Source organism: Xiphias gladius, chromosome 16, assembly GCF_016859285.1.
Source record: "Xiphias gladius isolate SHS-SW01 ecotype Sanya breed wild chromosome 16, ASM1685928v1, whole genome shotgun sequence".
NCBI classification, from domain to species: Eukaryota; Metazoa; Chordata; class Actinopteri; order Istiophoriformes; family Xiphiidae; genus Xiphias; species Xiphias gladius.
In genome coordinates this window covers 11,773-72,720 of record NC_053415.1, presented here as the reverse complement: position 1 = coordinate 72,720, position 60,948 = coordinate 11,773, and the positions used below count along the sequence as shown (strand labels likewise).

The window sequence follows — 60,948 nt, the reverse complement described above, 5'->3', positions numbered from 1 at the left end:
CTAACATATCATATACTCACTTTTCTCAAAATAACAACTGATATAAAAATAAATAATGTATGTAGATGCATTCAATGACATACAATATGGACTACGTACTCATACATGCAACATCACATCCTAAATATTTTAACAAGACACAGTCTCTTTACTTGCAAGGACAATGACCAGTCTGTTATCAGTCTTATAGCAGTATTGATGTTTTTGGCCTGTAGGAAATAGAAGAAATCCAAAACAACCTGAAAGACACACTTCATATATTATTGCCTTGCAGAGTTGTCTTACATTTACACATCCAGCAAACATGGAGAAACATGATCATCCTGCTGAAGTTGTGCCAAAACAGTTCAGTGAGTTTATCAGAGCTTTTTGCTAAAATAGCTGCCTGCTGTTGCTGGAAAATTATGCTGATGAGATAAGCAGAATGCTGTGAATGAATCACACACAATGTACAATAAAACCAAAACTATGAGATAAGAGAGGCAAAAAAGCATTGTAGAATTGAGGGGAACTCCAGAGATGGAGGATGAATCTCATCACAATGAGCCTTTTATTAGAGCAACTTTAATATTGCATTAGCTGTTGCCTGATCAGCCACACAATACGTTTACCTGTATACTTCCAGCACTTTAAATCCAGCCTATTAATACGTTGGTTCTGGTTATATGGGAAGTGAATGTATTGAGGAAGATGCCAGACAAAACAAGATGCTCTCAAGTTCTTACAAGATTGATTAGTTATCTTAAAACTATTGTTTCCTCCTAGATTAATATTAATGAATATTTTCTTCAGCAAGCTTTGTACTTTTGTGTGACAACGGGCACATCAGTGTTTACAACTGTTGCCCTGCTGGCTGGCCTACTGTATAGCAACATAATGTATAATGGGAAAATTAAACAAAAATTATTCTAAATCAGACCAGACCAAAACAATTATTCTTTATGTGATAACTATGGCAGCTTCCAAATTCTCGATGCATGTAAAACCCTTTTTTTTTGGTGAAATTTATTCATTTATTCATTCATTTATTTTCTGTAAAATTTAGACTTGGATTCAAGCTGTAAATGGACTGAACAGAGTGATAAGACATTATAAAGTTAGGAATAATGCCATGTTTTAAGCGTGAATGCATTATGCTGTAGTAATTACTCATTCTTTTAAGAATTTATTTTGTATACTGTACGTGATAATGTACTAAGTTTAAGTGTGGTTCCATGTCAAGTATGTTTTGAAGCTCAAAGGAAGAGAAACTGCCCCAGCAGCCTATGTCAGAGCACAGTTCAAACAGAAGTCATGTGGTCCACTGACAGGTTCGTTTCACCTTTCAGTACTCCTTGATGGACTTGATTGTGTCTTCACTTTTCAAACACCACCCGAGATAATAAAGGAAGTGATGATGACTGATAAAGTCAGTTTGTGGCTTTGTGACAGTCCAACATCGCTGCTGAGAGGTGAGGTGGTGGTAAAGATGGCATCTGTTTCATTCCATGGTACCGGCAAGTTACAGATGTTCCCCTCACAGCACGATGTGCACACCTGGACAGAAGACATAAACAATTTTAAATTCCAAAACACATTACTAATATTATAAAATAGCATTTAAGTTATGCTGCTTGCGTCCGAACTACAGTTTGTAGCATCTGACTAAGGTATGCCCTTTTATTAGGGACTCTATCAAAATAACTGGGATTGTGCTTGTATAAAATTCCCTGCTGGAGAATAAGTGACGTCACAGCATGCAACTCCCATTCTGCCTCAGAGACTTTGTGTGCGTGCATGCAACTCCTTCGGTTATAGACTTTACTGTGTGAATAGTTACCTCCCCTCACTCTCAATAAATAACACCTAATGTTTTGTCTTCATTGCACTATAATACTGATTGTCAGTCCTGCAGTGCTCAGAAGTTTATGTGGTAAATAGCATTCATATAACTGATTATTATTTCGAGTTGCAGATATCACAAACCACATATTCAATATACCTGTCATTACATTGTACCAGCTGAGATTGCCAACCCCTTTACGCTTGGAAATAAATACTTCATCGGAAGGAGAGAAGTTGCTGCATTTTCTCTAACTGGAAAATTAGGCCAGTCGTTCACTACCAGACTCTAGTCACCCAAGCTGTTGTGTACAAGTTGTCTTTCCAGCCGGATGGTTGTCACCTAAACTATGGCTACTTCCGAAGACTTTAATGATGGACATCCTACAGCAGGTCCCGGGCCAAGCCGAATGCATCGAGTCCCACAGCATATGGAGGACCATCCATTTAAACACCATGCTACAATCAGAGCAACAGAAGATTGGGCTTCAGAAAGGACAGAGATGTTATTGCAGAGGGAGAGCATCCATGCTATTCTACAATCCTCAGGCATGGAGGAGGAGATATGGGAACGTATTGAAGCCTGTCTTAATGATTTAACTAGACAAATGAAAGAACTGCAAACAGCTACTGACGTGCTAAAAGTATGTCTTACCGTCAGCATCATTTATATGACCTATAATATCCTCCTTGATGTTTATGCCTCCATTATATTCCTGACCGAGGATTGATGAAGCTTTGAAGGTCTTCTCTTATAGACAATCTGATTACCGATGGAGAATATTGTCAGCAACGGCATATGGACAGTCCCTGTGAGTAGCAACCAGGTCAGCCCATCAGGTCAGCCTCCCTGCATGGAGCAGGGATATCAGCTACCTTCAGCAAAGCCTATCATGCTACCCAGAATAACCACTTGCCTTGCACCTCAGCAAGCCCATCTTATGCTCCATCCAGTCCAGCCTGCATCTCAGCCAGCCCAGCCTGTGCCTCAGCCTGTCCATCCTGCGCCTCAGCCGGCCCAGGCCACACTGCAGCCTGTTTAGTAAGCATCACAACAGCTGAGCTTCGCTCAGTATGCTCATCAGGCGTCTGTTCAAACTGGGCCACCACCAGAATTTGCAGCTGCCCCATTCAGCCATCCTGGGTTGAGACTAGATTTGCCCTCTGTTTCTACTCAACAGCCGCATACATGGCTTGGAGCAGTTTATTCAGCACCACACACTGGATAGTTCTCTATGGCTCAACAACCACTATACCACCCTGGGCCTGCACAATATGCACCTATGTACCCTCAATCTTTGGTCTAAGGATTCAGCATCCCCTCAAAAAGTCCTGCAACGTTCAACATGATGGAAATGGCCATCACTGCTTCATATGGCAATCCAAAGCCCAAACTGCCTGTATAGGCAGCTTTGGAATGGAGAGTGACTTTAAAATGTTGAAAGGGGGCCTAGGTAGCTTACTTGGTCCACTTAAGTACTTAACTCAGGACTGTAAATATCAAATACTGATTGAACGCCTTAAGTTGCCTAGTGCCTATCACTTGGCGAAGAGATATGTTAACAACCCCATACCATATACCAGTGCAATGGATGGTTTACAGCAACAGTTTAGTCAGCCGAGGCAGCTAGTCCAAGTAGAGTTGGAGGCCATATTATACTGAAAATAGGGGAAGAACAATTTCTTCCAAGAATTCTCATACGAGGGGTCATTAAGGTTACAGCCCATGTTACTGATTAAATCCAATCAACCTCACCTAATAACCCCTTTCCAGAAAGTACGATTAGGACCCACAGGGGGGCCATTTCTAGTATGTACATGACTAAGCTGGGCAGTGAAAGGACCTACCAACTTCCTTCAGCATCCTTCCAATCAGAGCTCCTGCCTTCACTTGTCATTTAGGACACCTCACTCTATGAGTTTCACCACCATGTTGAAAGAATGTGGCAGCTTGATGTATTGCCCTATTGAAATGAAAAGGAGGTAACATGATCTAAACAAGACCATGTAGTGCGCTAGTCCGCACCCCCGGAGGTAACCTACCACTCCCCTTTGGGCATAACCTGCTGCTGTGATGCCCCTACTCTGAGCTACAGAGTGCGATTAGCTAGTAACCCTGAGCTTATCAGTGATTATAATCAGGAAATACGCAAGCTGGAGGAATCAGGATATGCACATTAAATCACCAAAAGAAGAGGGGAGCAGTTCTGTGGAATCCTGGTCACCAATTCAGTTCAGAGAGTGAGAGACGTGCTGCAGTAAACGTATCGTTGCTGGCATGTGTGTATTACTGATAGAGAGTTTTGCTGCCTTGTCTCTACCCAGTTAATTTAGCTATTTTCTTTACCCAGTGGATAATTACCCACTGTACATTTAAACCTACGCTAGTTCTGCGAAAGCACTCATAGCTCTTTATATAGTTGTTTACACACTATACAGACCACTATACAGCTATTTACTTTGGCTTAGCAGTTACAGATGGCTTCTCTCTATCTATCTCTATCTCAATCTCATTCTCTCTCTTGCTCAATGTGTGTTAGGTTTAGTTATAATTCTGCCACCTTTAGCAATAATGGTACATGAAATAATTGTAGTTATATGCAGTGATGCAGGCGAGGCTCAGTGAATTGGAAACACGGCTCTGCACCATGGAAACCAAATCGTTAGCTGCTGTAGTTAGCCAGCTCCCAGTAGCCTGTGTGAGCTGACCCAGCATAGCCCCTACTCTCCTCCTGACAGATACGAGAAGTCAAGAAACCAAGGTGGCTGGGTGACTATGTGTAACAAGAAGCGTAGCCCTAAGCAAAAGCCCATGGTTCGCCACCAACCAGTTCATGTTTCAAACAGACACTCCCCACTAAGCAACACACCCGCTGAGAAACCAGCTCTAGTTCTTGGCAGCTCTCTTTTTGAGAAATGAGAATTTAAATTCCTTTGGCCAGAGCACGCGACGTTGAATCCTATTTAAAACTGCTAGCTACGGATAAATGTAATTATAGTCAGATAGTTATGCACATTGGTAGTAACAACACTTGATTATGCCAGTCAGAGGTCACTAAAATTCAATGTTCAGTCAGTGTGTACATATGCAAAGACAATGTCAGACTCCGTAATTTTCTATTGGCCCCTGCCTATTCTGTCCAGTGATAACATGTATAGTCGCACGTCAACATTCAACCGCTGGTTGTCGAGGTGGTGTCCAGCAAATGACATGGGCTTTGTAGATAACCTGGCTGTATCATGATGAATATGTTAGCCTAAATCAATCCACTCCCCCCAGTCATATTACTACTCACATTCCTTGAGGTACTGGCAAAGGAGTTGGAATTACAGCCATTGTTAACTCGAGCCTATTAATCAACCCTAAACCTAAAATTAATTACACCTCATTCGAAAACCTGGTTCTTAGTCTTTAACACCCAACCTGGAAAACACTAAAGCCTATTCTATTTGTTATAGTGTACTGTGCGCCTGGCCCCTAATCTGAATTTTTGTCTGAATTCTCAGCATTTTTATTATGTTTAGTCCTTAGTACAGATAAAGTAATTATAGCAGGTGATTTTAATATTTGTGGATGTTGACAATGGTGGCCTTAACACTGCATTTATTTCATTATTAGACTCAATTGGCTTTGCTCAAAGTTTAAATAAACCCACTAAGTGTTTTAACCAAACCCTCTACCTTGTTTTGGCTAATGGCATCGAAATTGAACATCTAATAGTCTTTCCACAGAATCCTTTTGTTGGACCATTATTTAATAACTTTTAAATTCCTTTTAATGGACTACACACCATTAGGCAAAAATTTCTTTACTAGATTTCTCTCTGATAGTGCTGTGGCTTAATTTAAGGGCGTAATTCTATCAGCACTTAATTCACTACTGTGTTACAATATAACAGAGGACTCCTATACTAACTTTAGGACCTCCAAAATTGATTATCTTGTTGATAGTGCTACAGGTTCAATGTGAATGACACTCCACTCTATTGCCCCTCTAAAAAATAAGATAATAAAAGATAAGAGGTTATCTTCATGGTATAACTCACAAAGCCCGCATTTTAAGGCAAACAATGCAAAAACTTGAAAGGATATGGCTTTCCAGTACACTGGCAAAGCCCGCTTAGCCTGGCAACATAGTCTTAAAACATATAGAAAAGGCCCTTTGTAATGCCAGAGTAGCATAATGCTCATCTTTAATAGAGGAAAATAAAAACCACCCTAGGTTTCTTTTCAGCGCTGTAGACTGAATTATAGCTCTACTGATCCATATATTCCTATAGCTCTCAGTAGTAATGACTTCACGAGCATCTTTAATGATAAAATTCTAACTATTCATCAACTCCTGCCCTCAACTGGCACCCATTTATCCTTAAACACAGGATCCTTAGAGCCAGCTGTAAAACCTGATCTAGATTTAGACAGTTTTTCTCCCATTAACCTTCATCAACTAACTTCAACGATTTCTTCATCTAAACCACCAACCTGTTTCTTAGACCCCACCCCAACTAGGCTACTTAAGGAAGGTTTACCCTTACTTAGCACTTCTTTACTATATATAATCAATCTGTCCTTATTAACAAGCTACGTACCCAAGTCCTTTAAAATAGCTATACTCAAACCTCTACTTAAAAAGCCTACTCGTGTTTTAGCCAACTATAGACCTACATCTAACCTTCCCCTTCTCTCTAAGATCCTCGAGAAAGCAGTTGCTAATCAATAGTGTGACTTTCTACATAACAACAGTTTATTTGAGGATTTTCAGTCAGGATTTAGACAGTAACTGGTGAAAGTTACAAATGATCTTTTAATTGCATCGGATGAAACACTTGTCTCTGTACTTGTCTTGTTAGATCTTAGTGCTGAATTTGACACTACTGACCATCACATCCTATTACAGAGGCTGGAACATTTAATTAGCATTAAAGGAACCACTCATGGCTGGTTAAAGTCTTATTTATCAGATTGATTTCAGTTTGTACATGTTAACAATAACTCCTCCATATACTCAAAACTCAGTCACAGAGTTCCACAATGTTCTGTGCTTGGACCAAGTCCAATATTAGGAAACACTCCACTCCATCGCATTGTTATGCAGATGATACCCAATTTTACTTGTCAATGAAGCCAGATTAAACCAATCAGCTGTCTTAAATTTAAGCACGCTTTAGCGACACAAAGACCTGGATGACCAGCAATTTTCTGCTATTAAACTCAGACAAAACTGAAGTTATTGTACTTGGCCCCCAACACCTCAGACACAAATTGTCTAATGATACCGTTACTATAAATGGCATTGCCCTGGCGTCCAGCACCACCATCAGGAATCTCAGAGTTATTTGATCAAGATATGTCCTTTAACTCTAACATAATACAAATTTACCGGACGCCTTTTTTTCCACCTATGTAACATTGCAAAAATAAGGCACATCCTGACTTCTCATGATGCAGTCAGCTCCTCTCTCCTCCTCTCCTTCTCCATCCATACGCATTCATATCCCATCAGTGTTTGTTACTAACCTGGCTTGTTTTCTCTCCCATAGTTTTGTGCTTTCTCATCTCTCTCCTCTCCTCCTGTCCCTTTCTGCAGGTGATTCTGCCTCTTGAGCTGCATAGTTTGGATTTGTAACTGCAAACCACCCACTGCCCCAATTATCCTGCTGAACATGCACTGCTTCAGTTATTATTTTTATCATACATCTTTATGTGGAATCTATATTGTGCTAGAATTTGTTACAACATTGTATGTCCGTCACAATATAAGTTCTTATAATAATACCTGAGGTTATGTCTTCATGCTGCTATAAAACTGATCAACAATACTGCAGTGTTTAGAAGTTTATGTGCTAATATCTGAAGTAATAAAACAGTACTGGTACAACTGGTTCAATCATTAATCTTAACTAAAAGAACCAAAACATAAATAATTAGTAAAGTAGACCCTACGTGTGTATGGAGGACCACAGGTGTCATGGTTAGAAAGCATTCCATTAATTGATATCTAACTGGACAATAAAAGCACTTATTAATTTAAGAAATAAATGAATCTTTAAATAAATATACTATTTAACAAAATCAATTCCATTCAAAAATGGGCAATAAAAAGAATAGATATCAAAAGAATTTACAAATGAAATTGTAATCCATCAGTAAATAGGTCAAATTAAAAAAAAATTCCATCTCACTTTGGGCCTTATGCTGGTAAAAAGAAGTTAAGCAATGTAAATCAGTCTTCACCAGAAGACCTCCCTCATATCTATGGCTTGTTGTTTTCACTATAAAAGGAACACTTAAATGTTACAGTTGTAGTTTTATAGTTTGTAGTGCTACACAAGCATAATTTTAAAATTGTAGGCTGATTACGTTCACAAAAGGCTCATCTCAGTGATTATCAGCACTGATCACCACCCAATCATTTCCTTTTCTGCCTACTTCCTAAACACACTAATAATCAGATAACCCACATATTTCAAAAGACCTCAAGAACATCTACAAGAGTAGATTTAACAGACTGGGCGATGTGTTACGTGTTTTGTTTTGTAATTATATTTTTGGCGTGTCAGCATTTAGCGACATTATAGAGATCATCCAGTCTACATGTGTTTTGTGGACTTGGAGAATGCATGTGATCATGACCACCGGGGAACCCTGTGGGGGGTAATGTGGGGCCGTTGCTATGAGCCATCTGGTCATTGAATAACCAAAATGAGAGCTGTGACTGTATTCTCGACACAAAGTCAAACACACTTTCAGTGGGTGCTGGACTCTGCTGAGGCTGTCCCTCGTCTCTGATCCTGTTTGTGATATTCATGGACAGGTTTTCAAGGCACAGCCGTGGTGAGAAGAGTGTCCAGTTTGGGAACCTCAGAAGTGAGTCTCTGACCTTCATCAGACCATGACCTTCAGCATGCACTGGGGTGGTTTGCAGCCGAGTGTGAAGCAACCGGGATGAGAGTCACTACCTCCAAGTCTGAGGCCATGGTTCTCTGCTGGAAAATGATGGATTGCTCCCTCTAGGTGGGGGGTGAGTTGCTGCCCCAAGCGAAGGAATTTAAGTATCTCAGGGTCTTGTTCATTGTCTCTGATCCTGTTTGTGATATTTATGGGCAGGATCTCAGGGATCAGCCAGGTTGTCTTTCCTCCATCCTGCCCCCCGGTCTGTCTCTCTCTCTTTCTCTCTCTTTTTCAACCCAGCCGGGCAGACGGCCACCCACCAAGGGCTAGGTTGTGTTCATTCGTTGTGTTCATCTACCTGTTAAAAGGAAGTTTTTCCTAGCCGCTGTTGCCAAGTGCTTGCTCATGGGGGAATGTTCGGTCTCTGTAAATATAACTATAAAGAGTAATGTCTACACTTCCTCTATATGAAAAGTGCCCAGAGATAACCTCTGTTATGATTTGGCGCTATATAAATAAAATTGAATTGAATTGAAAGGCTCTGTTAGTGTATGTACTGTACTGAGACAATGTGTGGCTGTTTCAGGACAGTTACTGTTATCTAGCTAACTTCAACATTCCTTCTGAGCATAACCTCAAATATCACTACAACCATGACTAACTGTACTTACGAGACAAAAGGGATAGCCAAAGGAAAATGGCAACACAATGCCCTTCTGACTGCATGATTGCCTGAAAACCTGAACTCTTCAGTTTTTGAATTCAGTTTTTGGTTTCTCCTCAAAAACTGCATTTTCAAATTGATTTTGAAATGTCTTTGTTTATTTTGGTATGCGGTCATCTATTTTTAAATGATGTATGTATTAATTACTTTTTTTGTGTTTATAAATCCTTTTTAAATTTGACCTACAGTATTTATTGATGGATTAATATATTATTTTAAAATATCGTCTTTTTTACTGGACATTTAAATATCACTTTATGAACTACTTAGTAATTTAGTCTATTTAGTTATGGATTCATTCATTCTTTAGTAAACTCTGTATTAATTGCTGGTTTTACTGTCCCGTTACATATCTGTATCTGTAACGGATGGTTGTTTAACAATTTACATGAGACCTGTGGTCCTCCATATATCAAATCTTAAAGTCCCCGTCCACTCAGAAAGGTCTTTTGTTTATTGTTTCTTCATGCCCACATTAGAAGTGAAGTTGGTAAATTTGTGGCAAACATAACAAAAAAGTGAATATTCCAGTATGTTCACATAATTGTGGACTGGAGAAAATGTGATTTGATTAACTTTCATAACTTTAAAAGTGGTAAGAGCAAGCTAGCAACATGTGATGTTTCACTTATATTAAATCATAAGCTATATTATAACGTGACATGATGAAGCTGAATAAAGTGAAGGTTTGAGTAAGTGTTGGAAGAGTAATGTTTCAGTTATATCTATAAAGATTCATGTAAATTCTGTTTCTCCAAAATGAAAAATTGGTCCTTCTGGTTATTACTAGTTGATTGTGATCCTGGTAATAAGTAATATTCTTTGGCAGGGCTGATTTTCCACACTCCCCACCTTTTTTCCTTCATGATCTATTTCAGCGCATCCTGTGGAAAGACATGCCTCCAGAGCAACACAGCGTTTGGACACTGACACACTGTCTCCCTCCTCATCTATGGTGTGGTGGGTGTAGCAGTATTTGGCTTCTGAAAAACATGGAAATCAAGCACAAAGGTTGGCAAAATATTCACAGCGGTTGTAATTTTACCTACTGTATATACTGAAAGGGTGGGAGTTCAACTTTTCATGAAAACTATCACAGTCAAGTTGGACTGTGTTGCCTCAGCCATATATTTATATTGCAAAATCTAAAAAGCTCCATGTCCATGTCTTCAGCGTCACTGTTGTCATGCAGAAAATCACCTGGGAGAAATAGCTGTTATACAGCATCACACAACACATACCGAAGGGTTTTAACTGAGTTCTCTATCTCAAACTAAGAGGGAGTTTTTCAAAAAAATCATGTTAGTTTTATGAGCAAAAATAGGAGATACTCAGTTTTGATTGAGTTTGTGGCCACAATCTGTGTGACAGACAGTAGGTCATTACACAGAAAGATCCTGGGCTGATCCTGGTACTGCCCTCCAGACCCATGCTCCTTGTGAAGAAAAAAGTTTAGTGGCTGCAGTTCAGGGATGAGATTTCTCAATCATCAAGCTTGAAGCAGCCGATCCAGCAGCTCAGAGCGGAGCAGGTGGAGTTGAAGGTTGTTGATATGGATGTTAATACTGAGGTAAATACAGCCAAACAAACAATTAAATGCCTTAACTAAATTAAGAAAAGTTTAGTAGCAGCCTATAGTGATTTTACATCATTGAAGACCAAGTTCAAATTCATACTTCAATTCAACAAACATAAACAACAAACTCCCGATTTACTATACAGTGACTTCAGAAAGTATTCAGAACCCTTCCCCTTTTAATCTACACTTCATTTCAAAACACTTCCTGTCCTCTGTCAGATTGGATGGGGAAGCTTCTATGAACTGCCATCTTCAGGTCTCTCCACTGATTTTATGGAGTTTAAGTCTAGACTTTGGCTGGGCCACTCACCCCAGTCTTAGGTCATGTGCACCCGGGAGCAGGTTTTCTTCAAGGAACCCCCTGTACTGGAGGAGTCCGGGAGCACCAGTTCAGGGTGCACAGCTCCGAGAATTCTATGTTCTGTCTTTACCACCCAGACCAAGTCCCTCCTGTTCCCTGCTATGCAGCTGGCATATCACACTGTGACACATTGACAGATGATGCTTTCTATGATGCTTCTATAGAAGTTGACCAATAGCTGAAAGGGAAGTCTGGCTTGTTTGAGTAGTAGTCTCAGGACAAAAACCTCTGTTGGGATTTCCTCATCAGGTGGGCAGTGTTAAGGGACCATGTGAGGTCTTTCGTTGTGTGGATTCCCCGGAATTTGATGTTGTCAACAATGTACACCTCTTCCCTGTTTATGTGAAGTGGGGGTGTGTGGTCTCCTAAAGTCCACAATGGTCACCTTGGTTTTACTGGTGTTCAGGATTAGATTATTGTCCACACACCACTCAGCCAGATGTCGGATCTCCTCTCTGTAGCATGGCTCCTCGTTGTTGTTAATGAATTCCACTATAGTGGTGGAGTTGCAAACCTCACTATAGTGCTGGAGTTGTGAATGTGGGTGCAATCATGTGGGAAGAGGGTGAAGAGGGTTGGATTGTGCACACAGCTTTGCAGAGCACTTGTGGTCTGGATAAGGGTTGAGGATGTGTGGTTACCTATCCTGACATTTTGTGGTCTGTAAGTGAGAAAGTCTATAATCCATGACCAGAGTTATGTGGTTAATCCCAGTTTGTTGTTTTTGTGTACCAGTTTATGGGGGATTAGAGGGTTGAAAGTGAATCTGAAATTGACAAAAAGCATCCCTACATATGTCTTTGGGTACTCCAGGTAGGGTAGGGCTGTATGAACTGTGATTGAGACTGCGTCCTCCGTAGATCTGTTCCCTCAATAGGCAAACTAGCAGCTGTTTAGATCTGTGAGGATGATGTCCTTGATTTGGGATAATATAATCTTCTCAAACCACCTCATAATAACTGAAGTCAGGGCAAGTGGGCGATAGTCATTAACACTGGTAATTGCCTTCTTCTTGGGCATAGTTACAATGGTGGTGGATTTAGGACAGGTGGGGACTACAGACTGTTGAAGGGAGAGTTTGAAGATGTCGGTGCATGACTTCAATGTGCAGCCCGACATCCTGTCTGGTCTTGTCACTTAGTTGATATTGATTTTCCTCGGAGTGGAATTCACCTGGTGGTGTAGGACGAGTGCATGCTCATCCTTGGGCAGGGACATTTGATCCCTCACTCCACTGTTCTTTGTGTCGAAGCATGCAAAGAACTAGTTTAAGCTGTCGGGGAGTGCACTCATGGCTGGTCTGTGAAGAGCTGCTCTCGTACTCCGTTATGGTTTTAATTCCAATCCACATTCTCCGGGGGTTGTTGTTTTCAAAGTGCCCCTCAATGCGCTGGTTGTAACAGCTTTTAGCCTCTCTAACGCCCTTCTTCAAGTCCCTCCAGGTAATTTTGTAGGCCAGCATGTCACCTGTCCTGAAGGCAGCATCTCGAGCCGTACATTGCTGTACACCAGTCATTGTTTACATAAATACACACTCCACCTTTATTCTTATTGAAAGGCTGCAGTCCTCAGTATTATTTTGTCCATCTTGTTGACGAGTGACTTGGAGTTGGCAAGGTAGAGACTTGGCAGGGCGGGTCTGTGCAGGTTAGCCCTTAGCCTAGCCTGTAGGCTGCTTCTCTTGCCCCGTGTAGTAGTTAAATCCAACGAAATATACTCTGTGTGCCAAGTTTTTTAAGAATATACTCTGTGTGTAACAAGTATAGACCAGAATGTATTGGACATTGATTTTAACTTTTAACATTGATTTTAATGATAATCAGACAATGAGTAGTAAAAGTATTGTGATTAATCTGACTTAAGAAAATGATTGCTATTATACACTGTTTGGAAATATTAAAGTTTTTAAAGAAATATATGGCTAAAGACACCTTGGAAATAATTGTCTCAGGAGATGCCCAGACTTACTGAGGCAGGCCAGGAGAGTTGGAGATTTTCCACAGAGACTGACACCATTATTTCCTGGTAGATATGGAGGATGTTACCAAATATGGAAAGTATGACACCATTATTTCTTGACGAGATTAAGTTCATTTTTTAGAAAAGTAGGTGTAGAGACCACCAGCAAGGAGGAGCGAACTTGAGGTATAAAAGATGATATCTAGCAATGCTTTCTTCAGTCGGTTTCAGGAGCTAACTCGGGTTTATCTCTTGTGAAAGAATAAACTCTATTGCATTGAACTCTGATCATCTGCAGTGAATTTTTGTGAACTTTTTGAGACTCCACTAACTCATCACCTTCACTGAAGTTAAGTGTTGGAAGAGAGGTCCAGACATACTCTCTGGCCCTGATCTGGGAATCTTTTTCTCCAACACCCGCTTCTTGCCTCATTTCTCTGCACCCCCTCTGAAGCCTTTTGGGTGGGATGACAATAACTCCCCTGGCTTTCCCGGACACAGGATCTCCAGTGAAATAGAAGCCGGGCCTTTGGAAGTGTAAGTCTGATATTGTCCCTCGATGTTAAGGATTTCAGTTCATTTATACTGTATACCAGCCTTGGGTGCTTGAACAAGCAAAAATGAAACACACAAAAACACAAAAAGGCTGCTGTCTAGCTGAGAGCCCGAGCTGCTATTTGCGCCACCAGCTTTACCAACATCCATAAACTGTAAGCATCCTCCATGTTGCTGCTCTTCCAAAAAGGCCTGATTGATGGAGTGCTGCTGAGATGGTTGTACTTCAGGCAGGTTCTCCCCTTGCTGCAGAGTACTTGTGAAGCTTTGTTAGAGTGACTCTTGGGTTCCCTCCTTGCCCGGTTACTCAGCTTGGCCGGATGGCCATCTCTAGGAAGAGTCTTGGTGGTTCCCAACTTCTTCCATTTCACAGTTATTAAGGCCATTGTGCTCTTGGGAACACTCAAAGCTTAGAAATGGTTTTATACCCTTGCCCTGATCTTCTGCACAATTTTTTGTCAAAATTATATTGCAGAGATCTACAGAGAGTTTCTCGGACTTCATGGCTTGGTTTTTGTGGATTATTGAGTGTAGATTGATGAAAATGGTAATTTTACCCATTTACAATTAAATCAACAACACAATAAAGTGTTTAATAAGTGAAGGAGTCTGCATAGTTTCTGAAGCTGTATGTTTGTCTTAGAGTAATCAGATATTGTGTTCATAATAATAGCCAAAATGCTTTATTTTTGTTCTTGAAGTAGGTTTCTACTTTTATGCAAGCCTACATTTGATGCATTCATTTCCCACTTCCACTTCCCCCAACCTTCCTTGTGGCTATAACAGCCACTGTTGAAAAGGGCTGTATAATGTGTGTGTGAATGGGTGAATGTGGCATGTAGTGTAAACCGCTTTGAGTGGTTGATAAGACTAGAAAAGTGCTATATAAATGCAGTCCATTTACCATTCCCGTCTTGAACAGGCTGTATAAAACGGGCTAAAGACTGACCACAGCCTGTTGCATCTGTTTAGATGGGCTATGTGTAAATTGGCCAGTTGGCCCTACATTAGAGGTGAATAGGGTACAAATTTTAACTAATAGATATCACCCTGAAACTTCCCCAGTTGATTACTTACATTAAGAAAATTATTTTTTGTATTCCAGTTTTCTAAAATTTTATGTTTGAATAAGCAAATGAGGCATTATCTAATTAAATATGTGCCAATTTCCATAAATTTCCAGAACAGAAATCTGAACACTTGATAAAGTTAGGTTCAAAATTCACTGTTTCATTTTGTTGACAAATTAGCATCAAAGATTTTTATATCTTTTTTTCACTCCATTAATCAGCACAGCAATAAAAAAAAATCAATTTTTGCCATGTTTTTAGTAATAAAATGTTATATAAATTGGGCTATGAATGATATATGAACAAACCCCTCTATAAAAACCTTCAGAATATAGATAGGAATAAAACTGGAAAGATTGATGTATGCAAGTGCTACTGAAATGGTGATTTCTGACTAAGTGTTTGAGAAAAAACTCTGTTTGAGAAAATGGCCTTTAAAGATATGTATTGTAATTGAAATTTACACTTTTTAAATAGACAAAGTATAGTAAAATAAACACCTAAATGTGTATTTTGGATTTTTTCTTTACAAAATTCTGAAAGAATACATGTTATAGAGGCAAAATTTCCCAAAATCTCAATATTGACCAGTGCATGAAAAAACAATGTTTTTTGCCTGTAGTGTCTACATCACTGGCATACAAGCTGCAATAAATCTGATTGATGTAGAATTTTGTTGGTAGCACGAATTTCACATTTATATGAAGACAAACTTTTGGGTCTGAGGACATCTATTTCTCATGACGGGCATTAAAGATACCCTGTGGAGTTTGTGACCACTAGTTGGAGCCATGCTTAAATGAGAGGATTGGTGTCTATCTCATGCAAGAACACAAATATATATACACTAACACAGGTGAAATGGGTGACAGGATTGACATTTCTGTCAACAGTTTCACACTATTCAGCTGATAAAACTCACTAAGGGTTGTAGAAAGGTGTCAGCAAAAATTAGGTAGAAAGGAAGATACCAGCTAGCAAGCCCACCATTGCAGGTTTAAAACATTTATATTTAAAAAAAAAAAAAAGTTTTGCAAATGTTTTATGGGGACAGAAATGCATTTAAGGAGAATCCAATCAACTCCACACTGCACCTTTACAACCATCTAAACTGCAACAGCAAATATGTTTTGCAGAAAATTGAATCTCTGGCTGGATTATGTTCATAGGCAACATATGTTTAAAAGAATGAAGCAACACATTTACTAAGAGCAGTAGAGTCACCAGGAGGTGGATGGAGGGGCATACAACGCAAAAATTTTACACCAGAGACTGGGGTTTGCATCCACACTCCTATCTTTGGTTAAAGATATATTATGCAGGATTTTCCTGAAAACAATGTATAGACTCATACAAAAGTAATCCCACTTGATCATCACTTATGACCCACTAGAAGTGTGTCACTGTGTATATATCTGCAGAGACCCTGCCCTCTGCCCGTATTTTCTTATCTTCCCCTTATGCATTTGGGGTGTTTCTGGGCTGTAACCTTTTGGCAGTGGGTGTGTAACTCGCAGCCAATAATAAGCACGCAGGTTGCGCAGGCGGGACTCAATAAAAAAAGCTCGTAAAAGTGAGCTGGGGAGGAGGGGCCAACTTTGAATGGTGTGTTTACAAACAGCAACTGACAAATCCTGCATAGTATACCGTTAAGGTCAGGGAAATATGGTGGTTTGGTTAAATGCTAATAAACTAGTTTTGTCTGAAGTCACTGTACTTCTTCTGTGTTAAACCAGACCAGAAACTTTCACCAACCTTAACCAAGTGCTGTGAGAGTCTGAACGGAACTGGCATCACTACAAGTGGATATTGTGAGGCAAGATCAGACATATTGGTAGAAAAAAAATACGTTGTCTGTGAACATTTTATTGATGCATTCAGTACTAACATATTTGCAACTTGCCAAATACATTCATTAACAATACGTTTACATTTCCTTCTAGAAGTATTTGGGAAAATTCTAAAACAAAGTGTACCATTAGTGCAAGTACAGAGGATAAGTCAATGAACTAACTCAGTAAAGTTATTTACAGCAATATCTACAGTTTGCTAATATTAAACACAATAAGCTACTGGTTACACCAGAGACAAAACTTGTGTGTATTGAACTGAGCAAAGGTGTGTTTTACTGCTTATGAATACAGCTTTTCATTTCAAAGAAGAAGAATGTGTCATTTCTTTCCTCAAAAGTTACACAGTCTAATTTAAGATAAAAATTGCAATGCAGACATTACTGAGTAAATGTTGCCAGGTATGTCTTACCAAGTGGGCAGTACATGTCTGGTGCCCAATGATTACACTCAAAGTTGTCTTGTGCGGCTTCACAGGTGAAGCACTTGAATCCACCAGGAAATGGAGTACCTATGAAAAGAAAAAACCAAACCATCAAAACCATCCAATAAACAAAACTTAACAAACATTCAGCATTAAACATACTTTCTGTCTGGTTATGAAATGGAAGCTGTTTTTCAAAAAACTTTTGCACATTATTGGGCTTATTAAGTATACACTGCCTCATATCACTGGCAGACCATAATACAGTATATCACATCTACCTGCTTCTGTGCATCACCTCTAAATTCATTTCATATTCAGTTTGAGCACAAGTTAATATACAGCTCACAGCATACTGGCACATTTGGCAAAGCATAATTCACAAGAAGTCTCATTTAAAATTTTAAACCATAGTTCAGTAGCAACTAATAAGCTCAGAAACCCATATGTCTAATGAAGAGATTAGAGTCTTTTTCACTACAGAAATAGTAGTAATAGTGATAACAAATAATAACACTGGTTTTAACATCTGTTTTGAATGCCAGGGATCTCAGCAATTGAGTGGATAATGACTAAAATACTCATACTGAGGAGTCTGTTTGCTTTGGATTGTGTGACTTAAGGTGAAGATACATCAGAAAAAGTTGAAAATGTCTTACCTTGAGCCAAAAAAAAAGGCTTTTCCTGAGATTTTACAACTCAATTTTATGAATGTACAGAAACAAAAAGAAAAGGAGAGATTCCATATGAAAAAAAAACACAAAGATCTTTTGAAATATTTTGAGATCAGTGAATCTGAGCTACCACATAAACATGGCACAGGACCTGACTTTCATGGTGGCACCACGACCAACACAACCAGCAGTCCGACCGTTTGGTATTTTCCTAACATGGTGTATACACGGAAGAGAAGAACAAACAGGTGGGACGTTCATTCAAATGAGTAATTGCAGAGAGAATTGTTGGTATTTTGGCGGAAAATGCACTTTGCACAGAGATAGATGTCTCAGAACCAATCTGTTTCTGGAGCAATGTCAATGTGCTGCAACTTTAGTAATTTTATCTACAAGAGCAAACTAATTACTTGCAGTATATGTGAAGAAATATCAGAATAATGTTTAGAATGTGAATAAACAATTTTAATTAAATACTCTCCAACCAGTGATGAGTTTAAATCTGCATAAAAAAATAATGTTTACTGTAGTTAAAGCAGGAACGACATCAAATCAGTCATCTATAAATTAACCTGATTGATTCTTCCAGTTTCTGCTTTCCACAGCTGCTATATATTGTTTAAAAAGTTTCTCCTTCAGTTCATTAATGGTCCCATATGTTACACTTTTCTGGTGTTTTATTTTAAGTTTTTGTATCCATAAGGTGGTTATATTTTTTATTCTAAGTACCAAAACCCATTTCAGTCTAGTTTTACATCTCCTCTCTCACGCATCTCCCTGGAGCTCTATCAAGAACAGGGTATTGTGTGGCGGTCAGTTTTCTGAGTGACATCTTGGTCAGGCCAACTACAGGTAACGGATTGTAGCCTACTACTGCAGCCGGAAAAACTTGGTAAAACTCAGCAGTAAATACAAATGGCAATGGTCAGTCAGCGCTGAGCCAAACAGACCATCAAATTTGGACTAAAATCCTCCAGCTGTATTTGGTGTTGAGCTATACACCATAGCCTTGGACCTGATTCTGGTACATATCCCTGGATCATCTGTTGGTATCGGGGTGAACATCTACGGTGTTGTAGCATCCAGGTCCAATGCGTAAGTGATGGAGCCCACTGCCTCTGCCTCTAGCTCACTTTCCTCAGCTGCTAGATCCTCCAGACGGACCTTTACAGTGCCAGTGTGCGTTGAGGGAGCGTGCATGGCCTCAGAATCTGAGACCATCAGGGACATGAGGGTGGCAGCTGGGACAGCAAGAGTAGAAGACTGCATATACGAAATATGCTTTGCCTGGGCAGCAGCTACGTAGACAAAACCATCAAGGAGCTTATCCTCTTTTTGGAGCTCTGACTTCAGGTGGTGGATATCAGCCCTTAACGGTGAGTAGGCAAGTTTGCAGTCCACACACACACACATAATAATAGCTGGTTTTCAGTCCAAGTGTAACTTATAAAGCAACAAGACTGATAAAATGGGAAACAGTACTTTAAACAGATAAAAGTAATCCAATGATCAGTAGAAGAATAGCATTAAAAAGACTAAAAGCTGTAAAGATCATTTGAGGGGACAAACAAAATAAAAATAGGAGTCCATAATAGCGACAGTAAAAAAAAAAATTAATGAATAAAAATATGAAAGATTTCAGGTAATTACTTGGAGAAACCAAATCCTGCAGGGTTGGACGGTGGGTCCAGTTTAGCCGTACTTTAGCATCGCTAAGGGCGATGACCGTTTCCTTGTGACATGACAAAGTTACAGAGTTCTGACGGCTTGTTTGAAGGCACAGTTTCTCAATACGGGCTGTGTGCATTTCTCCATGGAGTGAGCATTTTGATACTTTCACAGAACTTATATTGCACCTAGACCTGCTTTGTAATTTAAAAAAAAGATGTGGAAACCTCCTTTCTACAATATAGGACCTTTAAATATCTGCAGCTATTTGAAGAAGGACACATATGCTGATAAATCAGCAACCTCTTATTGGAGAAGTGCCACATCAGAGCGTAGTGACAGTACACCTGACCATCCACTGTGTTTTTTATTATTTATTTCTATCATCGTTCTAATCAACTGTTAAAAACCACATCTCCTGCCTCTTGGTGCAGATTTGTGGTGCTGTGTATTCACGTCATGCTGCTCATCCAGACAATGATCCTATTTCCTGGAGAAGCATCTTTTCATTTGTTGACCTATTGTCATGCTTCTCTGTGATTAGCTCACCTTTTCCCAAACGATGACACCAGTGATGTGATTGGCTGAAGGTGTACTCATAATCACCACACCCCTATCTATATTCACTTTCACCCAGCCCTTTTGCGCTTAGTATGGCTGCACATACATAAAACAAAATAGCAAGTGGAGACGCCCACACAGTCCATGAGCCAAAGACCTACTGATCTGTGCTCGTTGTTATGCTTGCACCATTAAAATAGTTCTCATAGACAACCACACACACAGTCTATGCGTAGGTTGCTAGTTAGATACAGCTAACATCCAACAGTGAGTACACTGGCAGTTTGGGGTGGATAAAAATGAACTGCAAAAACAATCAGCTGTCAAACAATGTACAGAGGGGCTGCAAAGGGGCTTTAAATGTTTTGCTAGGATTACCCCCTACTGTATTATATACAAGAGCAAAAGATTAGTTCATGGGATAGTGATCTTCATGGTCCATGTCAAGCATATACTGTTTATTTATATATTGCACCATTCTGCTATTTGTGGTGCAGCCTGCAGTTATACACTGCTTATCTCAGTGCAGTGTCTGAACAGAGGAAGGAGAATCTCCTTGCAGACCATCTGCTGGGATCAAAAGGAAGCATGATTGCTTTCCAATTTGGTACCATACCATCACTCTGATTTAGCCCTACCTCCTCCTATGTGACTGCGGAAGGTCTACAGGTCAGACAAGACCTCTAGCAGCTAAACAAAACCTGCTAGTCAGCTCTGATCTCTCTGATATCTGGCTTAAGCCTCACCACAGCTCCTTACCAGAGACTAACAAGTGTGAGCAAATAGCTGCCTATGTAGCCATTTGAGCAAGGGCAACAATGTTACTAGGCACATACATGCTATCTGACAAGCATAGAATACAATACAGAATACAAGAGAATACAATAAGTGGCACACATCTACAGTAGGAGTAAGGGTATTCTGGCCTTTAGTCAGGTATCAAGGTGGTGCACTTTCATTATGATACTGTAGATGTCCCTCCCTGAACTCATTTTTATACTACTTCCATTTATCTGCTACTGAACGCTTCATATTAGCTTCAGATATGGATGTATTATAGCTTTTCAAGGTTAACTATGACTGTTTGAAAATGAAGTTGCAGTTGCATTCAAGTTTGATGATGGCTTATAAAAATAAAATTCAGGTTGAACTGGAAAAATCCAGACACATTCGGAATTACAATTTGTTATATTTGCAAATATAACAGATCATTACAGAACACTCATTCAACCAATGTGTGATACCTGTCAGGTTTTTGGTGTCACAGACACCAACTGTGGGCTTAATAGCATCCTAAACAATAAATGAAGAGCAACAAAAATAACAACTACTAGCAAGTAAGTGGACCTTGAGATTTTGCCACAATACTGTTTCCAAGGTCAAGAATTATAATCCATGCTTACTCAATCAGTGGGTGGGTCAGTTTCATGATTCATCAAGACTATTTGTAATCTTCATTACTTTAATAATCTACAGGACTTCCAGTTCTAGAGCTTCCAAATCTGTTATTTAGCTTTAAAACCTGAATACATTAATAATCTTGTTAGTAGCAGCGTTTTCTGTCTTATGTCTATTGTTAAATCCTAATACTTTCTACTTTTTAGAGACATGGAGACTGGTTTACAGTATTTTATATCTCTGCTATCAGGATTTTTGAAGATCTTTTTCTATATTAGTCAGTGCTGTCTTGTCTACAGCTTACCCAAAACACAGCTGCCAGGAACAGAGACACTGCTTTGCCTCGTTCTCACTCATTCCTCTTCACCGTGTAACCTGGAAAACTATAGTCCACCATCATCAAGGATGTCCCAGTCCCTAAAATGGGTGAAGAGGCTTCAGAACTATAATATTAATATGATACCATCACTGCAAGCAGTACTGACCACAGCACTATCATTGTTAATGTTACGTACTGTATGTGCTCATGATTTTGTAAATAAATAATAATAAATCAGAAATAATTCCACGCATGTAATCTGAATCATACATGTGGATGCACTTTTGTATCTTTGTTCTATGTTTGTTCTTTAGCCAAAAGCTTTTTCTTTTTTCTATGTTTCTCTTTTTTACTGCCCAATTTCATCTAATTTAAGAAATGGTCTTCATATTTGCACAACTTAAAGCATTTATAGTTCCTTTTACTGCTGCATTATGTTGTGTTCAATCAGAATAAATAGATTTTATTTTTTTATTAGATTGATCTGTCCCTCTTGTTCTCCTTGGCCCCTGTCTCCAGCCTCAACTCACCGTTCCCCTCTTCTCACCAGACCTGCCTTCCTCCTGCTACCTACCAGATGTCCTCAGACTTTTATCACCCTGCAACACTGTGCAGCTGGTTTGTTGTTTGATCATCTCTGCTTTTATGAAAGAAAAGTTGGTTTTGGGATTTACTGACATTTGCAACTGCCCGGCGAAGCACATTTCAACTTTGGGTGCACCTTGCACAAACAACTTCACTCACCACTCTCCACACACTTATTTTTTTACATATGCAATTTTAATCTCTTTTGGGAACATTCCTCGTATTTTAGAAAAGACGGACTACATCCAAGGCTCCTGCGTTCAAGGATGTTAACTGCAAATATTCTCCACAGTGTCTCAGCTTCTCCACACAAATGACTGAACATTTAAAACACCTTGTGCAACTGTGGACCACAGACTTGGTCACTTTCCCTCTGCCCACAGCTTCCTCAAGCTCTGATACCCCCTACAGGTATGGATTGTGTTTCTCAACAGAGAGACAAAGTGGTACCTCAATAGATTTTATTTGTTCATCTCCCAAGAGCCTGTATTCAATCTTATCATTTTGACCCCGGTGATGTATACTCTAGTATAAATGTAATTACCTGACCAAATGCCCGCCTACTTCATCTGAAAAATAGACCTTGATTTTAGTTTGGTACTGTCATGAAAAATCTTGTATACGTCAAAACAGAACCTCTTTAAAAATATAGTCCTCATGCCATCAAAATGAAATATGGCTGTTTTTAATGTAAGGGCACCCCAGCTGCCATTTGCCATTCTTTTTGTAGGTCACTTGATGTCATCCTACGGTTGCTGAGTGACATTCGAATGAGTTGACAGTCATCCTGGTCAGTGGAGAGTCGTTTTGGCCCTCTGCCAGTCTGTAGCTTTGTTGTCCCCAATGTCTGCTGCTTGACTTTGTTTTTATGAGCCACCATCTGAGAAATTTTAAGGATGAAAGCAACCTGGCGCTCACTGTAGCCCTCTGCCAGTAAAGCCAGAAGTGAAACCTTCTTTTCCGCACTCAAAACATTTCTTTTGGCATGGTCAATAGTTATTTTGTGATTCCAATTACTTTAGCAGTACTACTAGCACTGTTTTTGCCATCCAGCTGGTCCTATTGCAAGAGGATAGTGATGACTACAGCAGTGGTTTTTATACTTTTCCTCATTAAATAAGATTTGGTTCAGGTGATCACCTAATCAGTACCTCATTAAATAGAATGAGGTGTGCTTGTGTTGGAATTCAACAGACACTGGAATGGAATGGCTGTCATACATGTAGAGGAGCTGATTTCAGACAAATTTGCAGTGGTCTCTTCATTTTTTCCAGAGCTGTATGTGTGTGTATATATGTATATATATGTCTGTATATCTGTGTATATCTGTGTATATATATGTGTGTATATAGGTATATATATGTGTATATATGTGTGTATATATGTATATTTATTTATATATATATATATATATATATATATATATATATATATATGACAATGCAACTTGTGGACATTGTCTATAAGGGTTTTTTGATTTGTGACCGTAGGTGGATGTTTTTTTGCTTGGCCTCAGGTAGTAAAGAGGAAAAAAGCTGCACCCCTTTTGAAGTAAAACAAACAAAAACTTTTCCATAGACAGTAACTTTGTGCGCTGTTTAAAGCTGGACACTCACTTGACGGGTGGAGGAATATGATATCTTGTTCAGTAAAGTCTCTGGTGTGGGTGCTTATCAGAAGATCCACGATGATGGTCAGCACTAGGACCCAGGCCACTGTAGGCCAGGGCTCCATTGCTGGTTACTAGGGTTTGAGACACATGCACCTTTCTGATTGGTTAATGTCATCCAGATACCTGTGAAGTAAAACAAAGAAACGGAGGTCTTTATGTCATGGCTGCATTGTGCATGAATATAGGCTGAATAGTCTTTAAATAAAACAATAATTGTGTAATTCACTGTCAATCTTGAAAGTGACATGCCTGTGCTTATTTACAGTTTGGAGTTTGATCTCTGGTGTATCTGGTCTTTGCTGTGGTGTTTTTGCCCAGCACCTCCTTTTTTTCAAACAGCATAGCCAGTAGTGTGACTCTTTTCTTTCTCTGTTCAGCCATCGTGACTATTGTTGCTCATGCATACCACTTTATTTTACTTTTTTTCCAGTACATTACATTACTACAACTTAGAGTCCTTCCTGGCACTGAGAGCTTACAACAGCAAATGTGAGCTGCACCAGGCACTGCCCATAGGATAAATAACTTTTATGTTTATCAGAGATAAACAGTAGTAAAAATGAAAATTAAATATAGGACATTTCTTTGGAATCCTACTTTAACCACAGCAAATAACTAGTAATTGTAATCTCCAAATGTCTCAAAATGTCTGTAGAGTAACTAGTGAGTGTTTCCACTCATTTAATTAATTAAATTTAATTTACATTTATCATTTAAAGGTACAGGAAACTCAAAATCATGAAGCTGAGCAGGTTTTAGTTATGTCTGTTGTCTTACCATCTGCTCCTAATGTTCCCAATGGCTGTAAAGTGCTTCTGCAGAACCTGCTTTATCATTTTTAAGGTTTGTTGAGTGGATCTGTTATTGATACTTGGTTTCTTTCATACTGATCAAACAAACTTTTAATTTTTGTAAAGGTAACCTACAACACATGGATTGTTTTCTGCAGTTGTCATTGATTGATCTAATTGAAATGCCTGTACCGTTCTTGAGTCTGGACTTCTGTGAGAAAATCATAAAAATCATGTTGTTGGATGTTTTCTGAAATTTGAAATTCTTTGCACTGAAAATCATATTTATTTTTACATACAGATATGAAAGAAACAGGTATTACATCAAGTTTCATGTAACTTTGAAGCAATGTTTCCTAGCTTTCAATCATATCAGTGAGAGTTAGAATGTTGTGTGTTTGACCTTTTTCAGATTGTGATAGTTCTGTGATGTAGGGCTCAATTTTTGTGTTGGCACTAGTGGCGAACGAACCTTTTGGATTGCATTTGTGTCCCTCAACAGCTCACTCACAGATCAAGTGAATTTAGTTGCATCCTGACATTTATGAACATACCTTATTTTATCACTTCTGCAGTGTGACTCAACGACCGCTTTGAATCAGGTTTTAGTTTGAAAATGGGACAGAGCTAATGACATCGGCCAGCACACAGTAGTGTTACTGCATTGCGTTTCATCAGTTTACACTGATGCCTTTATTAGCTGTTGACATCATAATGTGACAATTGATTAAAAGAATGAGGACATTCCCCTGGTAGGAGATTGCTTCATCCTTGTTTACTCCAGAGAAAAGAAGGATGGTCTCCCCAGGTAAAGTCCAGAATAAAAACAGGAGCCAATGGAGCAGTGACTGAGAGCAGTTTCATCTATCACCCTGCAGGTAAAGTAAGGCCAGACCGGGCCCACTGTGAACACTGTCTCATTCAACAGCCAGGATACATGGGAGAGCTTCTCCGATAGACAACACACTGCACTGACATGGAAGAAAAAAATGGAGCCATCTGAACATTTGTCACATGCACTTGACTCAGGTCCTTTGTGCACTTTTCTCCAGCACAGCCAGATGCATTGAAGGCCCTGCTGAAATCTGGATGGGCTCATAATCAATGAGCTAATTCAAAGAGCAGCTCACAACGAGCTATCTAAACAGTACACACATATTCATATTCTGTGCACATAAACTATGTCCCACACACAGTCAGTCACACCTTTTTCTCTTAAGCTCCCTGATATGCTCTATATCACTAGATGTTTTAAAACCAAATCAACAGAGCATGAGGCATCCAGAAGAACTTGAAAGATCTGTCAGTGTAATGATGTAATGCACGTCAGGAACACTTCAGGCTGCCCATTAGGAAACAGGAGCTCAAGTGAAACAATTCTGAAATTGATCTTTGACACTGGTCCATGCCTGTTTTCCTACATTACCCTGGAAATCCAAGTAACACACAAAATAATCCATGCATGAATGTACCCATACACTACATATATACTGACCAAATACATGAGAAAGTATGAGAAAAGTATTTATACACCTATCCACATAAAATCATCTCACATCACAAACATTGTTTAACATTTTGGAAAAACATTACCTGTTAGTCAGTGACTGAAATTCCTACAAGAGACAAAAAAATATTGAACACATTAAATTATAAAATTATAAATTATAAAAACACATTATTTTTCAGTCAGGATGGGAAACACCAGCTTTTTGTTTTTGGCATTAGGAGAACAGAACAGAGGTCAGTACCCATCTATAGTCAACTATACATGTTTTTTTCCTAACCTATTCTATACTTGGTACTACAGAGGGTGCAGTCACCTTTTATTATTCAAAACAGTTTCCTGTGACCGACACTCCTTAAAGATGGCAGCAGCAAGAGGAAACATTAGTAATACAAAAACAAAAAATGCACCACGTCCATTGATGTCATGAGTGTGGCAGTATTTCAGCTTTCCTGTAAAATGTGGAGAAAGAGTTGCTGGCAAGACAAAGACTATCTGTAAGGAGTAAAGTCCTACATAACAGCTAACACAACAAAAACATGAGCACTCATCTCCACCGTTAACATGACGACATTACAAAGGAAATAAAGAAAAAACTGCCATGGGACCAAACAAACTGCTGAAATCATTTTCTACCCATCTTACACAAACCAGTGTGTTAGCTAAAAAAACAGCTGGCAACTTTACTGCATCTGACCTACAGCCATTTTCTGTGGTCAAAAGAAGGGCTTTAGAATGTTGCTTGCAGTGCTGGAGCCAGAGTACTAAGTTCCATCAAGCAAAAAGTTTTGTGGTGTCTTCATCATGCATAATCTCAACAGAGAAATCAGACAATATGTAATGCAAAGCTTGAAAGCAACTGCATTTTATTAACAACAGACAGGTGAACCTCATGTGCTACTTAGAGTTGTACCACGGTAACAGCGAACATTATGAGTGGGACCTTGGAGATGGCTAGCTACATCTTGCACCCTTGCCCTCCGTTTTTAATGGCACATGGGAGCTAATGTCGCAGCAGTCATTTAACTGGCTGTTGTGGAATGAGAGCTAGAAAGGGCGATATCACAAAATTTCTGTGGTTACAGACAACGCAAGAAATATGGACATTGCCAGTTGGACACTGACAGTTTTTTTGAAGTAAGCTGATTGTTCATGTATTCAGCCCAGCTACTTTGCTGACCCTGCACTGGGTCTGTTTACATATACAGTAATAACTGGCAACTATATTTGAAAGTTGAGTTTAGGCTTTTTGTTTCTTATTTAAAGTTGTATTTTTATTACAGATTATATTTCTTTAATATATTTATTTTGAGAATATATTTTATTTCACCCTTATTTAATATTTATTGCATATTTGTTACATTTATGTTTAATTTTTATACATGAAATCAAATCAATGCCAGAAAATGGAAAAAGAAAAACAAAGCACAAGTGTTTCAGCAGTCATACATTGTTGTCATTGAACTTTTAATTGTATAGTGATTGAATCGAGTCATAAACCCCACATAGTGTATCAAATTGCATCGAAAAACCCCACATTGACCCATACCTGCTTGCCAGGCATTAAAATACCTGGAGAAAACAGCAATCCCAGCAAAATGTACATGGAAAAATGTCCTGCTAACACTAAATATAAACAATATAAACAGCCAGTGGGGCATCGGGAGCTGATTTGTAAGCATAATGGGCTCCACTTGCCCACTGACCCAAGGCAACTGAGAGGCCAGGGGCATTGATGATAATGTTCAGACAAACTCAGACAGTGCAAATTACCATGATGGACACAAGGACTGCTTAGTATGTCTGCACCTATATGTCTGTTGATGAATAATTTTTCATCTCATTAATGAGTGAGAAAGTGTCAGGGCTGTATTTGATGAACACAGCAGCACGTCACTGCTGTTAAGAGCGTGCTGCCATGGGATCAAAATCAATAAATCATATATACATACATATATAACCATTACAGGTTAGAGGCTGTGACAGTCTTGGTCAAACACATTCATTACTGTCATGATACACTGACAGTTTGAATCCTGTGTAGTTTTCCTCAGAGGGCTCTATTTGGGTTTTAGAACGTGTTGGAGCCCTCAATATCAAATTTCCGATTTTGAAATCAAATTCATAATCAGATACATGAAATATATAAAGTTGTATGAACAATATAGATCAAAATAAGAAGATTAGTATAGATACATAAAGGATGCAAATGATACACACTGTGGGTCAGAGCTAACATAATATTATGAAAATCGATGCCAAAATCTGGTTGTTGGTTGGAAAGCGATCAGTCACAAAAACAGCAACAAACCAACAGCCTGCAGAGTCACGGCCTCTTGTAATGCACTACCTTTTAACCTCTGTACAAAGCAGCAGGCGCTTTGCATCCATGCTGAACTGCATCAAGTTTCCTCCCTGAGATCTTTATCATAGCTGAGGTATCCACTGAAAGATCAGGGGCACCGGGATACATATCAAGTGCTGGGTGACAGACTCAAAGAGACATAGAGCGTGGTGAAATTCACTCTCTGCAACATTGTTATTTACTAACAGAAATGTTGTTATTCCAAGAAATATAACAAATGAGCTTTAATACAGTATTTTCAATCACTAGCGTAATCAGTCAGAAAGCTTTGTAGTGAAGGTATTTTTCTCTAAATCATATGAAGAAAAATCTTCCCGAGTAGGGAATAATTGTGGTATTTTTCTCTTTCACCTTCTTCAAAGTTTTATACACTTGGTCACATCTACAGGTATATATTGGCTTCAGAGAACCCTTCATTTTTTGTACACTTTGTTGAGTTGTAGATTTCATTCTAAATTGATAAAAATGCCATTTTTGCCCATCATTCTACACCCAATAAATAGCCGATAATGACAAAGTGAAAACATGTTCTTAGAAATTGTTGAAAAATTATTAAGTGTAAAAACTGAAATCTCTCATTTACCAAATTATTCATACTTTTTGTTGTGGCTCCAAACTGTGGTCAGGTTCATCCTGTTTGCTTTAATTATCCTTGAGATGTGTGTGAACGTGATTGGAGTCTATCTGTGACAAACTGAATTGACTGGACATACAGTAGTTTAGAAAGGCACATACCTGTGTATCTATGGTCCCACAATTCATAATGCTGTCAGGACAAAAACCAAGCCATAAATTCCAAGGAAGTCTCTAGACTTCCATGATAAAATTATGACAAGGCATAAATCAGGGCAAAGGTATAAAACCATTTCAAAAGCTTTTGTATTCCTAGGAGCACAGTGGCCTCAATAATTGTGAAATGGAAGAAGTTTGGAACTACCAGGACTCCCTGACCTGGCAAGAAGGGCCTCGGTCAGGGAGGTGACCAAGAGCCAAACAGTCAGAGGTTCAGAAGTCCTCTGCAGAAATTGAACAACCTGGTGGAAGGACGACCATCTCAGCAGCACTCAGCAACATGCATGTTTTAAAAGGGCACTGAAGATTGTTTTGATGAAATATTCAATTCACCATATTTATTTATAGCAGACTAACATTGTTCCTGTAATACTTACATCTGTTAGTCCTTAGGAGAAAAGCCGACGTCCTCTGAATGAATGTAGGAGGGTGACTAATTCAAAACACACGCTGGTGTCAAACAAACAGCCAGCTATCTGACAGATGGCCACGAAGCACCAGTAAACTTCTGCTTAATTAAGTAGCAGTAAATGTGCATTGATCTGGAACGCAGATCTGTCTACGCAGCGAATGATATCAATGTAGTGTCTTGCGCCAGGTCTATTTGTTGAGCATTGTGTATTTAACATAAAATTCCACTGGTTTAGTCACTTCTGAACAGTACCTAACTACAATCAGTTTTAAAGTGGGAACCTTTAAATCCTTTTTTTAATGTCTAGTGGAAGAAACGGGGTTTACTGGTGATCATGGAAGCTGCTGTGTTGCTGTCGTCCCTCATAAAACCTTATGTTTTGTGTTGACCTTCCCATAGTGCTGCAGAGTTCTCAGGAAGCGGGTGGGACAGTCTTTCATAGTTTGATGCACACTCACTCACGGTCATTCATTCATTGGTTATTTATGTGCACCACCAGTCTCTGTCTGAGCAGGTTGAGCCGGAAACAAGCAAAAGAAGATTTTTTTTTTCTATTCTCCACAGTGACTGTATTTTGTGATATTTGATGGTAAAGCACACATGAGAACATATATGTGAGAAATATACTTTTTATTGATTCTAACATCTACATTAAAAGCAGTGGAGAATTCCCTTAAAATCTCATTTACCACTTTTCGATACACAGAAAACTATTTCTCACCCAACAGATACAATGTTTCAGATGACCCTAGAATCAGACGTTAGACTTACAAAGACCAAGACATGACGATTGACGGGGAGAGTGCTGGGGAAAGGACTGGGACTTACAACTTGATATACTGGGCTTACCAACAACCTGTTAATAGTGTTTCCTCTCTTACAACTCATACAACTGTAGGATTCACTTTTTAAATTAGAATTGATGGCTCGTGGTTGTATGCCTCCGCCAACCAGTGAAGTTGCAGGTTATATCCGTATCTGTCCAGACGTATATAATACACAGTGGGTCCAAAAGTCTGAGACCACTTTCCTATTCACTTGATTGGGACCCCACTACATGTAGTGAAAACTTTGAAAGAATTTAATAAAAGTTATTAAATGTAAGTCTAAAGATAGAGGATGTAATTTGTTTTACAGATTGTGAAGCCTCTCAAGGCAAATTTTGATATATGATATAAGGATATGGAAATAAAATTAATTTGACTTGACTTTGTGAAGCTTCGTTGTTCTTATTCTGATGTATATCTACTGTATTGGTGTGTAAATTTATGGAGAGAAACAAAAAATTGTCAGATTCCTTGTATGTGTTCAAATGCTTGGCCAATAATTCTTCTGATAAAATAATAATTATTATAATAATAATTCTGATAGAACACAATGTTGTAGCCATGATAGCAGAAAATGCTTTAAATATGGATGTTGCTGCAAAGAAGCTACAAATTCTAAAACATGGATGCTTCACACACATCTTCAACCTGGCAGCACAGAAGATCTATACAATCACCACAGTAAATTACTTGCAGAATTTAAATTATGAATTGTCGAAGGAGACAACTTTCTTCCAGTAACTGAAGGAGAAAAAAAATTATCGCGTGCTGATATTATGACGGTGCGCACACAGGCCTCATAGGTAGTTGCCTTTAACTCAGGGCTGGCTCTAGACATGGTACCCTAGACAAGATTTTCATTGGTGCCCCTCCTTAGCTAAGCTCAGCTGTTACTAAAACTTCAGTTCTTCCTTAAAAAGGACCTGATGTCTTAATTTGCTTTGGGATGCATTTTCTCCTCACAAATTAGCAAACACTTAACCACTGAAATTTAAAGTTCCTCTCCTGCTATGAATTAAACCCCTAAAACACCTTTGCCTTATTTAGTATTCACGGATCTAAGAGTATACAAATTAGCTTCTGTGTCTGCATTTGGGTCCTCCTTCCTGTTGCTTCATACATACTGTGACAGTTTATTCTGCATTCCGCATTAGGCTGCGCAGTAGTAGATGTAAAACTTTATTGATCCCTCATGGGTGAATCCATGTTTGTCGACAACGAAGGCAAATCCCCTTAGGAAGCCTAGAAAGAGGGCAATGCAGGGTCCCCTAGGGAGACCGAGCAGTAAGCTGACGGCAAGTCCCCTCTGGAGGTGTTCCTGGAATGGTGTCAGTGGAGGCTGGTACCCTCAAGAACAAAAGGTGGAGGATGACCAGGCAAATGGAGTCGTTCTGGATGACAACTTGAAAGCCTGCGCTGTAAGCAGGACTGTTCTGAAGACCACTGAATAGACTGGAGCTCAGGTGAGACAGCCAGTACTAGAAGATTCAGTTGCAGGTCAAGCCAGGGTGCAGGGCAGGATGCGGCAGCTGCAGGACGCAGGCAGCTGGAGATCAGGAGCTGGTGTTGATCGGATTGCCGACTGGGAACCAGGAGTAGGCTTGATGTCAGCCAACACAAGAACAGGATCCAACAGGAGGCTGGTTGACTTGAGAGAAGGAACATGCAGGTGGCTGCAGGTTCACATACCCGAGCTAAATCAGCTGGAGAGAAGGCTGAAAGCTCGCATGAAGTGCTGAATCCAGTCAGGCAATTAACTTTTTAATGATGGTTTAAACAACACTTCCCTTTTGTGCCATCCTTAAAGCGGCCTCTTTGTACCCCCAACTAGTGTCCTTCCTTTTCCATTCTCAATAAAGGCGCACATATTTCGGTCAGTTTGTACTGTCACATTGTAGCCAGGAACTCAAAGGAAAGGACCCAAACGACGTACAATACAACACAGGCTGAGATGTTGAAGGTCTTTTAATATACAAAACAAGGCTTAAAGGTAGAGGGATGGATGAACAGGTAGGCGAGTCACAGGCAAACAGGAAGGAACAAACGACAGGATTCTTTACACAAGGAACTCAATGGATCATACACAGATGACACAGAGACTTAAATACACAAGGGAGGCAGGGGTAATTGGGAACAGGTGAAACACATCAAGGCAGGGCAGACAATCACAGAACCAATAAAAATTAGAGACGGGAAGTAGAACAACTATAGACACAAAAGAAAGGTAATTTCAAAATAAAACAGGAAATAACAACAGAGTCCAGGTGTAAAGACACTCAGAGAGGCAGATCTTGAATTAGGTCCGGTCTTTGACCAACTCTTTGCTCATTTATGATGTTTGTTTCAACTCAGTATAGAAAAAGAGAAAGAGCATGCAACATCTGTCTAATGTGCTGCACACATCTACACTTCCTCACTGGGATGTCAGTGTGAGGAGCCAATTAGTATAAAAACATTAGTTTTCCTCCTCTGACTCATAATCCTTTTTCTGCTCACTCACACACACGTTCTCATTCCCTCCCACTGATTCACACCTGTTGCTTTTTGCTTCCTCTTATTCTCTCTTACACCCCACACCCATACCCCCCCCCACACACACACACACACACACACACACACACACACACACACACACACACACACACACACACACACACACACACGTCTGTATGTCTCAACAATCTAAGGATTTATCATGTGTGATTGTTGTTGTTGCTGTGATATTATCCAAAGCCATCCTCTGCCAACAAAGTACTCCAACTACCTTTATGACATTGTTACTAACTAAATTTAGACTCTTATAATTTTACTGATAATTTTAATTATTAATTAAAATTCCAAAATTTGTGGTTAACCATTTATGTGATTTGAATACTTCAATTGCGCTTACACACACGAAGAAAAAACAGCAGAGTGGAAATGATTAGAATGAATCAGTAAATAAAAACAGTATTTGTGTTTAAAAATAATGTGAAATTTAAGCTACTTCCTGAGTGAAAAAAGGAATCTACATCTTAGTCTAAAGAGACTGAAATGATTGATGCTTAAGACAGGTTTTGGGTGGTGTATCACTAACATTTTCAGTAGGGCAGACAGTCTGCCAAAAAGTAAGAGCAGAAGTAGAACATGCACAGTCACAGTAAGTGTTGGGTACATGTCTGATTAAACACACATCCTTTTATTTAGCCCTTAAACACTTTACATTCAAACTGATATGGAATCACTGAAAACTACCAGGCTTTTTATCTGTGACACTGCTAATTAAGCAGCAGCTCTAGTCTCCTGTAGGAAACCATGGGAGCAGCCAGTTCCATTACCACACCCCTATGTGTGTGTGAAGAGATGTGGATCACTTTGCTGACAGATGTGTGTTACTGAGGATACACTGCTACACAGACCTCACACACTGCACAGACATGGACACAGCATTCAGCTGGATCCTTTAAACTATTAAGACTCTAACAGGATCCATCTGTTAGATAATAGCTTGTTATGTTAGCTACAGAGTGAGAAAAGAGTTGTGCACCACGCAGGATATCCATCAAGGTTATCAAGGTTGGTAGCACAAAATTTCCACCTTAAAGGAATATATCATATTTATGAGAGATTGTTCTATTAATGTCTCTGTTGAGTGATGAGATCATAACGTAGGCATTTAAATCCTTCTCATTGTTGGTTGTGGAGCAAAAACATAAGTGAGGACAAGATCCTGGTCATTGACAAACGTGCACCTGAAACACAGTACAACTCACATTTAAATTGCTACAGTGTTTATGCAATTATAAAAAAAAATTAAACTAATGTTGAACAACACATGTACAGCACATACACCATCATAATGCACACCCAAAACATAACTATATACACCTGAGGCAGTATTATTCCACAGCTACAGGATTATGTACAGCTCATCAGGTGCCACTATTTAAAGGCAAATGAAATAATCTAAAAATCTCGCAGTCAAAAATGTGGGTCTCCCCCATCGCACAACTCCATAATGGGAAGTGTCTGCACTAATGAGGGTATATAGAGTTTCCTTCACAGGCCACAGACCATTTTTCAGACCCGCCACTGTCACTGCTGCAGACATCATCCATCACACAGCAGGGCCAGTGGCACACAACCCTATCCATCACTGCTGCAATGTTAATACAATTTACAGTGGCATGAAAAAGTTTGGACATCCCTGGACAAAATTTCTGTTGCTTAGAATAGTTAAGTGAGTAGAAGCTGAACTGATCTCCAAAAGGCATAAAGTTAAAGATGAACCATTCTTTTCAGCATTCAAGCATTTTACTTACACTTCAGTTCTTCTTTAAAAATGACTTTAAAAAATTCCTCTCCTAGTAGGAATTAAACCCCTAAAAACTCTTTTCTGTCCCTCAAAATGGCATATTTAGAAGTTTTTTTTGTCATTTTTTTCCATGAACTATACTGTCCATACCAAAATCTATGCCCATGGAAATTTTCATTAATGAACATTAATGAATTTTCTGCAATTTAAGAATCAATTTGCCAATTATTTCAGCACCAAAGGGTTAGGACTGTTGCACCAAAACCAGGCCAGTATTATCTGAAATTTGACATGTGAAATTAAGTCTGGTGATAGTGTATTTTTTCCTTTTCTTAACACAAAAAATAAAATACAAGAGAAAATTACAGTTAAAACAGGACATATCTGACTTAAGAGGAAGGGGAAGAATCTGACCAATTATACACTTCACTAATGAAGTTCCTTGCTCAGGACAGACAGTAAACCCCACAGGTGAAACAGCATACTGTCTTGCAGCCCCACTACATCAACACATTTCCTGATCCTGTACATAGGAAACACGCAGCTTTATCTGAATTAATCGTTAAAGACAACCCATCGGTAATACCAAGATTTGGCTGGATGGGGCTCTGCAGTGGGGGCCTGCTGGACACGGACATCCACCAACAGCAGAGCTGCCAACAGAACCTGCACGATTTCCTGCAGAAACTCTTTCTTCTTTCCTGTCCATTTACCTAATTTCTGCAGATATTGTGATGCTGATACAAAGGAAAAATACAAAGGCCGACACATCGTGATGACAAGCAGCGGCCAGATGACACATGCGCTTCACAGCAAATTATAGCTACTGGGATTCTCATCTTCAAACCAGGCACAAGGTTCAGAAGTGAGGTCTGTTGCTGGCACAGCACAGCATGCAGCTCACACACGCACGCACGCACACATACACATACACATACTCTAAAAATCATGTGTATTTGAAATTTTATTGATACATTTTTGATTTAGTAAATTCAGTAATAATTCGATTAAAACAGTCTGACACCACTTTTATAGTTCAGCATTCATGATGAAAAAAATGTTCTTTGTTATTATGTACCATTCAATCTGAGCCTCAGCTAAAGCCTGATGATAATAAACCTTATCCAATATTAGCTGAGGTTTTGAAAAAAAATGTTAATTGTAAATTCATAAATTGATAAAATTACATTTAATTCAATTTAAAGGTCAAAAGTTTAAAGATACTTCAGAGTGTACTGTTTAACTTATGTACATTTTTGTCACTTTTGGTTGGATTTTATTGAGAGTGTATATTATATCATATAAAATATTAAAGTGTAAATGATGATCTACAAAGCTGTTCTGTATTATTAATCTACTGCATCATCTCATAGTTTTTAGGAAGTGATCTGAAAAAACTTCACATGCAATTTCAGAATTTTATTTCAGCTTAATGTTTTTTGATTAGTGTATTGATGTTTTTATTTAAAGAATTATACATTACTATATACAACTCAAAAGTTTACATTTTTCAATTTATTAATCCAGGATAACAGAGTAAATGAAAATGATTATGATGACGAGGATCATTATTATCATTATTATTATTATTAATGTTGTTATTCATAGATAGCAGACACATGGATATGGCCTCCTGGTATATGTCATCATATTGCTAAGTCAATTTACTATTTATTATTTAAACTTGTGGTATTTTAATCCCGCTCTTTTTTTTTAACCTGTTGATTATATGATTACTTCTTGGATTACATTTATTCTACCACATCAAAAGAAATGTTAAATTATTTCCTAAAGTCCAAAGTGGCATCTTTACATGTACTGTTTTGTCTTATCAACAGTCTAAAACCCAAAAAGATTCCATTTATAATGACATAAGACCAAGAAAACAGAACTGTTGTTAAGTTTCTGTCAATTGACCAATCAATTAATTGTTTCAGAAAGTACACAAATATTTTATTTTTTACTTTGAGCTGTACAGAGCCTAAGGTGACTGAAATGAATTTCAACATTTCTAACAGAGCCAGCTGACAGGAGCAGATCTACATCAACATCCGTCTCTTACATTACACATCATTAACTAAGTACAACTAAACACAGGCAGATTATGAGTGATATTTTATAAAGTTAGTGAGAGATTCATGATCAATATGTATAATGCGAACCCCTATTTCTCCATGAGGCCTTGTCAAAATGAAAATCTATTTTACTATCTTATGATGGGGTTAAAAAAAGGAAGCTTTTAAATCCTTTGAGTTTTTTCTGACAAGAAAGAAAGAAAGAAAGAAAGAAAGAAAGAAAGAAAGAAAAAGAATGAAAAAGTTTTATGTTAGATTTTTTTATCATAGCTGCCACTAAATCATTTTTTCACTGTTGTGAGCTCGATCATGATTTGATGGAGCTGCAGAGGGGGTCAAAGTGCGACAAAGAGCGGCTTCCCTCGCTGCTCTGGGTGTTTGAACACAAACGATTTTAGAAGTGGTATCTATTTGACCATTGTCCACAGAGGTTGTCCTTCATAATCCGTGTTGATCCCTGATCGTGCTGTGACTGGAGCTGAAATGAAAGCACTTACATTAACAGAGAGGTTACAGCTGTCAGACTCGCTCAGGATCCCGAGGCGGTGTAGAAAAGTCTCCTCCGGCGTCCACTCCTCTTGTTTGTTACCTCTCAGGATTATTGTCCCATTGGCGGATCGGCTCGGTCACACTCACACACAGAAGAAAACGCTTTTTCCATTGACGGCAGGAGACAGGGTGAAGTGTCCACGCGCCTATCAGAGGTCGTCGCTCAGCCCGATTCTCATTGGCCGGGACGTTCCGGTGGGCGGTGGGTCTGCCGGCCGTATCTCCCGGTCTGATGAAGGAGCTGCTGAAATAAGGAAGGAGAAGACATCAAGAGTTAATAATAATCATTTGTAAGGTATAGCACGTTTATCAAACGACACTAATACATTATGCTAGAAATGAATTGCATCCACCCATTAATCATGTACCTTAAACAATACTTTGTACTAGCAACATTTGAAAGTGTTACTGAAACACATCTGAAACCCATTTAACTCACTCAGCTGCGAAATAACAATACAATGACAAATATCAACACTCAACATTGTCAACAATACACTGTTTGAAAGAGTTAACAATTATAAACATTTAGGGATAGAAATTGATGACCAGCTGAAGTTCAGTGAATATGCTACTATGAAGGTCAAAAAACTGCTACAGCGAATGTTCTTCTTACAAAAATTAAACAGTTTTAATGTTGAAGTTTATGTCTTTCAGCTTTTATACAAGGCTGTCCCTCGGAGCAGCCTGTCCTTTGGCCTGATTTGTGTATTTGGTAACATGCAGAACGAAGACCAAGATAAGTTGCAGCACATGATCAAGATGGCAAGCAGAGGCTTGGGCTTGACCTTATGGTGGCACAAGACCAAACCTCAGCTATTCACCAGAATCATTAGGCAGTGGATATCCACAGCAAATATCTCCTGTGTAAGAGCTAGCTAGCTGCTAGCTAACATTAATTCCATCCAATGCCAGACTGATAAACTTTCAACAAAAGATGAAATGCTTTTCTTTCAAAACAGTTTATGTAAAGGGTGGAAATGCATTTTTAACTGAGGTACCCCTGTATATTTATATATTCATTATAATATTATCCTAGCAGAGGCCAGTAACATTTGCTAGTGTAAATATCAGTTGACCCTGTGTTTACTTTCTTAACTGGCACAGATGAAAATGAAAAGACTGCATCAATCAACGATCAGCTCTGGGAAGGGAAGAGATACAGGAGAAGATAAGGAGACTGAGGGGAAAAGAAAGCGAGAAGGTGATGGAGATGAGAGAGGGAGAGCAGGTGCTGCCCACTGTGTCCAGGATAGGATTAGCATAATGTCCCTGTGCTATTCAATACAAACAAAAACTGACTGACCTGTTCACAGTCAAACAATGTCGGCCTAATTACCACAGAGATATATGTTCTTTAGTAATTACAGTGGAACTTAAAGGCTCAATTTAACAGAAACACAAACTTAGCATAATTATAGTGTCGTAATATATTATTATTGTATAAATATATAATTTCATAAAACACATTTTGCTTACGTTTATGTACTCAAACATTTCTATAATTCAAATCCAAAGCAACCCTCCTGACCACCAGGGGGAACGGAAAGAAAGCGGTCATATACTGTAAATCACTTTATGTAGTTGATGTGGTTAACTTGTTTTATTTAGCTGCTTTCTTTAGCAGCTGGGTCTTTGTTGTTTCATGCTAACCACACATCACACACTCATCTTATCAACATTTTTGGTTTATAGCACTGTACACTCATGCTGACAGTGTGGATAAAGACATCTTATTCACAAATAGAGACATAGGTGGGAATTCTGACAATCCCCTCCCCTTAATCAATCCATAAACCCCTGAATATTTTCTCGGCTCTGTCAAGTTGTGAGCCACTACAATGATCTCAAAAATTAGTTTGTTTCAAACATCTTGACTAAGCTTTATGGGTGTCAAAGAAGTGTCTAATTTCATTAACACTAAATCACTGCATAGACGGAAATCAATTGTAAGTCAGTTGTACAAGACATACAGAACATTTCTCTACCAACAGTAGTCTTAATCAAGAATGCAATGCAAAGCCAATGTGTTCACAAAGTAGTGACACTGCTGCTTCCTGATGAGTTGATGGTAAACAGACTTTACTTACACACTACTTTTCTCTCTTAGAGAATCCCTTTCCAGTTTTCGGTGCTTCTCATACCCATTCAGACACATGCTGATGGTGATGAAGCTGATGTGAAAGGCCCTGGCCTATCTATTCAGAGTAATGTGAGGTTCAGTATCTTGCTCATAGACACTTTGAATTGAATTGTGGGATTTGAATTGTGGGAACCATGACATTAAAATTTTGCCAACATCAGGCTAGCTAAATTTGTAAATGCATCTTTATCTATCCATTTCAGCCCTCCGCCCAGACCAAAATGGCATTTTTCTCCCCACAGAATGGAGCTTTACCAAAACAGCCTCCAGCGTGTGTAAATCTTAAAATTCCATCTTGTTGTTTAAGTGTATCCAGGGCAAACAGACTTTTTATTTTTTTTAAAAGCAACAAAAAAAAAAACAAAAAAAAAAATGGACCAAGCCTGCCCATTGAGGGTCAAGAGGTTTGTGACAGGGTTAAATTTTGACAGCTAGGCTACTGATAAAGCCTTGGTCCTCGAGGCTTTATCAGTAGCCTAGCTGTCAATCAAAGGAGACAATGGGTATAGTTAGAAGGACTGGACCTCACACAGAGGCCCATTCACATGGCTGTGGACATTAACACTGCAATTGTACAGTCAAGACAGATTGAGGCCCCCGAGCTTCACTTAATGGTGGGATCTGAGTGCATTTTCCGACTTTCTGACTATTTGAAGGGGGACTCCTAGAACATGTTCATAAGGTAATTCCTTACTGTATATTTAATTAAACAGGAACAACAAAAATGGAAGAAAAACTAATACTGCTGTAGAATAGCAGATATGTAGAACGTTGGTTTTGAGTTTAGAGAAAAAAGTGATTTTACAATAAGATCAACTGAGTATAAAGGCACTCTGTATGTGTGGTTATGCTGACATGGTCCTGCAGCCTTCACAATGTTGTGCTCGCATGTGAGTGTTACAGTATTTACAAGGATCTGGGCAGAGGAGGCTGACACCTCACCACCACCACCATCATTTATCATTGCTTTAACAGGTAGAGCACATTAGGGTTAAATGAAGCACTCTGTATCCTAAACACTGAACGATACACTTTTGCTTCATCTTTCACTCTTTTTGATCTGTGCAGCATGTCCGAATGAAAGGAAAAGGAAAGGATGGAACTCGCTGTCAATTAATTTTATTGCCAGTTTTTTCTTCTTCACGCGCATTGAAGGACAGGCAGAGGCTGATCTCACATACATGTCAATTACTCTGACATAGCCACAGCTCTCTTGTGTTGGAAGCCATTGTTTCGGTGCTCCTAATTGTTGTGGTTGTGGTAGCCAACAGTAGCCTTATCTGTAATCTTTCTTTACTTGTATATTTCGCTGATGTGATATGAATAAGTTCAGCCTGTGGGCAACTTGGATAACGCTTTCTATTAAGCCCATATGTATAATGTATTATAGATATTTTCCCTTACACATTATAATGCATACACAATGTTTGATAACAGGTGCTATACAGTATGCCATCTTAATTGATTTTAATATATGTATCAATATGATGTAATATAATTCACAATAGCTGATGGAGTATCACAATTTCTTTTTAACACTTCAATAATGTCACTTGAAGGATTAAAAAGTTGTGAAAATCATGTTGCTTTCTGTAACCATAATCATAGCTATATTAACCATCAACATTGCATTTTCTTCTGTCTATCACTTAAGTCTCTGGGCCATTGGATAAGTATCTGGGCCATATAAAAGTATTGACACTGATCAGTTTGCACAAAAGGTATTACCTTGTTGGAACAAGGCAATTTCTACTGTTAACTATTGTTGTGATGAAAGATGAAATGATTGTCATTGTAATAACATTCCATAGTTGTAATACCCTGTCTTATGTTATAAACCACAGTGCAGTATATAACATTACCTGTCAACTGTCATAAACTGCTTGGATCATATTTCATCGTATCACCGTCACCTAAAGCGAAATGACCACACCCATGCAGACCCATACATTTTTGAAACACAGCTTTTGGGTCTTAATATCTGGTTAGACTGCTGTCTCAAATTTGCACACACTTTTAAATTACTTGTTCCCATTAGACAAATGACTTGAAAGGATATGGGTCTTGTGTACTCAAGATAACCGCATATTACCTTTGGGTTATTTGAATGCAAATATTCTTCATCTTTGATTTACATTATAGGGAATTAATAATTCATATGATAATCATATTGTCTTCAGGTCAAAGTTGTACTGAATGATTTAACTATGGACTTATTTTACCTGAAGCAGATGATGAGCTGCCATTAATCTATTGAAACAGCTAGAAGCACACTCTGTATCAGTTATGATCACAGAAAGTGCCATGATGGTCAGAACACATTCTCATGTAAAATTGATATAGTAATTATGAGGAACTGTGACTTCTCTTCATATCATGACAGAATAAGGTAACTGAAATGGCCTGAAAACAGGAGAGAGTAAACTGCTGAGTATAAGACTTTCATGTTTTAATGAGCTTCCCAGACAGACTCATCTTGGGTAAAACAAACAAGAACAAAAGCCAAAAGAGGCCAAAACATACCACCTCCTACAGACTACCAGAGACAGAGGCCATCTGTCTTGTGACTAGGATCAGTTTTAGAGTCATGCCAGCCTTTGGTTTCCACAGGGAGGGGGAGAGGTAGCACTGAGCACCTGACACATTGGCAGGGAACACATGACAGGCTTTGAAAAAAAAAAGGATATAGATGGAAAAACAGAAGAAACTACACAAACAAAATACACAAACTTTGACTTATGCTGGACGTTAATTGGACAACACTTGAATTTATGGAAACATCAAATCCTGGTTTGAGTTTAATGTACAGACAAAATTTAAGGAGCATTTAAGCTCTAGAACAGTTCTCTGCATACATAAACAGTCTGCAGATTAGTTTAAGGGTGGCATGTAGTGAGAGAGGCTGAAAGTCATTGTGCTGGAGGGGGCAGTTTACCTATCAGCAACTGTGCTTAAAAAAATGTTCCTCCTGCTCCAAAAGAGGTTTTTTTGCATGCAGGATGGTCTGAGTTGCTTTAGACCATCTGTGATCAGCAGTCAGGATCCAGGTGAATCCCTTTCCTTGTTAAAGGACTTACTGGGTTTTTGCCTCTCTTTGAAGCTCAGGCTTAACCAGTTTTAAACGGATAAAATCGCAAAAAAAGAAAAAGCAAAGTCTCTCTTAAACATTGCAGCCAATTAGCACGGTGACTCTATCCTTGGAGTGGAATGTTAATCCTTGATTGGCTGTTGCTCAGTCAACACAGTCAGATGCGAAAACACACACAGACACAGGAGACATGTAGTCAAATAAATGTTTCTTATATCTTCAAACAATTGTATAGTCATTAAAATAAACTAAAACACAGAAACTGCAGAGTATACTACTTACAGAGAAATTATATATGAAGTATATCCTCCCAAAAGCAAAAAAGATTCTTCTGTGCAATGTGCTGAACCAAACACCATTTTCACAGCTCTCATGTTACTGAAAGGTTACTAGCCTGTGTTGTCTACAGTGGACTGCATACTGGTTGGAAACAGAACTTAGTAGTTACTGATTTGGCTGACAGCACCTTTTGACAGCAGTACCTTCAACACTCTGTTGTGGCTTCATTGTACAAGAAAGCTGATGGTTCCACTCACTGAATCACACATGGGTGTTATGGTTCTCAACAAACCATTCTGATCTGTGCTGTGAGTGTGAGATAGAATATACATCAAAAATATGGACACACTTTCTCAACATGCCATATGTCAGCTCATACAATGTCCTATATACAAAGATAGTGTTTCCAACCTGTTCCATTGTCTGACTGCTCATGTTTTTTCCTCATCAGACATCGCTGAGTTTGTGGCTGAAGAAGGGGAAGAAGGACAAGGTAACACCTTATTCTGAAATACAATGCAGTATGTACATATGATGTTAATGCTGTACAATTCCTCCCAGAAAGAGAAAATTTCTCTTAGCAAACTCCATCTACTACTTGAAAGGTTATTGTTGGCTATCCACAGCCAAATACGTAATATGCTCTATTGGAGTCAGATCTGGTGACCAGGGAGGCTACTGAAGTTCACTGTACTCATTGCCATGTCCATGAAACCAGTTTGAGACTGGAGGACTTTTGCTTCGTGATATGCTGCATTATCATGCTGGAAGTAGCCATTGGAAGATGGTAAATTGTGGCCATAATGGGATGCACATCGTCAGCAACAATAATCCACCAGCCTGGATTGTTGACACAAGGCAGGCTGTGGCGCCATGGAGACATGCCGTTGACACCAGATTCTGACCGTACCATCTGCTTGCCTTAGCAAAAATCCAGATTAATCGGACAAGGTTTGAGCTGTCCAGTTTTGGTGAGCCTGTGCCCGCTGCAGCCTGGACATGTTATGCATTCTGAAATGCTTTTCTGCTCATCACAGTTGTAAAGAGTGGTCCTCTGAGTTACCATATCCCTTCTGTCAGCTCCAAACAGTCTGGCCATCATCAGCATGAAATAAAGGTAAAGCAGATATAGCAACTCTTATGGAGCATGTTGCTGCATTTTAAAAAAATAATAATAATGGAGACCCAAGAGGTGAAGAGTGGGGAAGGAAAGAAATAATTGGCCCCTTGAAACTGAGTTCGCAGTAACTAATGCAAAGCTTCATGAGTTGGATATAAATTCATCACAGTTTGGTCAGATGACATGAACTATTATTTTGACAGTAACAATTCTCAAAAAGCAAGAAAATGCTATCTCTATGCCAAAACCTCTGTTCCACAGAGTCAAGTCAATTCAAGTTAATTAATTATGTTGAATTGTTAGGTTTAATATTTATTCAAGTTAACTCAGTGCATTTTACTGTAAAACATGGAAAACATTAAACATATGAGATAGAAAGCACGTATAGAGTATAAATACTCCACATGAATACGATTACTTTTTACTCACAAAGCGCACACAAAGATACATGCGTGCACGCGGACACGCACACACACACACACACACACACACACACACAGTAATGTTTTAAGACTGCTTTTAAAAAAAAGGCACAGCTGCAGCAGATCTCAGGTCATCAGGCAGTTTGTTCAAGAGAATAGCACCATAGTGACTAGATGCACCTTCACCTGATTTAGTTTTAATCCTAGGTACACTCAGGAGGCACATGCTTGATGATCTTTTTGGGAAGTTCTGCAAAAAGGACATTACAGTAATCAAATCTGCTAGAGATTTATGCATGTTTATTTTAAATGGTAGAAATTTGTCTTTGTAATGGTGGTGATTATATGCTGGAAATTCAGATTGGCATCAATAATAAAACCAAGGTATCTGACATGCTCACCATGCTTTAGAGAAAAAGATAACATGGATACAGTCTCCTGCCTTTGTGCTTTTGGGCCTATTATCAGAATTTCAGTTTTTTCTTTGTTAAGTTGTGGAAAATATTGAGACATTCAGTGATCGATGTCATCAATGTATCTGACAAGCTCATTTCCAGGACTGGAATAGCATAGGAATGGTAGGATACATTGTGATTCTGTATAATGGTACGAATAGGGACCGTGTATAAACTGAAGAGCAATCGACTAAAAAGTCACCCTCAGAAAATGTTAACATCTTCAGATGTAAAGCTGCCAATAGATACGAAAAAAAATTCTACTGGTACACATCATACAGGTTGTGGAGGGCTAGGTAACTAGACAAGATGAGGACTGAAAATGATCCTCAGCAGCTGGTTGTTAGGCCAAAACCAAAGACAGAAACATACGTGGAAACACCAATAAAAGTCAGTGCTCAAGGTCAAGTAACACAAACAACTCATAAGCGGAACAGGAAATATCTACTCTCAAACTCTGACTGCAGCATTGGGTGATGGCCTTCAGAATGACATTGTGAATATCACACAAAGACCAACTGACATTACTGCTTTGCTGGTCCAGCAAAATCTATGTGATCAAGAAATATCCTGGACCTTTGCAATTTAGCATCACAAAGATCTTTAGATTATATTGACCACTTATGATGTTGATCTGATTAATTCTCTAGGGAGAGTTCATCAAAGTATAATGGCTGCAAATGGCAAAAACAGCACCAAAATTGCACAGTAATTTCGAAATGGCTGACTTCCTGTTGGGTTTAGGATATGGCTTCTTTTTTTTTTTTTTTTTAGGATAGAGGCTTTTTTGTAAGTCTTGGGATGTTACATGTGGATACTGCATTTTATACGTATAGGTGAAACATACTGCCAGGACTACTTTGTTGAACCTTTGTAGTGGGTGCTATCAAGCCATTTTGCAAAACCCAATCATGAGCCCTATATCAGATATCAATTTTTGCTATATCTGATGTGTGCCAGGTTTCGTGAGTTTTTGAGCCTCCATACCACCTCAAAAACAATCTCCTGTTTCATGGCAAAACATCAAGATCCATAAAATATGTCCATTTTCACCACGTCTGATGCATATGCAAAGTTTCCTGACTTTTCAAGCACCTTTAGCCCCTCAAAATTGCAATGCATTTGCTTTGACAATAATAATTATTTAAGCTGCAAGCAACTTTGATCAGGCCCTCGCACTATCATGCACACTGGGGACTCCTGGTGGGATGCCAGTTCACAAAGCTGTGCACTTTTGTGACCATTTGAGACTGCACAAACTTTTAAGATGTTATTTCCTGTGTGGAGTGTGTGGAAGCAGGCATAAGAAATTGCAAATTTTGTATTAATTCCTATGTCCAGAATGTGTCATAGAGAACATGCACCAAATGTGCAAGAGATCATTGTATATCAAGTGTCGACAAGATCATGAAACTTTTATGTAAGTAAAATTATGATTGGCCAACAAGGTTTTCCTCCTGTTACCAGTAGGTGGCGCTATTACTGTGATTCAACATTGGCCTCTAGATGTCTTCAGGCTGGGATTCTTATCAAACATGAAATTTGGGAATGATCTGATGATGTGGACTAAAGTTACAACAATTTCAAAGACATCAAAATTCACTGGACCGCAGCAAAATGCAATTCAATGAAAACTCACAATTTTCACAATAAAGCATCATCACGGTCATAAGGCTTTTCTGACCAAATCTATGGTGGATCTGGTCAACCCCCTAGGAGGAGTACACCAAAGTATAAAACATGTAATTTCCTGTTGCCAGTACGTGGTGCTATAAATATAACTGAATATTGGCATGTAGATGCCTTCATGTCAGGACTCTTATCAAACATGTGAAGTTTGTGGCATATTGGACAATGTAGTTTTGAGTTACAACAACTTCCGCTTTCATGACGAAACCCTGAAATTCAATGAAAACTCAAAAGCTTCAAAATTTAGCATGGCAAAGGGTTTTAGATTAGGCTGACCCCATTGGATGTCAATCTGTGTAGTGGTGGACATGATGTATTGCACATTTCGTATTAATTCCTGTGTCCAGAATATGGCGCTAGAGAAGATACACCAAACATGCATTGTGTTGTTATATATTAAGTGTAGAAACGATGATTAACGTTTTTTGTAAATAAAATGATGATTATTACGCAAGGCTTACTTCCTTTTACCAGTAGGTTACTATCATAGTAATAGGTTACCATTACTATGATATTAGCATGCAGATTTCTTCAGGCCAAGAGTCTTATCAAACATATGAATTTTGGGGCAAATTGGACAACGTATATTTCAGTTACAACAATTCCCTCTTTCATGCCGAAAAATCAAAATTCATCGTGTCACCACAGACATGCTGTTCAACATAAACTGAAAAGGTTTACAAATTACCATCGCGAAGGTCTTTAGATTAGACTAACCACATATGTTGTTGATCTGCTTAAATCTCTGGGAAGAGTTCATAAAAGTATAATGGCTGTAAATCGCAAAAACTAGGCCAAAATTGCACAATAAATTAAAAATGGCTAACATTTTGGTTTAGAATAGGGCTCCAAGATACTTTTTTGTAAGTCCTGGGATGTTACATATGCCTACCGAATTTGTACATATAGGTACATGGGCGCCAGGCCTACTTTGTTGAAATTTTTTAGGGGGCACTATTGAGCCATTTCTCCCCACCCAATCCTGAGCCCTATATCAGATATTAATATCTGTTACTTCTCACACATGTACCAGTTTTTGTGAGTTTTCAAGCTTCCTCCCCCCCCCAACAACAACTTCCTATTTCATGGTGAAACATGTTTAGCTATCAATCAGAAATGTCCGTGTTTCGGTAGCTGGCTGGCTGTTGCTGGTGGCTCTTGCTGTCTTCATCCCCTTAGATGCAAACTTTGGGATTGCTCTTCCAGTGTGTTTGCGGTGTGGGAAGGAGTTCTCTCCAGTGCTGGCTGGAGCTTGCCAGGTATTTCCTCGATAGCAGTCTGCTGTAACCGGTTTTAATTCAGCTTGGACATGCCCGGGGTGAAAGCAGCTCGTGGCTCTTCACAGCACCACTTGCCTTGACCTCACCAGTTCCCGGGGCCATGGACTAAGCGCTCGCTGTGCCCTCTGTCTGAAGGGAGGGTTGGCGCCCCCTGCTCCTGGCACGACTGTGGACCGGGCCAGAGTGTTCCCATGCCCATATCCACAGCATGTCTTCAAGGTGAACAGACAAAATAGAACGTAGTAGTAGTCAGTTAAGGAAACTCAGCAAATCAGGTCCGTAAGTTTAGGATAAGGGGTGGCTCTATGGCTTTGGTCAGTCAGGCTGGGGGAGTAGTCGCCCCGTTGCCCCCCTATCTCCGCTGATGGAAGGGCTGGGTCAGTCAGTTATGGGGAGCAGTTGCCCCAGTTTCCTCCTCTCTCTGCTGCTGGAAGTGCGGTGCACGGCCCGCATAGCGGGGCCCTCATCTGCAATGCCTCATGCCTTGCCAAGCAGGGGTTTTCGTGGGACAGTGTCTAACGCTGCATGGAAGACGGGCTGTTGGCGGGGATTGGGTGCGGTGGTCAGCACCAACAACTCTGGACAGCTATAGAGCCTGCTGGGACCCTTTCATGTTGGCCCCCGGCGGGTCACCATGGCTAGCGCCTAGCAGCTGACTTAGAAGTGGGAATCCAACTGTTTAATTAAAACAAAGCATCGCAAAAGCATTTCTGGTGTTAAGTGCCCGGTCCCATTTGGTGTGAACTGCTCTGTATACAGTGGCAGGTGGGGAGGTATCCTGAGATGAGCTCACATAGGACAGAAACCTCCCGTGGAGCAGAAGGGCGAAAGCTTGCTTGATCTTGATTTTTAAGCAGGAGGTGTCAGAAAAGTTACCACAGGGATAACTGGCTTGCGGTGGCCAAGCGTTCACAGTGATGCCCCTAAGTCAGAATCCAACTTAGACGTAACAATACCATAATGGCGCAGAACTTCAGTTGGCCAAAGATAGCTGGCTTTGTTTGGTGAGTAGAACCTGGAGTGCGGCTGGATCTTGATTGCCCCTCTCCTGCACTATTGTGGAGAACCTGATGTGTAGTAGAGCCGTTCCCTCTCTGTGATCTATTGAAAGTCAGCGCTTGTTCCAAGTTTTTTGTCAGCTGCGGACATGAGCCCCACTGACATCCCCTCCTCTGGTTCTCTGGCTGTTCTCCAGCGGAGTCTCATCCACCAAACGTAGAAGGGCTGTGGACACTGTGGGAAGCGGACAGTAAGCTGTGGGCGTGGGCCCCACTGAAATCCCTCCTTGCTCAAGTTTCTCTCTGCAAGTTACCAGGGGCAAGAAAAGGTAAAGTCCAGTTACACTTCTCCTATGTAATGAGATTGGGTACAGGGATACCAGTGGCATAGGGATCAAAGTGGGATACCAGGGGCACAAAGGCTGCTCCAGGGTACCAGAGGTACAGAGTATTAAAAGCAGTACCAGGGGCACGGGTATCTGGCAGGTGCGGCTGTAATAAGTGTGTAGCTGTAGAGAGATACTTAAGAGTGGGTTCACAGATTTGGCTGGGAGGCAAGGTTCCCGGAGGGGTAGATGATCCTAACCCACAGACAGCAGGTGGGAAACCCCGGTTACCCTAACCTTGGGTTAGGGAAGGGATAACTTTTTTAGAATCTCTTGAATGGGCTAGAGTACTGAACTTGGGATAATTTCAAGATTTGTTTCCCACACCAAATTAGGAAATAGGTGGGAATCTGCAGTTTTGAATCACACTTTTGGAATGAAAACTGACCACCCGGGGTTTCCAAAACCCAAAGCTTTCTTGGAATCTTTAGAGATTTAGATTCACTAATTGGAATCCGTGGGTCAAAACATAGGTGACCAATCAGAAACTGATTCCACATATGATACCTGTATTCAAGATATGACATATTATTGGCTAATCATATTTCCAAAATTTAAATCCCAAATTTTAAGAATACGATCTAATTTATGGTTGTCCTTATGTCATTCCACATGGTTAATTATATTCCCTAAATGGTGCATTGAAAAGCAATGACAGCTATTCCATGAAGTGTATATCATACTCTAAACTGTGGTATCGCAACTTAGTTGAGGACTTGAATACTTAATTTTAAATGTCTCAATTTGTCACTTAATCAGCATTTCAGTATTCACCCAGTGACCAATCACTGAGTGAATACAATCAATTTTTATTTTTACACTGCCAAAAAATACTTTAATAAACTATATATACTATTCCTATTTAATCATTTATATGTATTTATATGTGTATTTTTTATGTATTTATACTATGTTTTAGTGTTTACTTATTTACTGTTTTTCCTTAATGTTCTTTTTTAAATCTTAAGATTATTTTTATTATTATATGATAGTAACTATTTTCACTCATTCTTACTACAGTAGGTGATTCTATAGTTATTAATTTTTATATATTCTATAGTCACTATCTGACTTATAAATCTGCATATATATTTAACTTTATATACGTTTATATCTGTATAAGTTGCATTGCTGGTTTTTTTTGTGAACACAGATGGTTTTAAGAGACAACTCAAAGTGAATTATTTAAAAGGTAACATTAAATGTAATACAAAAGGCGCTGTCTTCTACATTATTTAAACATCTGAAAGTATTGGTTCACACAGTGATGAATGTTAATGAATATAGAATGAGGTTAGGGTTTAGGGTTAGGGTTAGGGTTAGGGTTAGGGTTAGGGTTAGGGTTAGGGTTAGGGTTAGCGTTAGGGGGTTAGGGTTAGGGTTAGGGGGTTAGGGTTAGGGTTAGCGTTAGGGTTAGGTTAGGGGGTTAGGGTTAGGGGGTTAGGGTTAGGTTAGGGGGTTAGGGTTAGGGTTAGGGTTAGGGGGTTAGGGTTAGGGGGGTAGGGTTAGGGTTAGGGGTTAGGGTTAGGGTTAGGGTTAGGGTTAGGGTTAGGGTTATGGGTTAAGGGTAGGGTTAGGGTTAGGGTTAGGGTTAGGGTTAGGGTTTAGGGTTAGGGTTAGGGTTAGGGTTAGCGTTAGGGGGTTAGGGTTAGGGTTAGGGGTTAGCGTTAGGGTTAGGTAAGGGGGTTAGGGTTAGGGTTAGGGTTACGGGGTTAGGGTTAGGGGTTAGCGTTAGGGTTAGGTAAGGGGGTTAGGGTTAGGGTTAGAGTTAGGGGGTTAGGGTTAGGGTTAGGGTTAGGGTTAACGGGTTAGGGTTAGGGTTAGGGATAGGGTTAGGGTTAGGGGTTAATGGTAGGGTTAGGGGGTTAGGGTTTGGGTTAGGGTTAGGGTTAAGGGGTTAGGGTTAGGGTTAGGGTTAGGTTTAGATTTAGAAATGCTTTCAATTGATTTTATTACGCAGACGGCCCCAATTCAGAAAACTTCATTTGACTCAAATATACATTTGATCTGCTAGGCTCTTAATTCTTGCCAGATCGTTTTAGAAAACTTTCTACTTTAAGAAGACTCCCAAAGAAAGCTAAGTATGTGCTTTGAATTGAGTTTGTATAAGCATTTTTTGAAAACGCAGTACATGTTTGATTTGATGTTCATTCGCGACGAGAGAGGGAATTTGAACATAATATAGTCTAAACAGCTTTTTTCCTTTGGAACACACCTATTTGTATATGTATATAAGATATGTTGTCGACCCCTCAAGCTCATCTAACTACTTTAAGATTTTGGAATCTAAGAAATTGCATGACTGATGATGGCAAACATGCTTTCATTTGATTTCAGTGCGCAGACGGGCCAAAATCACAGCAGATGTTGATTTTTGGCGTCTATTCGCCGAGAAAACTTCATTTGACTCAAATATTCATTTGAGCTGCTAGGCTCTCAATTCCTGCCAGATCGTTTTAGAAAAATTTCTACTTTAATAAGACTCCCAAAGAAAGCTAAGTATGTGCTTTGAATTGAGTTTGCATAAGCATTTTTTGAAAACGCAGTACATGTTTGATTTGATGTTCATTCGCGACGAGAGAGGGAATTTGAACACAATATAGTCTAAACAGCTTGTTTCTTTTGGAACGCACCTATAAACATGTCTATATAAGATATGTTGTCGACCCCTCAAGCTCATCTAACTACTTTAAGATTTTGGAACCTAAGAAATTGCATGACTGATGATGGCAAACATGCTTTCATTTGATTTCAGTGCGCAGATGGGCCAAAATCACAGCAGATGTTGATTTTTGGCGTCTATTCGCCGAGAAAACTTCATTTGACTCGAATATTCATTTGAGCTGCTAGGCTCTCAATTCTTGCCAGATCGTTTTAGAAAACTTTCTACTTTAAGAAGACTCCCAAAGAAAGCTAAGTATGTGCTTTGAATTGAGTTTGCACAAGCATTTTTGCAAACGTAGTACATGTTTGATATGATGTTCATTCGCGATGAGAGAGGGAATTTGAACACAATATAGTCTAAACAGCTTGTTTCTTTTGGAACGCACCTATAAACATGTGTATATAAGATATGTTGTCGACCCCTCAAGCTCATCTAACTACTTTAAGATTTTGGAAGCTAAGAAATTGCATGACTGATGATGGCAAACATGCTTTATTTTGATTTCATTGCGCAGACTTTCCAAAATCACAGCAGATGTTGATTTTTGGCGTCTATTCGCCGAGAAAACTTCATTTGACTCAAATATTCATTTGAGCTGCTAGGCTCTCAATTCTTGCCAGATCGTTTTAGAAAACTTTCTACTTTAAGAAGACTCGCAAAGAAACGTAACTATTTGCTTTGAATTGAGTTTGTATAAGCATTTTTTGAAAACGCAGTACATGTTTGATTTGATGTTCATTCGCGACGACGAGAGAGGGAATTTGAACATAATATAGTCTAAACAGCTTGTTTCTTTTGGAACATACCTTTATATATATGTATATAAGATATGTTGTCGACCCCTCAAGCTCATCTAACTACTTTAAGAATTTGGAACCCAAGAAATTGCATGACTGATGATGGCAAACATGCTTTCATTTGATTTCAGTGCACAGACGGGCAAAAATCACAGCAGATGTTGATTTTTGGCGTCTATTCGCCGAGAAAACGTCATTTGACTCAAATTTTCGTTTGAGCTCCTAGGCTCTTAATTCTTGCCAGATAGTTTTAGAAAACTTTCTACTTTAAGAAGACTGCCAAAGAAAGGTAAGTATGTGCTTTGAATTGAGTTTGTGTAGCATTTTTTGAAAACGCAGTACATGTTTGATTTGATGTTCATTCGCGACGAGAGAGGGAATTTGAACATAATATAGTCTAAACAGCTTGTTTCTTTTGGAACATACCTTTATATATATGTATATAAGATATGTTGTCGACCCCTCAAGCTCATCTAACTACTTCAAGATTTTAGAACCTAAGAAATTGCATGACTGATGATGGCAAACATGCTTTCATTTGATTTCAGTGCGCAGATGGGCCAAAATCACAGCAGATGTTGATTTTTGGCGTCTATTCGCCGAGAAAACTTCATTTGACTCAAATATTCATTTGAGCTGCTAGGCTCTCAATTCTTGCCAGATCGTTTTAGAAAACTTTCTACTTTAAGAAGACTCCCAAAGAAAGCTAAGTATGTGCTTTGAATTGAGTTTGCACAAGCATTTTTGCAAACGTAGTACATGTTTGATATGATGTTCATTCGCGATGAGAGAGGGAATTTGAACACAATATAGTCTAAACAGCTTGTTTCTTTTGGAACGCACCTATAAACATGTGTATATAAGATATGTTGTCGACCCCTCAAGCTCATCTAACTACTTTAAGATTTTGGAAGCTAAGAAATTGCATGACTGATGATGGCAAACATGCTTTATTTTGATTTCATTGCGCAGACTTTCCAAAATCACAGCAGATGTTGATTTTTGGCGTCTATTCGCCGAGAAAACTTCATTTGACTCAAATATTCATTTGAGCTGCTAGGCTCTCAATTCTTGCCAGATCGTTTTAGAAAACTTTCTACTTTAAGAAGACTCGCAAAGAAACGTAACTATTTGCTTTGAATTGAGTTTGTATAAGCATTTTTTGAAAACGCAGTACATGTTTGATTTGATGTTCATTCGCGACGACGAGAGAGGGAATTTGAACATAATATAGTCTAAACAGCTTGTTTCTTTTGGAACATACCTTTATATATATGTATATAAGATATGTTGTCGACCCCTCAAGCTCATCTAACTACTTTAAGATTTTGGAACCCAAGAAATTGCATGACTGATGATGGCAAACATGCTTTCATTTGATTTCAGTGCACAGACGGGCCAAAATCACAGCAGATGTTGATTTTTGGCGTCTATTCGCCGAGAAAACTTCATTTGACTCAAATATTCATTTGAGCTGCTAGGCTCTCAATTCTTGCCAGATAGTTTTAGAAAACTTTCTACTTTAAGAAGACTCCCAAAGAAAGGTAAGTATGTGCTTTGAATTGAGTTTGTGTAGCATTTTTTGAAAACGCAGTACATGTTTGATTTGATGTTCATTCGCGACGACGAGAGAGGGAATTTGAACATAATATAGTCTAAACAGCTTGTTTCTTTTGGAACATACCTTTATATATATGTATATAAGATATGTTGTCGACCCCTCAAGCTCATCTAACTACTTTAAGATTTTGGAACCTAAGAAATTGCATGACTGATGATGGCAAACATGCTTTCATTTGATTTCAGTGCGCAGATGGGCCAAAATCACAGCAGATGTTGATTTTGGCGTCTATTCGCCGAAAACTTCATTTGACTCAAATATTCATTTGAGCTGCTAGGCTCTCAATTCTTGCCAGATCGTTTTAGAAAACTTTCTACTTTAAGAAGACTCCCAAAGAAAGCTAAGTATGTGCTTTGAATTGAGTTTGCATAAGTTTTTTAGCAAACGTAGTACATGTTTGATATGATGTTCATTCGCGATGAGAGGGAATTTGAACACAATATAGTCTAAACAGCTTGTTTCTTTTGGAACATACCTATCTACATAAATATGTAAGATATGTTGTCGGCCCCTCAAGCTCATCTAACTACTTTAAGATTTTGGAAGGTAAGAAATTGCATGACTGATGATGGCAAACATGCTTTATTTTGATTTCATTCTTGAACTTTCCAAAATCACAGCAGATGTTGATTTTTGGCGTCTATTCGCCGAAAACTTCATTTGACTCAAATATTCATTTGAGCTGCTAGGCTCTCAATTCTTGCCAGATCGTTTTAGAAAACTTTCTACTTTAAGAAGACTCCCAAAGAAAGGTAAGTATTTGCTTTGAATTGAGTTTGCATAAGCATTTTTTGAAAACGCAGTACATGTTTGATTTGATGTTCATTTGCGACGACGAGAGAGGGAATTTGAACATAATATAGTCTAAACAGCTTGTTTCTTTTGGAACATACCTTTATATATATGTATATAAGATATGTTGTCGACCCCTCAAGCTCATCTAACTACTTTAAGAATTTGGAACCCAAGAAATTGCATGACTGATGATGGCAAACATGCTTTCATTTGATTTCAGTGCACAGACGGGCAAAAATCACAGCAGATGTTGATTTTTGGCGTCTATTCGCCGAGAAAACTTCATTTGACTCAAATATTCATTTGAGCTGCTAGGCTCTTAATTCTTGCCAGATCGTTTTAGAAAACTTTCTACTTTAAGAAGACTCAAAGAAAGGTAAGTATGTGCTTTGAATTGAGTTTGTGTAGCATTTTTTGAAAACGCAGTACATGTTTGATTTGATGTTCATTACGACGAGAGAGGAATTTGAACATAATATAGTCTAAACAGCTTGTTTCTTCTTTTGGAACATACCTTATATATATGTATATAAGATATGTTTTCGAACCCTCAAGCTCATCTAACTACTTTAAGATTTTGGAACCTAAGAAATTGCATGACTGATGATGGCAAACATGCTTTCATTTGATTTCAGTCTTGAGCGGGCCAAAATCACAGCAGATGTTGATTTTTGGCGTCTATTCGCCGAGAAAACTTCATTTGACTCAAATATTCATTTGAGCTGCTAGGCTCTCAATTCTTGCCAGATCGTTTTAGAAAACTTTCTACTTTAAGAAGACTCCCAAAGAAAGCTAAGTATGTGCTTTGAATTGAGTTTGCATAAGCATTTTTTGAAAACGCAGTACATGTTTGATTTGATGTTCATTCGCGACGAGAGAGGGAATTTGAACATAATATAGTCTAAACAGCTTGTTTCTTTTGGAACGCACCTATAAACATGTGTATATAAGATATGTTGTCGACCCCTCAAGCTCATCTAACTACTTTAAGATTTTGGAAGCTAAGAAATTGCATGACTGATGATGGCAAACATGCTTTCATTTGATTTCAGTGCGCAGACTTTCCAAAATCACAGCAGATGTTGATTTTTGGCGTCTATTCGCCGAGAAAACTTCATTTGACTCAAATATTCATTTGAGCTGCTAGGCTCTCAATTCTTGCCAGATCGTTTTAGAAAACTTTCTACTTTAAGAAGACTCCCAAAGAAAGCTAAGTATGTGCTTTGAATTGAGTTTGTATAAGCATTTTTGAAAACGCAGTACATGTTTGATTTGATGTTCATTCGCGATGAGAGGGAATTTGAACATAATATAGTCTAAACAGCTTGTTTCTTTTGGAACATACCTATATAATATATGTATATAAGATATGTTGTCGACCCCTCAAGCTCATCTAACTACTTTAAGATTTTGGAACCCAAGAAATTGCATGACTGATGATGGCAAACATGCTTTCATTTGATTTCAGTGCACAGACGGGCCAAAATCACAGCAGATGTTGATTTTTGGCGTCTATTCGCCGAGAAAACTTCATTTGACTCAAATATTCATTTGAGCTGCTAGGCTCTCAATTCTTGCCAGATCGTTTTAGAAAACTTTCTACTTTAAGAAGACTCAAAGAAAGCTAAGTATGTGCTTTGAATTGAGTTTGTATAAGCATTTTTTGAAAACGCAGTACATGTTTGATTTGATGTTCATTTGCGACGAGAGAGGGAATTTGAACATAATATAGTCTAAACAGCTTGTTTCTTTTGGAACATACCTATATATATGTATATAAGATATGTTGTCGACCCCTCAAGCTCATCTAACTACTTTAAGATTTTGGAACCTAAGAAATTGCATGACTGATGATGGCAAACATGCTTTCATTTGATTTCAGTCTTGAACGGGCCAAAATCACAGCAGATGTTGATTTTGGCGTCTATTAAGCGAAAACTTCATTTGACTCAAATATTCATTTGAGCTGCTAGGCTCTCAATTCTTGCCAGATCGTTTTAGAAAACTTTCAACTTTAAGAAGACTCCCAAAGAAAGCTAAGTATGTGCTTTGAATTGAGTTTGCATAAGCATTTTTGAAAAGGCAGTACATGTTTGATTTGATGTTCATTCGCGACGAGAGAGGGAATTTGAATATAATATAGTCCAAACAGCTTGTTTCTTTTGGAACTCACCTATAAACATGTGTATATAAGATATGTTGTCGACCCCTCAAGCTCATCTAACTACTTTAAGATTTTAGAACCTAAGAAATTGCATGACTGATGATGGCAAACATGCTTTCATTTGATTTCAGTGCGCAGACGGGCCAAAATCACAGCAGATGTTGATTTTTGGCGTCTATTCTCCGAGAAAACTTCATTTGACTCAAATATTCATTTGAGCTGCTAGGCTCTCAATTCTTGCCAGATCGTTTTAGAAAACTTTCTACTTTAAGAAGACTCCCAAAGAAAGCTAAGTATGTGCTTTGAATTGAGTTTGCATAAGCATTTTTGAAAACGTAGTACATGTTTGATTTGATGTTCATTCGCGACGAGAGAGGGAATTTGAACATAATATAGTCTAAACAGCTTGTTTCTTTTGGAACACACCTATATACATATGTATATAAGATATGTTGTCGACCCCTCAAGCTCATCTAACTACTTTAAGATTTTGGAACCTAAGAAATTGCATGACTGATGATGGCAAACATGCTTTCATTTGATTTCAGTGCGCACACGGCCAAAATCACAGCAGATGTTGATTTTTGGCGTCTATTCGCCGAGAAAACTTCATTTGACTCAAATATTCATTTGAGCTGCTAGGCTCTCAATTCTTGCCAGATCGTTTTAGAAAACTTTCTACTTTAAGAAGACTCCCAAAAAGCTAAGTATGTGCTTTGAATTGAGTTTGCATAAGCACTTTTGAAAACGCAGTACATGTTTGATTTGATGTTCATTCGCGTCAAGATTGTGTATTTGAACATAATATAGTCTAATCAGCTTGTTTCTTTTGGAACCTATAAACATGTGTATATAAGATATGTTGTCGACCCTCAAGCTCATCTAACTACTTTAAGATTTTGGAACCTAAGAAATTGCATGACTGATGATGGCAAACATGCTTTCATTTGATTTCAGTCATGCAGACTTTCCAAAATCACAGCAGATGTTGATTTTGGCGTCTATTAAGCGAAAACTTCATTTGACTCAAATATTCATTTGAGCTGCTAGGCTCTCAATTCTTGCCAGATCGTTTTAGAAAACTTTCTACTTTAAGAAGACTCCCAAAGAAAGCTAAGTATGTGCTTTGAATTGAGTTTGCATAAGCATTTTTGAAAACGCAGTACGTTTGATTTGATGTTCATTCGCGACGAGAGAGAATTTGAACATAATATAGTCTAAACAGCTTGTTTCTTTTGGAACATACCTATAAACATATGTATATAAGATATGTTGTCGACCCCTCAAGCTCATCTAACTACTTTAAGATTTTGGAACCCAAGAAATTGCATGACTGATGATGGCAAACATGCTTTCATTTGATTTCAGTGCACAGACGGGCCAAAATCACAGCAGATGTTGATTTTTGGCGTCTATTCGAGAAAACTTCATTTGACTCAAATATTCATTTGAGCTGCTAGGCTCTCAATTCTTGCCAGATCGTTTTAGAAAACTTTCTACTTTAAGAAGACTCCCAAAGAAAGCTAAGTATGTGCTTTGAATTGAGTTTGCATAAGCATTTTTGAAAAGGCAGTATATGTTTGATTTGATGTTCATTACATGAGAGGGAATTTGAACATAATATAGTCTAAACAGCTTGTTTCTTTTGGAACATATATGTATATAAGATATGTTGTCGACCCCTCAAGCTCATCTAACTACTTTAAGATTTTGGAACCTAAGAAATTGCATGACTGATGATGGCAAACATGCTTTCATTTGATTTCAGTGCGCGGGCGGGCCAAAATCACAGCAGATGTTAATTTCTGGCGTCTATTAAGCGAAAACTTCATTTGACTCAAATATTCATTTGAGCTGCTAGGCTCTCAATTCTTGCCAGATCGTTTTAGAAAACTTTCTACTTTAAGAAGACTCCCAAAGAAAGCTAAGTATGTGCTTTGAATTGAGTTTGCATAAGCATTTTTTGAAAACGCAGTACATGTTTGATTTGATGTTCATTCGCGATGAGAGAGGGAATTTGAACATAATATAGTCTAAACAGCTTGTTTCTTTTGGAACACACCTATATACATATGTATATAAGATATGTTGTCGACCCCTCAAGCTCATCTAACTACTTTAAGATTTTGGAACCTAAGAAATTGCATGACTGATGATGGCAAACATGCTTTCATTTGATTTCAGTGCGCAGACTTTCCAAAATCACAGCAGATGTTGATTTTTGGCGTCTATTCGCCGAGAAAACTTCATTTGACTCAAATATTCATTTGAGCTGCTAGGCTCTCAATTCTTGCCAGATCGTTTTAGAAAACTTTCTACTTTAAGAAGACTCCCAAGAAAGCTAAGTATGTGCTTTGAATTGAGTTTGCATAAGCATTCTTTGAAAACGCAGTACATGTTTGATTTGATGTTCATTTGCGATGAGAGAGGAATTTGAACATAATATAGTCTAAACAGCTTGTTTCTTTTGGAACATACCTATATATATGTATATAAGATATGTTGTCGACCCCTCAAGCTCATCTAACTACTTTAAGATTTTGGAACCTAAATTGCATGACTGATGATGGCAAACATGCTTTCATTTGATTTCAGTGCACAGACGGGCAAAATCACAGCAGATGTTGATTTTGGCGTCTATTCGCCGAAAACTTCATTTGACTCAAATATTCATTTGAGCTGCTAGGCTCTCAATTCTTGCCAGATCGTTTTAGAAAACTTTCTACTTTAAGAAGACTTCCAAAGAAAGCTAAGTATGTGCTTTGAATTGAGTTTGTGTAAGCATTTTTTGAAAAGCAGTACATGTTTGATTTGATGTTCATTACTGACGAGAGAGGAATTTGAACATAATATAGTCTAAACAGCTTGTTTCTTTTGGAACATACCTATAAATATATGTATATAAGATATGTTGTCGACCCCTCAAGCTCATCTAACTACTTTAAGATTTTGGAACCTAAGAAATTGCATGACTGATGATGGCAAACATGATTTCATTTGATTTCAGTACTCAGACGGTCCAAAAACACAGCAGATGTTGATTTTGGCGTCTATTCGCCGAGAAAACTTCATTTGACTCAAATATTCATTTGAGCTGCTAGGCTCTCAATTCTTGCCAGATCGTTTTAGAAAACTTTCTACTTTAAGAAGACTCCCAAAGAAAGCTAAGTATGTGCTTTGAATTGAGTTTGCATAAGCATTTTTTGCAACGCAGTACATGTTTGATTTGATGTTCATTCGCGACGAGAGAGGAATTTGAACATAATATAGTCTAAACAGCTTGTTTCTTTTGGAACACACCTATATACATATGTATATAAGAT

The 60,948-nt window shown here is 38.7% G+C and overlaps 1 protein-coding gene across 1 annotated transcript; it reads right to left on the bottom strand.

Annotated features, from left to right (window-relative positions):
- Positions 1-1,199: 1,199 nt before the first annotated feature.
- On the bottom strand, positions 1,200-37,750 carry lypd6 (LY6/PLAUR domain containing 6). Its single transcript, XM_040148930.1, has 5 exons — positions 37,672-37,750; positions 24,056-24,234; positions 17,223-17,321; positions 10,289-10,419; positions 1,200-1,536 (listed from the first exon to the last, which is right to left on the bottom strand). The coding sequence occupies exons 2-5, from the start codon at positions 24,171-24,173 to the stop codon at positions 1,363-1,365; spliced, it is 522 nt and encodes a 173-aa protein (XP_040004864.1). The 5' UTR covers positions 24,174-24,234; positions 37,672-37,750; the 3' UTR covers positions 1,200-1,362.
- Positions 37,751-60,948: the final 23,198 nt, after the last annotated feature.

Bases quoted from the DNA above. Each gene is read 5' to 3' on its own strand.
- lypd6 (XM_040148930.1), bottom strand. From the start codon at position 24,173: ATGGAGCCCTGGCCTACAGTGGCCTGGGTCCTAGTGCTGACCATCATC. The intron at 17,322-24,055 runs GTGAGTGTCCAG...TTCTTTTCATAG, and splicing joins CATATTCCTCCACCCGTCAA to GTACTCCATTTCCTGGTGGA. The intron at 10,420-17,222 runs GTAAGACATACC...CATGTTTTTCAG, and splicing joins AGACATGTACTGCCCACTTG to AAGCCAAATACTGCTACACC.